Raw genomic sequence first — 71,545 nt, 5'->3', positions numbered from 1 at the left:
TAAAGACACGTGCAACAGATCCAGTCAGAGAAACATACGACCCTGCACAGCTGCCTGCATCAGCACCTGGCAACCTGGCTGCCACATAGTCATTCATGGCGTCACGAGGGCCCTCATGTTCCGCAAATATTTTCAGCTTAGCTGTAGAGGCTGCTATTGCAGTTTCCAAATCCAACTGCTCCATATCTACCTTTAACTGCTCCATCTGTATCTGTATGGCTCTCTTCTTTTTCAGTGACTCTGCTTGGGCTAAAAGCCCTGCTCTTTTGCCTTCCTCTTTCATGCGTACCACTGAGCTAGTACAAGATGCAACTGAAGACGGCCTATTGGAGCCAGCTCTACTCTTGTTGCTTCTGTTGCGCAGTGATACCACTGAGACACTGTCATCTGGTGTAACACCATCATCCATTTTTTTGCTCCTTTGTTCATTAATCCATCTTTCTGTGTCTATGACAAATCCCCTTATGGCAGTTGCCTTTGGCTCATACCATGATAACTGATTTGAAGTTGCTTCATCAGTTGGTAATATCTGCATAACACTCTCATTGAGCAAGATTAACTCTTCATACAGCGTTATAAAATGTGGCAGTATTTCTGATTCAACTCGGCTAAAATGCTCTTCATTAATTTTCATGTTCTCTATTTCTTTCATTTTGGCTGTAATCTGAGCCATTTTCGCTTTTCTGTGACTGATAAGCCTGTGGAGTCTTTCTTCCAGAGCCTTTTGTGTGTACTTGGGCTCCCTCTTCTGGCGGGATGCAGGTATTGCACCTTCTGCTGCATTTAACAAATTTTCATCCGCCATCTTGGAAACGTGTTCAGTAATGACTCAGCAATATTTCCAAACGAACTTCTGTTGTCTTCTTCTATCTCTTCACACATACACTATACTTGAATGAAGTTAAAAAACGATCCATTTAGGCATCTTAGAAATGAATCACTTTGGCAATCCTTTTCCTTTCCAGCTCCGTTTGCATGGCTAGCTTCTATAGGCAATTTCACCCCAGGAGATCTTGGAGATCGTGGACAATTCCGCCCCCAGAAATACCTGGCTGACTGGAAGAATCCGGCAGACTTACCCAGACGCAAGAGGCGTCGTCCGAAGAGTTCAAGTCCAAACCAAGTCCAGCTTATTAGATAGGCCTACTAACAAGCTTTGTCTTTTGCAGGAAGCTGAATGAGTCCAGGACGACCGGCGACTGATGGACGTTATATTCTGAGTTTGATTGATCGAGTGAGTAATTGACATTTACAGTACAGTAAATGTAGCCTTGCTAATGTGTTTATGGCTCTATTTTTGTAGTTTTTAATTGTTATGCATCCTGCCTATACAATTAGGGGCCGGAGTGTTAGAGCCATGATAATATTTAGGGATATAATTTAGAGTGTAAGAATTTATATATTTAGTTTTTGTCATTTCTAGGTTATTTATTTACTGAAAGAAATGTTTATTTTAAGTTCAGAGAAATGTAACAGTCATTTTAGATTCAGGACTTTTAATTTGATTGCGTGCGTAAAGGAAGACGCATCCTCAGAACTGATGCAACGGTGGAAAGAGCTAGACGGATTTAGTGAAGCACGGATGTAGTTTTTTGACCGTGCTCGCTGTGTAATTAAGAAACAAGGACATTGTATTGGAATACCTTTTTTGTTAGCCCTTTTTATTGGATAAAGATCTTTTGTTTATGAAGAACCCAGCTTGCTCGCGTCCATTCTTTTCAAAAGTGCTACCTGAATCCTGAATGACACAGATATTGGATCTGCTGCCATAACAATCCTTATATTTAATACATATATAAATGCCCAATAACGCTACAACTGCCCACCCTGCAGGAGGTCTACACCAGGCGCTGCACCACCAGAGCCAGGAAGACCCCGCTCCTACTCACATGTTTACTTGTATATTTTCATTTATGTCAGATTCATCTCACCCTGTTTTATTCTTATTTTGCTGCCTTGCACAGCTGAGCTGGTTGCAGTGTACATTTCACTGCCGGCGTTCAGCTGCAGGTGACCAATAAAGATGGCTGATCCTTGATCGGTCGTTAATTATCTCATTATGTTAACAAATCAAAGCAGTTTTTCATGATAATTTGTTCATTTATGTCCTAATCTTTGATCACATCATGTTTTAAAGCAGTGACTCTGAAAAGCTTCATGGAAACAGAAAACAACTTCCTGAATGTCACCAAAAGCTTTTTCTGCTCTCTGAAGGCTTTTTTGGCTTTTTTCTAAAACAAAGAAAGAGAAGATGTTGGTCACATGACTGATCACATGACCAAGCAGCTGCTGGATGGAGCAGAGGAGCAGGACCTGTTCAGCCTCTCATCTTTGCCTCCAAAGTGATTGTGTCTGTTCTGATAACTGCAGTAAAACAGACGACACACCAACAGCCCGACTCACAGTTCAGTTTGGATCCTCCAACAGTCCGAGCTGAAATCAGCTGGATGTTCCACTTTATCATACTTATCCTGTTATCTGATGGAAACAAGGGGTTTTCTCCAGATTTCACATGTTTAACATGAACAAAGGGATCCATAAACATAAAAATGCACTTATCTGATGTATATTTTCACATTTCTGCACATCTTTGTCTTCATGATGTTAAACACGTGTTTGTGGATGGAAATGACACGCTTTGAGAAAACTACAACAGATATACTGAATCATTTCCTGTAACTCTACCAGAATATAAATAAATGTTCCACCACAGTTCATGTGTGTGTGCTGCGCTGCGCAGACTAGATCAGAGGAAAGTGACACAGATCTGGAGACGTTTTACTTTGTGGATTTAAAACAGATCTGAAGATGTTTTCAGATTATTGCATCACAGAGACTGTATGAAGCTGAAACAGCAGAGAAACCTGACCTGAGAGCTTCCAGGTTACAGTGAGGACTCTGCAGTCCATCAAACAGCTGCTTCACTCCTGAGCCGTAGATACTCAGGTCCAGTTGTGTCAGGCTGGAGGACTGGGAGCTGAGAGCTGAGGACAGAGCTGCACATCCTTCAGCTGAGAGGATACAGCTGCTCAGTCTGAGGAGAAGATGTTAAACAGTCTTACATTCAGTCACATTTAATAATAACAGTCAAATAAGGGACAATAATGATGTGAAGCTGCTCTGTAGCCACAATATCTCTGTAACTTCTACTTAGGAGTCCCTGAATCTGGTGATGTGCACTATGGTTTCATTCTTGGTATTTTATATTCATGTTTTTAATGGACTTTAATTACTAATCCACAGCAGAGATGATGAAAATGTCTCCCATCGCCCACAAATATCTCACTATACACAGAAACACTATTTGTGATTCATAAAGGCTGATCCACAAATATACAGATTAATCTGTAGGTTCATGCTTTGAAATGAAAGAAAAACACTCATTTAAAATGTGAAATGTGTTCTGCACATCTGTGAATCTCTTCCTGTCTCTCTGTAGTTTGTGACTTTGCTCCGTTTTGTGCAGTTTTACTGCAGCTGACCTGCAGAGACCATGCATCCATGTGATGTGCAGAGCTCTCCACAGAGTGAGGTCAGCACTGCCCACCCTGCAGGAGGTCCACACCAGGCGCTGCACCACCAGAGCAGGAAGACCCCGCTCCTACTCACATGTTTACTTGTATATTTTCATTTATGTCAGATTCATCTCACCCTGTTTTATTCTTATTTTGCGGCCTTGCACAGTTGAGCTCGTTGCAGTGTACATTTCACTGCCGGCGTTCAGCTGCAGGTGACCAATAAAGATGGCTGATCCTCGATCGGTCGTTAATCATCTCATTATGTTAACAAATCAAAGCAGTTTTTCATGATAACTTGTTCATTTATGTCCTAATCTTTGATCACATCATGTTTTAAAGCAGCGACTCTGAAAAACTTCATGGAAACAGAAAACAACTTCCTGAATGTCACCAAAAGCTTTTTCTGCTCTCTGAAGGCTTTTTTGGCTTTTTTCTGAAACAGAGAAAGAGAAGATGTTGGTCACATGACTGATCACATGACCAAGCAGCTGCTGGATGGAGCAGAGGAGCAGGACCTGTTCAGCCTCTCATCTTTGCCTCCAAAGTGATTGTGTCTGTTCTGATAACTGCAGTAAAACAGACGACACACCAACAGCCCGACTCACAGTTCAGTTTGGATCCTCCAACAGTCCGAGCTGAAATCAGCTGGATGTTCCACTTTATCATACTTCTCCTGTTATCTGATGGAAACAAGGTGCTTTCTCCAGATTTCACATGTTCAACATGAACAAAGGGATCCACAAACATAAAAATCACTCTGCACGTATCTGATGTATATTTTCACATTTCTGCACATCTTTGTCTTCATGATGTTAAACACGTGTTTGTGGATGGAAATGACACGCTTTGAGAAAACTACAACAGATATACTGAATCATTTCCTGTAACTCTACCAGAATATAAATAAATGTTCCACCAGAGTTCATGTGTGTGTGCTGCGCTGCACAGACTAGATCGGAGGAAAGTGACACAGATCTGGAGACGTTTTACTTTGTGGATTTAAAACAGATCTGAAGATGTTTTCAGATTATTGCATCACAGAGACTGTATGAAGCTGAAACAGCAGAGAAACCTGACCTGAGAGCTTCCAGGTTACAGTGAGGACTCTGCAGTCCATCAAACAGCTGCTTCACTCCTGAGCCGTAGATACTCAGGTCCAGTTGTGTCAGGCTGGAGGACTGGGAGCTGAGAGCTGAGGACACAGCTGCACATCCTTCATCTGAGAGGGTACAGCTGCTCAGTCTGAGGAGGAAATAATGAGAGAAGTAGGAATCTGGGACTTTCTCTCCTATAGAAACAGCAGCAGGATATTCATACACATCCCTCTATATCTGTACTCACAGAGCTTTGTTGGAGGCTCTGACCACTGGCAGCAGCCTCAGAAGAGCCCACTCTGAAGCAGAGTACTTCTTCAGGTCAAACTCATCCAGATGTTTTCCTGATGACAGTAAGATGAAGACCAGAGCTGACCACTGAGCAGAAGACAGATTATCTGTGGAGAGACTTCCTGAACTCAGGGCCTGTTGGATCTCCTCCACCAGAGAACGATCATTCAGTTCATTCAGACAGTGGAACAGATTGATGCTTCTCTCTGCAGACAGATTATCACTGATCTTCTGCTTGATGTAATCGACTGTTTCCTGATTGGTCTGTGAGCTACTTCCTGTCTGTGTCAGCAGGCCTCGTAGGAGACTCTGATTGGTCTGCAGGGAAAGACCCAGGAGGAAGCGGAGGAACAGATCCAGGTGTCCATTTGGACTCTTTAAGGCCTTGTACACAGCCCATCGATTGAGATAATTCATATCAAGTACTTTAGGCCTCTTGGATTTTTCATCATTTCCCATCAGGTTGAGTCCAGAGTTGATGAAGGTCAGATGCACATGAAGAGCAGCCAGAAACTCCTGAACACTCAGATGGATGAAGCAGAACACCTTCTCCCGGTACAGCCCTCTCTCCTCTCTAAAGATCTGTGTGAACACTCCTGAGTACACTGAGGCTGCTGAGATATCGATGCCACACTCTGTCAGGTCTGATTCATAGAAGATCAGGTTTCCTTTCTGCAGCTGCTCAAAAGCCAGTTTTCCCAGAGACTCAATCATCTTCCTGCTCTCTGGACTCCAGTGTGGATCGGTCTCAGCTCCTCCATCATACTTGAGCTTCTTCACTTTGGCCTGAACCACCAGGAAGTGGATGTACATCTCAGTCAGGGTGCTGGGCAGCTCTGCTCCCTCTCTGGTTTCCAACACATCCTCCAGAACTGTAGCAGTGATCCAGCAGAAGACCGGGATGTGGCACATGATGTGGAGGCTTCGGGATGTCTTCATGTGGGAGATGATCCTGCTGGCCTGCTCCTCATCTCTGAACCTCTTCCTGAAGTACTCCTCCTTCTGTGGGTCAGTGAACCCTCTGACCTCTGTCACCATGCCAACACAGCCAGGAGGGATCTGATTGGCTGCTGCAGGTCGTGTGGTTATCCAGAGGCGAGCAGAGGGAAGCAGCTCCCCCCTGATGAGGTTTGTCAGCAGCACATCCACTGAGGTGGGCTCTGTAGCATCAGTCAGGGGCTCCTTGCTGTGGAAGTCCAGAGGAAGTCGACACTCATCCAGACCGTCAAAGATGAACACAACCTGGAACTGTTCAAAGCTGCAGATTCCTGCTGCTTTGGTCTCAGTAAAGAAGTGATGAACAAGTTCCACCAAGCTGAACTTTCTCTCTTTCAGCACATTCAGCTCTCTGAAAGTGAATGGAAACAGGAACTGGATGTCCTGGTTGGCTTTGCCTTCAGCCCAGTCCAGAGTGAACTTCTGTGTTAAGACTGTTTTCCCAATGCCAGCCACTCCCTTTGTCATCACTGTTCTGATTGGTTCATCTCTTCCAGGTGGGCCTTTAAAGATGTCTTCTTGTCTGATGGATGTTTCTGCTCTGCCTGCTTTCCTGGATGCTGCTTCAATCTGTCTGACCTCATGTTCATCATTGACCTCTCCGCTCCCTCCCTCTGTGATGTAGAGCTCTGTGTAGATCTGATTCAGAAGGGTTGGCTTTCCTGCTTTAGGAATCCCCTCAAACACACACTGGAACTTCTTCTTCAGAGCACATTTAACTTTACGTCCACAAACTGCAGCAACAAGTTCTGAATGAAGACAAGAAATAACATCAGTAAACAGACATTCCAACCCTGTAAAGAATGAGTATCTGAACATCTGCTGCTCTGTGTGCTGAGACATCAGTAAATGTGTCATTTATCCAGCAGGTTAAACCTTTAGAGAAATCCTCTTACTGCTCTGCAGACGGTCAGCCAGCTCCTCCTGCTTCATTCTCCTCAGGAAGTGAACTGTGATCTTCACTAATGCCTCTCTGCTGCTCCTCTGCTCTTCATCCTCACCCTCCCTCTGACTCTCTAAGCATTCTGGGTAATCTGGACTCAGAACCTTCTGCATCTTCTTCAGCTCTTCCTTCACAAAAGTGAGCATGTTGTCCTCCAGCAGCTGGAACAGAAAACTATATGAATGAGCCAATCAGACTGAAACCATGGAGCCAAACATCAGATCCATGTTGGACACACTGACAACCCACTGGTCTACAGAGTGCAGCATGGAGATGGCTGTGAGCAGAACAGATGGGAAAGTAGTTGTTGTACATGTACAGACCATAAATATGGAGTCCAGCTGTGTTTGATGCTGCTGGGCAGACGGACCACTGGGACCCTCTGAGCTCTGCTGGTCCACTCTGTGGAGGAATCATGAAGAATGAGCTCACATTGTGTCTGTCCACACAGAGAGCAACACAAGGCGAAGGTGCATGAAGGGATGTGTGGATGTGAGCAGTGGGTCAGAGGACTCCCTGTAGTGGGAAAGCTTTACTGGTCCTGCTGATCCCACTGAGAACCAACAGCTCAGTCTGCAGCTGCTTGGAGCTTTCAGCCCACTTTGGTTGGGTCCCAGCAGCTCTCACCAACCCCTTCAGAAAGCTTTCCCTCCCTGCTGAAGTGCCCTGGAGCAAGGCAGCCAGAGCCAGTGTGTGCTGGGATCAGACTGGTTGTACTGGGCAGCTCCCAGTGTGAAGGCCTCAGACGATGACTGTTCAACATCATCTGATGATTGTTTCCCAAAGACGGGAGACAAACTTTCATTGTAGCTTCCAAAGCTGTGTTCAGTTAACTGGAAGAAGCAGAGTTCCTGTCTGTTTACCAAGTTTCATTTCAGCCTCTCAGGACAAACTTTAGTTCTGTTGCTCACTAATCTGAACTTGTCAAAGCTTTAAGCAGCTAACCAGCACCCTGCTGACTGTTCCTCTGCTGAACCTGGAACACATCACACCTCCATCAGCTCCATGTGGTTCAGACATTCAGCTTTTTAATTCTAAATGAATCTGTCTGTCCTCCATCCAGCAGCACCGGCCCCCTGAGTGGAAGCTCCTGCCTCCACTGTGTTAGAGCCGAAGCACAAAGGCGCCCCCTGCTGGACCTGCAGACACTCAGAAACACCTCCTCCAACATCATTCTTTCCTCTCTGACTGCTGTGTTGGTGGAAAACATCCAACACACACCGCTTCACATATGAACATAGAAATGGATGTGAAGCAGAGCTGAGCTCACATTAAACACATGTTGGAGTAAAAACTGATCGAACTGACTCTGCTGCATTTTACTCTGTTACAGCATTTACACTCAGCTCACCTCTGAGGGGATGGATGTTGGTCTGATATGAATTCAGTAGGAAGATCCTTTGACCGGTAACTCTGCATGGACACAAAGCTGGTTCCTGGTCTGGGTCTTGGTCCAGGCCCAGGTCCAGGTCCAGGTCTGGGTCCGAGTCTCTGATGGATCCTGACAGAGAAACACTTGTTTCATTCAAACTAAAGTATCAGTGATAGTGTCTGAGTCTGCAGTGAGACGGCCTGTCAGAGAGTCAGTGTGGCTGCTGTGGAACAATGTTAGTTTTAACAAGGTTTCTTTGGAGATAATTAATAACAGATCAATTACCTGCATGATTGGGGTGTTGCTTCAGAAGCTCATTTTAAACTGACGTCATTAAACACAACGTGTGAGAACATAATATTTCTGCATCAGCCGCCCTGTTCACTGCATAATCAGCATCTTGTAAAAAAGCCACATCAGTGGACAGATATTCAGTAATATTCTCCCTTTGTTTTAATAAAGAGCTGCAGGACTGAACTAAAACATCACATCACACACATGATGCAGCTCATTAGTTCATCAGAGACATCAACAAGTCTCAAGTAATTCAGCTGGAAACTGGTTATCATCTGAAACATGATGCAACCTCCACTGAATACTGACAGCTACTCACTGCTGGGCTGATGGAACATTCTGTTTGAAATTAATGAAGAAATTCTTTGACCGGTCGCTCTTAAAGGACACACAGCTGGGTTCAGGTTCAGGTTCAGGTTCTGGTTCAGGTTCTGGTCTCTGGTGGATCCTGATGGGAAAAAAAGGCTTTTCAGCCTGCATGCATGATATACTTAATAACCTCTAAATCAATGACCTGATGTTAACTTACTCTGCTTTCGAGGCCTGTAATTTGAAAAGTGGGAGATACTTCTGCAGTTCGCTCTGTGAGGACCCACTCCTGGGTCCAGGTCTCTGTCCCTTCCTGTGAATAAAGGAGGTTTGGTGATGTGAGCGCTGAGCTGGGACATGGAGAAGAGTCATGGACAGTTAGAGATGGTCACCTCACCTCTGAGCTTTGCTCTGGCTCTCATGTTCCCCACACAGAGAGGTTTCAGTGTCCTCATTCTGATCCATGCTGCTGAACTCACATCAGCTCACACACACTTTCTACCTTCTTCTGCAGAGGAGACACAGATCATTCATCTGCACATCAACCCACATCCTCCTCTCCATCATTTATGTAAAAAGATCAGCTGCTCCTCTGATTGGCTCAGATTCTCTGTTTCACACCAGTTTCAGTTTAATCATTATTGTCATTAAATGTGTTTCTCAGCAAAATGATACTAGAGAATAAAACAGATATTTTAAATGAATACATGCAATTAAACACAAAATTTTTCTAAACTCCAGTTCCAGTAATTTGACTCTTCATACAGATGATGTTTTCAACAGATTTTCAAAAGAAAAGTATAAAATAAAACTCTCTAAGATACTTGAAAAGGTCACAAGAAAAACTATTTTCAGCTAATCTCCAGATAAATGACGTGTTGTTGCAGCTCTAATTCAGCGACACAATAAAGCAGATGTAAAACATGCTGGAATTTAAGTTTGTTTGTGGGATAAAGAGACATTTTTATTCAGTGAAGACAGGAAACTGAACACAGAGAAACAAGGAAAAACTGGCCTGACGTGTACCGACTATCCTGGAACATGGAGGTGGGTTATGATCAAGGTGATGGAATTTAAAAACCTTGAAAAACCTGTCTGACTCACTGAGTTACACAATGAGAAAGCCACACCTCCATCCAGGGTGTTACCTTTAGTCTTTAAGAGATAAACAGCAGAGAGTTTCTGTGTCTGACTTCAGTGGAAGAAACCGCAGTTATCCCCACAAATTAAAACACAATGTGATTTATTTTGGGAATAAAACAATAAATAATATGTTTCTAATCAACAACAATGTAAATGATAATCGTGCAGATTTTTCTTCAAAGTTCTTCGAGTGATCAAACTGGACCTGAAATAAGAAGTGAACATGTTCCCCAAACATTACAGAGCAGAAACAAACAGGAAGGTTACTGAAGACAAAGTTCAAACTCACAGTTTGTTCAAGCCAAGTGTTTAAGAAGACGACGCTCCGCTCCACAGACACAGGTGAGCTGCTTCCTGGAATCAGTCAGAGCTCTAACCCTGATGGCGGCAGGACAGGTAGGAGGGAGGGCAGGACAGGTAGGAGGGAGGGGCAGGACAGGTAGGAGGGAGGGCAGGACAGGTAGGAGGGAGGGCAGGACAGGTAGGAGGGGGGGCAGGACAGGTAGGAGGGAGGGGCAGGACAGGACAGGTAGGAGGGGGGGCAGGACAGGACAGGTAGGAGGGGGGGGCAGGACAGATAGGAGGGAGGGGCAGGACAGGTAGGAGGGAGGGCAGGACAGGACAGGTAGGAGGGGGGGCAGGACAGGTAGGGGGGGGGGGGGCAGGACAGGTAGGAGGGAGGGGCAGGACGGGTAGGAGGGAGGGGCAGGACAGATAGGAGGGGGGGGCAGGACAGGTAGGAGGGGGGGCAGGACAGGACAGGTAGGAGGGGGGGCAGGACAGGTAGGAGGGGGGGCCAGGACAGGTAGGAGGGGGGAAGGACAGGTAGGAGGGAGGGGCAGGACAGGTAGGAGGGGGGGCAGGACAAGTAGGAGGGAGGGGCAGGACAGGTAGGAGGGAGGGCAGGACAGGTAGGAGGGAGGGGCAGGACAGGTAGGAGGGAGGGACGGGCAGCAACAGGTAGGAGGGAGAGGCATGACAGGTAGGAGGGAGGGGCAGGACAGGTAGGAGGGAGGGGCAGGACAGGTAGGAGGGAGGGGCAGGACCAAGGGAGTAACTTTGATTTTGACATTGGTGGGGACACAAAAGTGCTCCACGACAGTTTTCTTTTTTTTTTTTTTTGCATTACCAATCATAAGTTAATGGCATGCAGATGCTGTTAATGAGCCATCCTAATGTTTAGGGAGTTGGTCTTTAAATCACAGGGTTGCAAGCTCAAATCCCACGATTAGGCTACCTCTGTTTACACCCCCATCCATGACTGGAGTGACCTTGAGCAAAACAACTAACCCAACAATTCTCCAGAGACTGTAACCAATAATGTGTTCTTATAAGTCGCTTTGGATAAAAAAAAAAAAAAAAGTCAGCTAAGTGTTATGCAATGTAACTCATATAATGCAGGGTATCTGCACATTTTTTAATCAACAAATTTAATGACTTTTAAGACCTTTGTAAGACCTCCAAGAATAAAAATTAAGACCATTACCACGGCAAAAATATATATAAAAACTACACTCTAGGCTGTTCGGTGTTGAAAAAAAGTCCAGTGTGAAATGTGTGCTTCAGTGATACTGAATCAGTGTGTCAACATGATCACATAAGATTTGAACGCACAAGGGAACACCACACACTACAGGACAATCGTGCCCAAGACACCTCTGCGAAGGAGTGTGTTTTCGCTGCCATTTGTCTGTCTGTTTGTCTGAGGCTCTGAGCAAAATAAATCTATAATTGAACCTAATTTTCGAGTTGTGTCTACTGTGCTTTTACAACTAGCAAAACGATTTTACTACCCAAGTTAACTTAAACCAGAACTTTGGACAACTCACGTGAAGCACAGACTGGTTTATGCAGTAGTCAGCTGTCCATATGGACAGTGACTTTGCAGCATAAACCACACGACAAAATCAAATTTCCTTCGGGATTAATAAAGTATCTCCAATCTAATCAAATAAACAAAAACGAGCACAGACCGCTCATACAGTCAATGGCATGTACCCATAAAAAAAATACACACTCACACACACATCACACAACCTGACCATCGACTGCTAACCATGATCAGTAACCTACACAAACCCAGACACATATTGGCTCGGCGGCCAGCAATCGGATAAACCAATTAAGTGAATCAATCCTGTGAAAGAATGAAAACAAGTGAATGAAACCTGCACTCACCCATTATGAAGTTAACTCTGCCAGCCCCATAATCTTGCCCCGCTCAGCCAACACCTTGACGTCGGGTATGGTTGGTAACGTTACGGCAGCTAGCATTAGCCACTAGGCTGCTAGGCTTGCTAAATCGGTAAGCATTAGGCAACTGAAGAAAGCTAGTCTTTTTAGCTACGTTATATTGTCATCTTTCTTCTCGGCTATAAGTTAACCTTTGTTTACGGCCACTGGCCCTAACCTGACTCACTGAATCACCGGAAGTTTTCACCGGAAGTACTGGCGCACACACAAAACGTTAGACATTTTAAGACCTTAAAAAAGTATTTTTTATTTAAGACTTTTTAAGGATCCGCGGAGACCCTGAATAGGGGATTGAATATTGGTAGGGACGTGACCCTAGCGTCCCTACCCAAAATTACGCCCTTGGGCAGGACAGGTAGGAGGGAGGGCAGGACAGGTAGGAGGGAGGGCAGGACAGGTAGGGGGGGGGGGGGGGGCAGGACAGGTAGGAGGGGGGGCAGGACAGGTAGGAGGGGGGGGCAGGACAAGTAGGAGGGAGGGGCAGGACAGGTAGGAGGGAGGGGCAGGACAGGTAGGAGGGAGGGGCAGCAACAGGATACGATTTCATTTTCATCTGAGTTTAACAGCAGCTTGTAACCTTGTTGGGATTTGCTTTAAAATGAATAAACTTCATCACTCTTACTCTCACTCCTGACTCCTATCAGCCATCATCTGCTTATTTCCTCCATCATGTCCTCACTGAGGAGTTATCTCATATTAGGGAGGGATCCCGATGGAGGTCAAAATGGTAACTGAGCATCTAACAGCCAGTCTGGGACTGGGAGGCATCCTGCTTTGGTATCAGGTAGACTGGTCATGTTGACTCTGAAGCAACAATCAGATGGAGGAGGGAACATGCTCATTAATATCGCTGATGTTGGAAAGAAAGAGAGCATTTTCTTTCCATCTGAGCAGGACTGAAACAGATGACCTGGCTGAATACACATACAAATGTATACATGTACATTTATAAATGACAAACATGTCCATCCATCCATTTTCTACACCCACTTAATCTAATTCAGTCAGGGATGGGGGGGCTATCCCAGCCGTTACTGGGCGAGATACATATTATTATATTAGATATTGGGCGGGGTACACCTGGCCATCACAGAGACATATGACACAAATGACCACACATACGCTCACGCTCAAATATTTCACCAGAAACCAAAGCCAGCAGGACGGTCTGCATACACTGCTGCTCTGTTAGAGACGGAGGAGGAGGAGGAGGAGGAAGAAGAGGAGCAGGAGGTGGATCAGTGTGTCAGAGGAGACTCTGTAGAAGGACAGAGTGCCAGCAGTACAGAAGGAAGATGAGGAGGAGGAGGAGGAGGAGGAGGAGGAGGAGGAGGAGGAGGAGGAGGAGATGGGTGTTTCTCTCTTATCGTGACAGACATAGTAAACTCCATCAGAGCAGCTCAGACTCCAGGACTGATCATTCCTTCCAAACTCACAGTCTCCTCCTCTCCTGCTGATTCCTCTGTAACTCACTGATATATAAACTCTTCCTCTCCACTCGACCTCCCAGTAACAGCGACCAGTCAGAACATTTCTACACAGCAGCTGAAGCCTGACATCAAATCTGTCTGGATGATCAGGATATGACTGAACCTCTCTCACACGTGTCACCTTCCTGTTGTTGTCAGACAGTTTCAGGTCTCTGCTCACTGTGTTTGTGTCGATTGTGAGTTGGCAGGAATCTGAAGGAGAGAACAAACACAGTCCAGCTGCAGTTATTGATCTATCATCTGTTCACTTTGATCAATGAGTGATGTGACAGTGTGACGATGGCTGGATGTCATGAATCAGATGAAGAACACACTCACACTTCCTCAGCCCTGGTGTCAGCCATCGTTCTCCAGCAGGCTCCACCCTGAAAGGAGGAGGGGGGTCAGAGCAGCACCGTCTCTTTCAGCATCAAACATGGACATTACATGGCTCTCACACACATATTGTTCTACACTGAGAAAGGAACAGTCCAACATCTGGACACATCCACTGGAGTGGAGCATCTGGAAACTACAATGAGCAGAATCAACACTGACGCGTACAAAACTGCTTTGTGGAAGTCACAATTTCTTCTTTCAGCCGTCTCCTCCTTTTCATCTCTTCACATATGAAGAACACTGTAAAAACTCCTGATCTGACCCAGAGCTGCAACCTTCTATCTGCCCTAAAGTCTGACTGATCTGCTTCTGACAGGAACATCCTCTGCACAGCAGCCTGCCTCAGATTCTTCACATTGTTTTCACTGTTGCTCTTTTTTCTGACTCAGCTGGGAAATGTTAAAGTAACTTCTTTTCCGTGCACATGAAGCTAAGTGACTGTCAGAAACACAGGGGATCTGTGTGCTCTGTCTGTAAGTCTGATATCAAGACAGAGTTTGCACTGGTGGCTTTATCTTTACTATCAGGGTCAGATGACCAAAATATGTCTCTTGAAAATGACAGACTGTTCCTTTAATATGCAGCGATCTGTCCAAACTGGTTCGACCAACCAACATACTATTTCTTTTTCCTCCCTCAAACGCTGTGTGGCTGCAGCAGGCCTCTCCATACCTGAGTGTGTGTGGATCCTTCAGTGCAGCCCTCAGCAGCTTCTCTCCTGAGGCTCCTGGATGGTTGTAGCTCAGGTCCAGCTCTCTCAGATGGGAGGGGTTGGAGATCACAGCTTCAGCCAGAGAAGCACAGCCTTCCTCTGTGATCAGACAGCCTGACAGGCTGCAGACACACACAACAACAGAAACTCTGAGAGAACTGCTCTGAAACTCAAGCTGAATGTCATACTTTCAAACTGTGACAAAAACCCCAGAAAAATCCTTGAATTAGAGCAGCTTTATTGGGAATTCAGCTGGATTAATATACACCTACACTTTACTGTTTTTACTAAAAGAAACAACAAGAAGGAACATCCAAAGAGCACCTCGGTCCATCTGAGCCCAGCTGAGCGTACACGTGATTTCATCCTCATCTACATTATCTGGAGCTTTAGTGTAGTTTGGAGAAGCTTGTTTTCATACAGTCCTTACCTGAGAGTTTCCAGTCTGCAGTTTGGACTCTTCAGTCCATCAGAAAGCTGCTTCACTCCTGAATCCTGCAGGTTGTTGTTACTCAGGCCCAGTTCTGTCAGGCTGGAGGACTGGGAGCTGAGAGCTGAGGACAGAGCTGCACAGCTTCTCTCTGAGAGCTCACAGCCACTCAGGCTGAGGAGGGAATGAGATGGAAGGAAATAACTTGATCGATTAATCAATCAAACTACATTCATATTTGATAAGTGGAAGAATTCTGTTTCCCTGTTTGTTTCTGTTTATTTGTTAAAGACATTAAAGTGTGATGGAAGGTGTCTACATGTGCCGTCTTAGCTCAGCAGATGGAGAAACTAAAAGATGTATCTGCTGCTCTTATTGGCTCATCCTGTGATCAGATCAGCTCAGCAAAGAACACCATGTGAGCAAAGCATCTTCTCACACTAACAGTCAGCTGTTTCTCCAGCACCAAAGTGTTATCTGGCCCAGCTCAGCTGTGGCTCTGTAGCTGCAGCCTTTGTCTGTCACTCTGCAGACTGACATGCTTTCTGTAGGACTGACGGACCTTTCTACCAAGAAATTAATACATGAATGACAACATGTTTTTCTCTTTCTCAGACTCAAGACTTAAAATGTTTCCACAGAAGAGTAAGTTAAAAAGCACAAACTGAATTTTGGTTACTTTGTTAAAGTTGCTCATGTTCAAAACAGACAGTAAAACTAAATCTACACTTCAGGACGTACTGAACACATGCAGTCAGTGTGAGTCTGACGAGTCTGGGGAGGAAACATCAGATAAAAACAACATATCCAGAGTCAGAGAAGCTTTATTGACTTATTGTTAGAGTTAGTTAAGCCAGATAACTACTGTAACTAATAAGATGGGAGCAAATAAAATTATTAATTAATCCAATAAACAAATTAATTATAAAATTGATAAATAACTGCCACCAAGTTCTTCCTCAGAGGAACTGCTGAGTTTCTATTTCCAACAAAGTATCATCTCACATCACTTGTAAGATGATATTTTGTTGTGAACTGACACTTCATAAATAAACTGAAGTTCATTTGAAACTGAGTTTAACGCTGATTCTGCTGTTTTTCTCCAGTTAATAAGTAAACAATGTATTTATAAAGAAATATATCTGTGTTTGTACTCACAGAGCTTTGTTGGAGGCTTTGACCACTGGCAGCAGCCTCAGAAGAGCCTCCTCTGAAGCAGAGTACTTCTTCAGGTCAAACTCATCCAGATCTTTTCCTGATGACAGTAAGATGAAGACCAGAGCTGACCACTGAGCAGGAGACAGTTTATCTGTGGAGAGACTTCCTGATCTCAGGGCCTGTTGGATCTCCTCCACCAGAGAACGATCATTCAGTTCATTCAGACAGTGGAACAGATTGATGCTTCTCTCTGCAGACAGATTCTCACTGATCTTCTTCTTGATGTAATCGACTGTTTCCTGATTGGTCTGTGAGCTACTTCCTGTCTGTGTCAGCAGGCCTCGTAGGAGCCTCTGATTGGTCTGCAGGGAAAGACCCAGGAGGAAGCGGAGGAACAGGTCCAGGTGTCCATTTGGACTCTCTAAGGCCTTGTTCACAGCACTCTGATGCAGATGTTTTAGTTTTGGTTTATTAAAAAATGAAGGCCTCTTGGGTCGTTCATCTTCTCCCATCAGGTTGAGTCCAGAGTTGATGAAGGTCAGATGCACATGAAGAGCAGCCAGAAACTCCTGAACACTCAGATGGATGAAGCAGAACACCTTCTCCTGGTACAGCCCTCTCTCCTCTCTAAAGATCTGTGTGAACACTCCTGAGTACACTGAGGCTGCTGAGACATCGATGCCACACTCTGTCAGGTCTGATTCATAGAAGATCAGGTTTCCTTTCTGCAGCTGCTCAAAAGCCAGTTTTCCCAGAGACTCAATCATCTTCCTGCTCTCTGGACTCCAGTGTGGATCTGTCTCAGCTCCTCCATCATACTTGAGCTTCTTCACTTTGGCCTGAACCACCAGGAGGTGGATGTACATCTCAGTCAGGGTGCTGGGCAGCTCTGCTCCCTCTCTGGTTTCCAACACATCCTCCAGAACTGTAGCAGTGATCCAGCAGAAGACCGGGATGTGGCACATGATGTGGAGGCTTCGGGATGTCTGGATGTGGGAGATGATCCTGCTGGCCTGCTCCTCATCTCTGAATCTCTTCCTGAAGTACTCCTCCTTCTGTGGGTCAGTGAACCCTCTGACCTCTGTCACCATGCCAACACAGCCAGCAGGGATCTGATTGGCTGCTGCGGGTCGTGTGGTTATCCAGAGGCGAGCAGAGGGAAGCAGCTTCCCCCTGATGAGGTTTGTCGGCAGCACATCCACTGAGGTGGGCTCTGTAGCATCAGTCAGGGGCTCCTTGCTGTGGAAGTCCAGAGGAAGTCGACACTCATCCAGACCGTCAAAGATGAACACAACCTGGAACTGTTCAAAGCTGCAGATTCCTGCTGCTTTGGTCTCAGTAAAGAAGTGATGAACAAGCTCCACCAAGCTGAACTTTCTCTCTTTCAGCACATTCAGCTCTCTGAAAGTGAATGGAAACATGAAGTGGATGTCCTGGTTGGCTTTGCCTTCAGCCCAGTCCAGAGTGAACTTCTGTGTTAAGACTGTTTTCCCAATGCCAGCCACTCCCTTTGTCATCACTGTTCTGATTGGTTCATCTCTTCCAGGTGGGCCTTTAAAGATGTCTTCCTGTCTGATGGATGTTTCTGCTCTGCCTGCTTTCCTGGATGCTGCTTCAATCTGTCTGACCTCATGTTCATCATTGACCTCTCCGCTCCCTCCCTCTGTGATGTAGAGCTCTGTGTAGATCTGATTCAGAAGGGTTGGCTTTCCTGCTTTAGGAATCCCCTCAAACACACACTGGAACTTCTTCTTCAGAGCACATTTAACTTTACGTCCACAAACTACAGCAACAAGTTCTGAATGAAGACAAGAAATAACATCAGTAAACAGACATTCCAACCCTGTACAGAATGAGTATCTGAACATCTGCTGTTCTGTGTGCTGAGACATCAGTAAATGTGTCATTTATCCAGCAGGTTAAACCTTTAGAGAAATCCTCTTACTGCTCTGCAGACGGTCAGCCAGCTCCTCCTGCTTCATTCTCCTCAGGAAGTGAGCTGTGATCTTCACTAATGCCTCTCTGCTGCTCCTCTGCTCTTCATCCTCACCCTCCCTCTGACTCTCTAAGCATTCTGGGTAATCTGGACTCAGAACCTTCTGCATCTTCTTCAGCTCCTCCTTCACAAAAGTGAGCATGTTGTCCTCCAGCAGCTGGAACAGAAAACTATATGAATGAGCCAATCAGACTGAAACCATGGAGCCAAACATCAGATCCATGTTGGACACACTGACAACCCACTGGTCTACAGAGTGCAGCATGGAGATGGCTGTGAGCAGAACAGATGGGGAAGTAGTTGTTGTGCATGTACAGACCATAAATATGGAGTCCAGCTGTGTTTGATGCTGCTGGGCAGACGGACCACTGGGACCCTCTGAGCTCTGCTGGTCCACTCTGTGGAGGAATCATGAAGATTAAGATTAGATTTATTGTCAAGGGAACATACACAGAATTTCTCCTCTGCTTTTGACCCATCCAGGTTGGCACCTGTTGAACACACACAGGGTCACACATTCATTGAGACAGATGCCATATACACTGGAATCACAGCACCTGGGGAGCATGGGGGTACAGTGCCTTGCTCAAGGGCACCTCAGCTGTGACAAGGAGGTGGACACCCCTCCAGCTGTTAGTTCACCAAACTTTTTTTGAGTGGGAATCGAACCACCAACCTTCTGGTTATTGGACGACTGCTGTGTTGGTGGAAAACATCCAACACACACCGCTTCACATATGAATATAGAAATGGATGTGAAGCAGAGCTGAGCTCACATTAAACACATGTTGGAGTAAAAACTGTTCAAACTGACTCTGCTGCATTTTACTCTGTTACAGCATTTACACTCGGCTCACCTCTGAGGGGATGGATGTTGGGCTGATTTGAAGTTAACAGGACGACCCATCGACCGGTCGCTCTTCATGGACACACAGCTGGGTTCAGGCTCAGCTACAGGTTCAGGTATGAGTCTCTGATGGATCCTGACAGAAAAACACTTGTTTTCTTCAAACTAAAGTATCAGTGATAGTGTTTGAGTCTGCAGTGAGACGGCCTGTCAGAGAGTCAGTGTGGCTGCTGTGGAACAATGTTAGTTTTAACAAGGTTTCTTTGGAGAGAATTAATAACAGATCAATTACCTGCATGATTGGGGTGTTGCTTCAGAAGCTCATTTTAAACTGACGTCATTAAATAACAACGTGTGAGAACATAATATTTCTGCATCAGCCGCCCTGTTCACTACATAATCAGCGTCCACATCAGTGGACAGATATTCAGTAATATGCTCCCTTTGTTTTAATAAAGAGCTGCAGGACTGAACTAAAACATCACATCACACACATGATGCAGCTCATTAGTTCATCAGAGACATCAACAAGTCTCAAGTAATTCAGCTGGAAACTGGTTATCATCTGAAACATGATGCAGCCTCCACTGAATACTGACAGCTACTCACTGTTGGGCTGATGGAACATCATGATGGAATTCAGTAATAATATCCTTCGACCGGTCGCTCTTAAAGGACACACAGCTGGGTCCAGGTTCTGGTTCAGGTCTCTGGTGGATCCTGATGGGAAAAAAATGCTTTTCAGCCTGCATGCATGATATACTTAATAACCTCTAAATCAATGACCTGATGTTAACTTACTCTGCTTTCGAGGCCTGTAATTTGAAAAGTGGGTGATCCTTTAGCAAGTGCCTCTGTGAGGACCCATTCCTGGATCCAGGTCTCTGTCCCTTCCTGTGAATAAAGGTGGTTTGGTGATGTGAGCGCTGAGCTGGGACATGGAAAAGAGTCATGGACAGTTAGAGATGGTCACCTCACCTCTGAGCTTTGCTCTGGCTCTCGTGTTCCCCACACAGAGAGGTTTCAGTGTCCTCATTCTGATCCATGCTGCTGAACTCACATCAGCTCACACACACTTTCTACCTTCTTCTGCAAAGGAAACACAGATCATTCATCTGCACATCAACTCACACCCTCCTCTCTATCATTTATGTAAAAAGACCAGCTGCTCCTCCACTGATTGGCTGTTATTCTCCGTTTCATATCAGTGTCGGTTTCATGCAGTCAGACAGCAGAGTGAGGCAGAGGAAGCTGCCATCAGCTGCTGTACTTCTACTATCAGTCCACTAGATGGAGGCACGGAGCTGCAGCCCAGCACACATCATGATCCTGATGATGGAGCAACATTTCCTGATTGAGTCCAGCTGGAAGCTTCAGTCAGCTGAACATTTGAACCATTTCAGCTGATAGATGATGCAGCAGAGGTTCATCAGTGATAAAAGTCTCAGAAGGAATCTTACTGTTTAGTTTCCAGAGGACTTTTTAACATGAAATACAAACAGTGACAGATGTTAGATCTCAGCTGCTGTCAGGTGACAGGATTCAAAGTATCAGCTGAATTTAATTTAAGGCAAACACAAGAAACTTGTGCTAAAGAAAGAAATGGACCAGACTCAGTGAATAATTCCCTATAATCCCTATAATATAGATCAGTGAGCAGTGCTGACATGTCATTGGGGCCATCAGGTGGGAACCTGCTTTATGTTTATGTTTATGCATTTAGCAGACGCGTTTATCCAAAGCGACTTACAATTGAAAAAATATATAACATTACAGCTAACATCAAAGCTAACAATAAGCTACCGAGAAGGAAACCACCAGTCAGACCCTGTCAGAGGGGACAGTGTAGCGATAGAGAGCAGGCATAGAGGGAAGTACAGGCTAAGTGCTAGGATAGGAGATGCTCTCTGAAGAGCTGGGTCTTCAAGAGTTTCTTGAAGATATTCAGGGATGCCCCTGTTCTGGTAGTGCTTGGTAGGTCATTCCACCATCATGGAATGACACATGAAAAGAGTCCGGATGGTCTTAAGCGTGGTGTAGGCACCGCTCGACGTCACTGCATCAGTGTTTTGTCTAGTTGGGCCCACGACACCTGCAGGAGGCTAGACAGTGATCACTGGTGTCCCAGAGTCACTCCACTATTGCCAGCCATCACTGCTCCTCCATCACAAGCTACCCCAGCCTCTCACCAACTGCACACCAGTCACAGCGGGGTGGGGAATAAAACCCTGGTTTGCGTAGGGGGTAATGAAAGTTTAGAGGGTGCCAAAGGTGGAGGCAGGACAAGACACATTAGCAGATTTATGGAGTAAAATAGCTGTCAAAATGTTCGTGTGCATAAACTAGAAATGCATGCATATGTTTTGATGTTCGTGTGCATAAACTAGAAATGCATGCATAAATGAGTCCAAAAGTTTTGACATCAAGAATTACGAGTTACGAATTACGAGTTACGAATTACGAGTTACGCATGCAAGTTCTCTTTTTTTTTTTTTTTTTTAAACTTTATTAGTAATTCAACAAAATAACAGTTTACAAATGTGAGCATAACGCCAAAAAGAAGATAGCCAGGGGGAGCATAGGAATAATAATAAAAAGAAGAAGATGACCTTCATGATGCACTTACAACAAGAAAGCTAATGAACACAAAGACATGTGTGCCAAGGAATCTCTTGTAACAAAAAAATAAAAATAAAATAAAAAATAAAAAAAAAATTAGGAATTATGACAACAGTTTGTATGACAACAAGTGATGACGTATTTTTGACAGTAAAGTCACGGCAGAGAACTTGCATGCGTAATAAAAAAGCAAAAACAACTATATGGGCCTGTTCCCAACTTGGGATTTTGGACGAACTGTTGTCATAATTCCAAATTTTTTTTATTTTTTATTTTATTTTTATTTTTTATTTTTTGATACAAGAGATTTCTTGGCACACATGTCTTTGTGTTCATTAGCTTTCTTGTTGTAAGTGCATCATGAAGGTCATCTTCTTCTTTTTATTATTATTCCTATGCTCCCCCTGGCTATCTTCTTTTTGGCGTTATGCTCACATTTGTAAACTGTTATTTTGTTGAATTACTAATAAAGTTAAAAAAAAAAAAAAAAAAGAGAACTTGCATGCGTAACTCGTAATTCGTAACTCGTAATTCGTAACTCGTAATTCTTGATGTCAAAACTTTTGGACTCATTTATGCATGCATTTCTAGTTTATGCACACGAACATCAAAACATATGCATGCATTTCTAGTTTATGCACACGAACATTTTTGACAGCTATTTTACTCCATACAGATTCAGCAGACAAACTCACCTAAACAGTCCTACAATCACTAAAAATGCCATCAAAAACAAGGCCATATAGGCCAACTCACCCAAAATGGCCGCCTGGTTTCAAAAGGCTCACATGGGCCACACCCTCCACTTAAAAATCCTGGATTTCTTCTTTGCTTCTTCAAAGAGTCTGTTTTCCCTAAGTGCTCCCCCTGCTGGGCCCCCAGCTACTATTGCTTCTTTTAATCCAAATCCACTGACTGGACTTTACTGCCTCATCTGACACTTCCTTCACTATTTTCCTCACACTCTGTCCACTTACACCCAGCTCCCTCAACAATGAGACAACAGACTTTGCAACAAATCCTCTGCATCCTACTTCCACTGGTAAGATCCTAACTTTCCATTCTCGCTGCTCTGCTTCTGCCCCCAACTCCACATACCTAAGCTTTTTCCTTTCATATGCTTCTGCTATTAATTCCTCCCAAGGAACAGTAATAAATGAATGAAGTGCACATAAACAGCTACACTGTAGCTAAGTAGCAGCAGGACTCCATAAAACCATCCTGCAGGATCACTGCAGACTGACAGGAACCACCAGGGGGCGCTCACTGCTCTCTGTTAAATATTATTCACCTGCTGATGAGTCTACATGATCACACTTTGATCCTCATGAATTATGATCCTTTATAAAACAGGTTGAGTAACCAACAGGATCAGGGTCCAGGACTAATCTGGATCTCATATCAGGACTCTATCAGTTTTACTGTGAGTGTGTTCAGAGAGCAGTGATGAACAGAGTGTGAGTGAACAGCACATTCCAGTCATTGTTGCCACATGTTGATGACACAGTCATTTTCGCCAAAGCCAAAGACCCTGCAGAAGCAGCACGTGTACTTTCTACATCTCTTACACATATACAAACATGGCTAAACAGATCATGTCTCATATTGAATGCAAAAAAAACTGTCTGCATGTATCTGTCCAAGCAACCTTCCCCTCTTATGGCTCTGCCTGGTGTCACTTTTGGGAAGGAAAAACTAGAAGTGGTCACGGATTTTAAATATCTAGGAGTCATTCCAGACTCCAATCTTTCTTTTAAAAAACATATAAAAATGACAACTAATAAAATTAAATTTCACCTTCATAATTTTAAGCACATTAGAGGTGCTATGTCAGATAGTGCTGCCCTGACATATTTACATGCAATGATTTTTTTCTCACCTAAGTTATTGCATCACAAGCTGGACTATGGTGGGGTCTACCACACTCAAGCCAGTGGAGATTGTATTTAAAAAAGCACTCAAAATCTTAGATAAAAAACCTCTTTCTTACCACCATTGTAACATTTTAGATAAGTTCAATCTACTGAGCTTTGACAATTTCTGTAAATTTTCTTACAGCTGCTTATTTTATAAAACTTTGCATGGCCTGGCGCCACCCTGTTTACAGGATTTTTTTAAATATCGTCAGACATGGGTTACCCGAGCAGTGGCTAACAAAGATGTGGAGGTTCCTTTTAGGAAAACCGCTTTTAGCCATAATGCACTATCTCTTAAAGGCAGTGCATTATGGAACTCAATTCCACTGCACATAAGGGAATGTCCCTCTTTAGCCACCTTCAAGAGCCAGATTAAAACGTGGCTTCGAGCTCAACAAACATGTACACACCACTAGTTTGAACCCGCACACACGCACATCACTAATACATAGCTCTATTTTGGGGTCTCTTTGTTTCTATTAACATGCTTATTGCTTTTGTATTTGTACCATTTCTTTTGTTACTAACAGTGTTCTTGTTTGTAATGCTTGTCTTTGATTTTAATTTCTTTGCCCCACCTAGCCTGCCTATTTGGACACCAGATGGAAATTAGCATTTGTGCTAAAATCTGGCATATTTACATGTATGTACACTATGTATATGTTCATTAATGTGCAATGTCCTGAAAAATAAAAGTAAAGTAAAGTAAGTAAAGTAAAGTAAAGTTCCTCTGTTGGAGGAGAAAACAGCAGCAGACTGAGTGGGAAACATTTCATGTTGCTAACAAGCTGCAGCTCCTCATCAACACACTGATCGTTGCTGTTTACTCTCAGCTCACATGACTTGTGTCTCATCAGCAGAGGAAATCTCTCTCTGTTCTGAGGCTTTGTTAAGGCGAGACACTACAGGTGAATAGGCTAATATTTTAAAATAATAGATATCACCATGAAACTTCCTCAGTTGATTACTTATACAAGTATGAAAAAAATATGTATTACAAATTCTAGAAATTTGTATGTTTAATTTTGCAAATGAGGCATCATCTCATTAAAAATGCGCACATTTACATATATTTCCAGAAGATAGATCTGAACATATGATAAAACCAGGTGCAAAATTCTTTTTTCATTTGGTTTACACACAAATGAAAAGAAAATTACAGAGGGATTTCAGGATATCTGCTTTCATTTCCTAGGAAATCAAAATATACTGTCCATAGCCTAAAAAACATCGATTTTCGCAATATTTTTTTATTATAATGTCACGTAAATCAGGTCAGGAATGATTTATCAACAAATCCTTCTGTAAATATCTTCAGAATACTGCTAAGTGTATAACTGGAAAGTTTGGTGTTAGTAGGTGCTCCATAGGCTGAGATATTGATATTAAAAAAATACTGATTTTGAGAAAACGGCATTGAAAGATTTAAATAGGGGAATTCATTTTGGTATATTTGGGCAAAATGTACCGCCGCGATTAAACAAAATGTGATGAAATAAACATTTTAATTTATGTTTTTAAATAACACATATTGAAGGAGTAGACTGGCCCAAAATTGACCACTGCATGAAAAATCACTGTTTTTGCCCGCCGTGTCTCGCCTTAAATGAATCAAAGTGTCACTTACTCAGCTTCTTCCACGAACTTCTTCCCTCTGCAGCTCTCTGCTGTGTGGACCAGGTCTGTGTAGAAGAAGAGGAAATCCTCTGCTTCTTCTCCGACATCAGTGCTCTGTCTGCAGGCTGCCGTCACTCTGAAAGTCTTCAAACCCTGAAAGAGTCTTAAAGTGATCAAAGGTCAGCTGCTTTAGCAGCTTCATATGACTTTAATTCATCAATAATTAACCCGCAGCAGCTTCCTGCTGCCACTCTGAGAAAAGCTGAGAACAAACAGCTTTATTTTCCTCCTCTCTGGCAGCACCAACAGTTTCTTTAAGTGGAATCTGGAAGTTTCTGCTGCTCACACTCAGATGTTGATGTCATGGAGGCGTTCAGGCGTCAGCTTTCACTCTTCTATATCCAGTCAGAGCATGCAGTGGCAGCCGCTCCAATAATCCAACATGGATCGTGTGGCCTTGTGAGGTCATGATGTGATCACGTGTTCATCATTCTTAATGTGCACACACCTTATGAAAGCTATCTGAATGAAGAACAACTCTTAAACAGACCTGCTTTGAATCAAATCAAATCAAATCAAATCAAATTTATTTGTATAGCACATTTCATGTACAAAAAGTTCAAAGTGCTTTACATAAAATAAAAGCATTGCAGCAGGGAGTGCAAGAAGCATTAAAAATACATAAAAGAATATACAAAGAAACAAATAAAATCATTTTAATGAATTTAAAATCAGGCAACAGTCTAGATAAGTTAAAAGATATTTCATGCATAGACACATGAGAAAAGAAATGTTTTTAACCTGGATTTAAAAATGTCTCCATTTGGTGAAAGTTTAATCTCCACTGGCAGTTTGTTCCACTTGTTTGCAGCATAACAGCTAAATGCTGCTTCTCCATGTTTAGTCTGGACTCTGGACTGGACCAGCTGACCTGAGTCCTTGGATCTAAGAGCTCTGCTGGGTTTATATTCTCTGAATATATCACAGATGTATTTTGGGCCTAAACCATTCTGGGATTTGTAAACCATCAGCAGGCTTTTAAAATCTATTCTGTGACTGACTGGAAGCCAGTGTAAAGATTTTAAAACTGGTGTGATGTGTTCAGATCTCTTAGTCCGGGTTAAAACTCTAGCAGCAGCGTTCTGGATGAGCTGCAGATGTTTAATGCTCTTTTTGGGAAGTCCAGTTAAAAGAGCATTACAGTAATCGAGTCTACTGGAGATGAATGCATGGATGAGTTTCTCCTGGTCTGTTTGGGAGAGGAAACCTTTAATTCTGTTGATGTTTCTGAGATGGTAAAAAGCTGCCTTGGTGACAGCTTTGATGTGGCTGCTGAAAGTCAGATCTGAGTCTATCAACACTCCGAGGTTACCAACTTGGTCAGTGATTGTAAGGTCCCGAGTCTCAAGATATTTACCAACGCTGACCCTCTTCTCTTTGCTACCAAACAGAATGATCTCAGTTTTGTCTTCATTTAATTGTAGAAAATTCTCTCTCATCCAGGTGTTTACTTCCTCCAGACACTGACACAGTACGTCTGCTGGGCTGCAGTCGTCCGGTGACAGAGACACATAAAGTTGTGTATCGTCTGCATAACTGTGATAATTGATGTTAAAATTCTGCAATATCTGACCCAAAGGGAGCTTATACAAGTTAAACAGAAGAGGTCCAAGAATTGACCCCTGGCGGCTAAATATATTCAGAAAAAAAAAAACATTTAAAAAAGAATCTGAGAAATAAAATCTGAGATTTTGTATATATTTTAATCAAAGTGAAAGTAATCAGATAAAACAATATATACACATATATACATATATACAGAAAGTGTGGAACCATTTAAAAATCTAAATGTTCAGACTTGAAGAACAAATTTGATATAGAAGAGAAATTTTCATCAAAAAAAATCTGAATGTTGATTAAAAGTCTACATTTCACATGTAAAGTCTTTGAGACAGAATTTAAAAAAAAATGAACATTGTGGTGAACAATGATGAAAAATCAATAATTCAACATGTGAAAATGTCAGAAAGTCCAAATAAAGATAGAATGAACCAAACAAACTAACAGTGAAATACTGGGAGGATTTTCATGTTGAACATCAGGAACTTCCAAAGCAGATGTTGTTAAAGTCTAAATATTGTTTGTAAAGAATCATTTCAGTCTTCTTTGTGAGCGTTCAACAGCAACATTCAGCAACATTCTGCCATCAGGAACCAGCTCCAGTCCAGGGCCCTCATTTATGAAGCGTTCTTAGGAACAGATCTGTGCGTAAAGTGTGCGTGCGATCATTCCTGAGCAAAGTGTGGGATTTATGAACATGTACTTGAACTTAGAAATGTGCCTAAATCTATGCACAGTTTTGACCATGCTTACGCACATTGCCTAGTGATAGAATTACGAAACTGCAAATGGTGTTGATCGCTGCACAGGGGAATATTACAATGTTCATTTGATTGTTACATTACAGTATGTCTGACGGCATTTGGGTCCGTGTAGCCTATGCAATTCCAAAGCACGGTGCATTAGACCTACCTGGCGTTCATTGCATTTCATTCAGAGTGTAACAATAATTGTTTCACCAGAAGACCTGACAATAATCAGCCTAGTTTAATTGATATGGGTATAAAAGGCACATGTAGGACATGCCATTCAGAACGCAACATGGCCCATCTTGCATTGCTTGAGGATCTGGAAAACCGTGCGCTACGGAGGGAGCGCGTGTTTAGGGAGCGTGCAGATTTATTGGCAGAAAGTAGTGAATGGCTTCTAAGCAGGTTCAGATTTCCAAAACATAAATTGATCGACCTCTGCCGTGAATTGGGGCCATCGATGCGGCATTTCTCAGCCGTCCATGAGCCGAATTCTGCCCACAGTGTTGGATGCGATTATTTCTTTGGCCCCGACTTACATTTGATTCCCTTATGGGGGTCCACGCCAGGCAGACATTAAGCGAGGGTTTTATGGTATCGCGCAGTTCCCCAACGTCATAGGAGCAATAGACTGCACTCACGTCGCACTAAAAGCACCATCACAGCACGAATACAACCTCGTGAATTGGAAAGGGAAGCACTCCATTAATGTACAACTTAGATGCGACAGTGATATGCTGCTTCTCAATGTTGTTGCCCGATGGCCAGGGGGGACGCACGATTCCTTTATTTTGCAGAACAGCTCCGTGGGCCTTCGTTTACAAGAAGGAGCTGTTGAAGATGGATGGCTTATTGGTGAGTGTTGCGCAGCATGTTTGCAACATTGGTTATATGTATGGTCAGTGTTCGAACTACGGGGGGACCCGAGACCCCCTGAAACTGACACGAGACCCCCGAAAACATGATTTGGGAAATGTTGGGGGGTCTCTAAAACATTGGCAAAATGTGATTTCCCCTAATGAGTTATGATTGCAGACGCGATGCGTGTGTGGAGGTGTGGAGCCTGTGTGCGTAATTGGCATAAAGCTGTGCTGTCCGCCGCGTATGATTCTGTATTGCTTCTCATGTGTTTTCGAGATCCGCGCTCTGAGTCAAGCGCAAGCAAGAAAGTTCTGGTGGCTTTTAAAGGGAATGTTGGTGCCATATATGGTTACTTGGGGGCGTTCCATGATACAAATTAGTCTGCTCGTGCCCGCGCGAGGTGAACTGGGAGTGTGGTATTTATCATTGCAGATTACCTACCAGTGTGCGTACAACCTGTCTAAGAACATTTGATGAATGCCGATTTTTTTGTACTTGGGCACATTCTAAATATAACTCATATGACAGGATTTAGAAGGGATTCTACGCACTAATGATGAATGAGGGCTCAGGTGTCCTTTCATCATCTAACAGGAAATGAATGGGAAGACACATCAGGATGAACCCCGGCTGCTTACCAGACCTCTGCTCATTGGAGCAGAATCAGTGAACATCTGTCAGCAGGTTGGAATCCATCTGGGCTGATGGCAGCTCAGTGATTCCTCTCTGATGTCACAGTTTGTCACATGTGCAGCAAACTAACTGCAGCTGACTTCAGCTGAATGGTCTCAGTTAAAGTGAGCTGCAGAGAAACACAACCTGCTGATACTCAGTGTGAAGCTTTGACTGGAAACACACAGAAAAACAACATCCTGGAAGAATGGCAGCTTCCATCTTTAAAGGACTGGAAGAGGAAGAAGTATCCAAGGAATCATTCAGAAGAATTTCAAACAGAAACTGACTGAGTCCATGAATCTGAAAAGGTGTTTCTGAGTGAAAGAGACAGACATGAACAGACTGAACTATCTGTTCAGCAGGGATTCTCTGACAGGAGGACACTCTGTATACTCAGCACAGAGACAACCAGGAACCAGATGACCAGGACCAGAACCCAAATCCAGGATGCAGAGGTTCTTCAGTGAATGTGGTGCTGAAGGTGTGGAGGTGGATCAGTGTGTCAGAGGAGACTCTGTAGAAGGACAGAGTGCAAGCAGGACGGTCCACATACACTGCTGCTCTGTTACCGACAGAGGAGGAGGAGGAGGAGGAGGAGGAGGAGGAGGAGGAGGAGGAGGAGGAGGTGGCGGTGATGGGTGTTTCTCTCTTATTGTGACAGACAGAGTATTTACCTCCATCAGAGCAGATCAGACTCCAGGACTGATCCGTCCATCCAAACTCACAGTCTCCTCCTCCTCTCCTCCTGATTCCTCTGTAACTCACTGACATATAAACCTCTCCTCTCCACTCGACCTCCCAGTAACAGCGACCAGTCAGAACATTTCTACACAGCAGCTGAGGCCAGCCACCAAACCTGTCTGGATGATCAGGATATGACTGAACCTGCTCCACACATGTCACTGTAGCGTGCTCTCAGGAAAGACAGAGAACGGAGATGTTTACATTAACCTTCCCCCCTTTTTCAAATGTCTTGACATCGAAAACATTTCACTGTTTATGACCCTTTCAACGGATTACCTAAAGAAGATAAGGACCCAGATGTGAATTCCGACCAACTGGAGTCTCTTTGTGAGATTCTCTCCTCCACGCCAGCCACGCATAATAAATTATGCAAACTGACACCCTCTGACAGAGAAACAAACCAGGCTTGCTCTTCTTTCCTGGCCTGTTACAAAGGAATGTTCAACTCTCTATTTTCTAGAAAGTAGAACTTTCACCATAATCCTCACTTTCTCCTGGAATAAAACTGTTAAAATCGGAACTGCATAAATCTACAGATCATTTTGAAACATTCGCCATTCTTGTACCTTCATTAATTATCAAGTTATGAAAATTGGATTTAAAAGGAATCCCTCTCGTGGAGCCACAGTGCCCCCCAAAGGACATGGATAACGGACACTTTTCACTATGTCAGCCTAAACAACCATGGACAATTTCAACTACGGATGTTTAATGTTCTCATTATGTGCAATGCATAACCTAATAGTGTTTAATTCCACAGGTATTACCCAAACAGCCGCAGATCATTCTAGTTAACAGCAAGCAAAGTTGTCATTACCATTTTTGTCATGATAATATGAAGTATTGTATGCTAATAAGTGTTTCATGCTCATATTTGTGTTTATGCCTGCTTTTATGTGACAATATTGTCTGTTAAGAACATTATATTGTATAAATCAGTGTAACGTAGGTAAATGCATTTGAAAGAGAGAATTTTCCCTTTTGTTCTCAGTTCCACCCCCCTTTTTAGCTTTTTGGGTTGGGGGACAGTGAAACGCTGATTGGACGAAAGCTGACATGTGACCTCGAGTTTAAAACCCGAGCGCACCAGAGATTCGCTCTCTCATATCTACCATCTCCCCCCTCTTAGCTCGCTCTTACTGTTTACTCTCAAAATCCGCAACTCTGGGACCTCCCTGTGGTCCTCCAAGCCTTGACCACTCCCTTTGTCCCCTAAGCTTATGCTTACAATTTTTGACCTCTTGTAATCTTGCCTTTCCCCGCAACTCTTCTGTCCTCTCTCTATTTTACTCCGTAACTATTAATTCCCATTTTTTTTAGACTTCCCTTTTTTTATAAAAGTCTGGTCCGATACACGCGAGTGTTTGCTAAATCACACCGCCCGGCCCAAGAAGAACAGCCGACTAAACGACGCCCAGCCGCTGGTAACCAAGGAAACGTGGTCTCCAACAACGACGCCCAGCCGCTGGTAACCAAGGAAACGTGGTCTCCAAGGACTGACGCTCACCTTGTAAATAACCACGATACTCTACGGCAAAAGTAAGGTGCATAAAGTCTGATATCTTTGGAGCAGTGGAACTCTGCTGAACTCGGAGTGCTGAATCCTTCCTCTGGAGGTGATGGTTGTGCAGAGATCCGTAGGAAATAACCGGCCGAAGTGATTAGCCATAGCAGTTCCGTGTGAAGAACCAGACTCAGTATTAATGTTTTAACCCCAGGTCACTAGTCCTCCCGTTTAGCTAAGTCATCTCTCCCTTTCAACCGTGTTTCCCTACAACTATTGCAAAGTACCCATATTCTGTCTCTTATCAATTGTTTATACACCTATATACCTGTATAATGTTGAATAAATGTTTATATTAACCCATTTAAGAGCGTCACAGACAGTTACTAAAGCCGATTACCACTCCAAATAGGACGCACGACTCAGAATGAGACTGATTCTTAATATAACATACTAGGATTGCAAGATTTTAAACAGTCTTCCTCTTTGGACTGTAACGTAACAAATTAAAATAAAAGAGGTGGTGTCCCTGCTATTTTCGAGGTAAATATTAATTAATAACGTGTCAACGCTACATCACCTTCCTGTTGTTGTCAGACAGTTTCAGTTTCCAGTTCACTGTGTTTGTGTCGATTGTGAGTTGACAGGAATCTGAAGGAGAGAACAAACACAGTGCAGCTGCAGTTATTGATCTATCATCTGTTCACTTTGATCAATGAGTGATGTGACAGTGTGACGATGGCTGGATGTCATGAATCAGATGAAGAACACACTCACACTTCCTCAGCCCTGGTGTCAGCCATCGTTCTCCAGCAGGCTCCACCCTGAAAGGAGGAGGGGGGTCAGAGCAGCACCGTCTCTTTCAGCATCAAACATGGACATTACATGGCTCTCACACACATTGTTCTACACTGAGAAAGGAACAGTCCAACATCTGGACACATCCACTGGAGTGGAGCATCTGGAAACTACAATGAGCAGAATCAACACTGACGCGTACAAAACTGCTTTGTGGAAGTCACAATTTCTTCTTTCAGCCGTCTCCTCCTTTTCATCTCTTCACATATGAAGAACACTGTAAAAACTCCTGATCTGACCCAGAGCTGCAACTTTCTATCTGCCCTAAAGTCTGACTGATCTGCTTCTGACAGGAACATCCTCTCCACAGCAGCCTGCCTCAGATTCTTCACATTGTTTTCACTGTTGCTCTTTTTTCTGACTCAGCTGGGAAATGTTAAAGTGACTTCTTTTCCGTGCACATGAAACTAAGTGACTGTCAGAGACACAGGGGATCTGTGTGCTCTGTCTGTAAGTCTGATAACAAGTCATGTGGAGCTCAGAGGATTGTTGAAGTTTGCACTGGTGGCTTTATCTTTACTATCAGGGTCAGATGACCAAAATATGTCTCTTGAAAATGACCGACTGTTCCTTTAATATGCAGCGATCTGTCCAAACTGGATCGACCACCCAACATACTCTTTTTTCCTCCTTAAGACATTGTGAGGCTGCAGCAGGCCTCTCCATACCTGAGTGTGTGTGGATCCTTCAGTGCAGCCCTCAGCAGCTTCACTCCTGAGGCTCCTGGATGGTTGTAGCTCAGGTCCAGCTCTCTCAGATGGGAGGGGTTGGAGGTCACAGCTTCAGCCAGAGAAGCACAGCCTTCCTCTGTGATCAGACAGCCTGACAGGCTGCAGACACACACAACAACAGAAACTCTGAGAGAACTGCTCTGAAGCTGAAGCTGAAGGTCATCCAATGGTTACAACATTCTTAGAGAAAGATTCTTTTCATCATTTTGCTCAGTAACAGTTTCAGATAAAATGAGAAGAAAATATAAACAATCTTCTGTGACAAACAAAGAGGAAACATGGCAGCAGTGAATGAAAAACCTGGATGAAAAGAAAACCTCTGAGAATAAAAACTTTAGATTATTGTGAATATTTCAACATTTCACTCTTCACTGAACTCTGCACACCTCAGACTTCCAGCACACCCCAGAGTCCTGTCATCTCCTCAAATATTCTGATGACTCTGCAGCTGTTGGCTGTATCATGCACAGTTCCTCCACATTTGAGTTGAGCTTTGCTCACAGCCTGACTGGAGCATTAACTGTAACACCTTCCTTATAACTGTTCACATGCAGAGGAGCAGAATCCAGTTACTGACTGAAGTCTGTCTGACGCTGCAACTCTGCGGCCTGAGTGAGAACATCTCATTGTTGGATATGTTCCCAACAGAGCACTTTGCTCTCAGGCTGCAGGTTTACTTGTGGTTCCCAGAGTTTCTAAAAGCAGAATGGGAGGCAGAGCCTTCAGTTATCAGGCCCCTCTCTGTGGAACCAGCTGCCAGTTTGGCTTCAGGGTACATGTAAGTACAGCTGAACTCACTGTACACCTGTTGTCTTTAAGTTACTTGAATGGTGATTTTATTACATGCTTTAAGTGACCACCAGCTGACATGTAGTCTTAATGGGCTGATTTTCAGTCACACTTTCAAACTGTGACAAAAACCCCAGAAAAATCCTTGAATGTGAGCAGCTTTATTGGGAATTCAGCTGGATTAATATACACCTACACTTTACTGTTTTTGCTAAAGGAAACAACAAGAAGGAACATCCACAGAGCACCTCGGTCCAGCTGAGCCCAGCTGGGCGTACACGTGATTTCATCCTCATCTACATTATCTGGAGTGTTAGTGTAGTTTGGAGAAGCTTGTTTTCATACAGTCCTTACCTGAGAGTTTCCAGTCTGCAGTTTGGACTCTTCAGTCCATCAGAAAGCTGCTTCACTCCTGAATCCTGCAGGTTGTTGTTACTCAGGCCCAGTTCTGTCAGGCTGGAGGACTGGGAGCTGAGAGCTGAGGACAGAGCTGCACAGCTTCTCTCTGAGAGGTTACAGCCACTCAGGCTGAGGAGGGAATGAGATGGAAGGAAATAACTTGATCTATTAATCAATCAAACTACATTCATATTCGATAAGTGGAAGAATTCTGTTTCCCTGTTTGTTTCTGTTTATTTGTTAAAGACATTAAAGTGTGATGGAAGATGTCTACATGTGCCGTCTTAGCTCAGTAGATGGAGAAACTAAAAGATGTATCTGCTGCTGTTATTGGCTCATCCTGTGATCAGATCAGCTCAGCAAAGAACACCATGTGAGCAAAGCATCTTCTCACACTAACAGTCAGCTGTTTCTCCAGCACCAAAGTGTTATCTGGCCCAGCTCAGCTGTGGCTCTGTAGCTGCAGCCTTTGTCTGTCACTCTGCAGACTGACATGCTTTCTGTAGGACTGACGGACCTTTCTACCAAGAAATTAATACATCAATGACAACATGTTTTTCTCTTTCTTAGACTCAAGACTTAAAAAGTTTCCACAGAAGAGTAAGTTAAAAAGCACAAACTGAATTTTGGTTACTTTGTTAAAGTTTCTCATGTTCAAAACAGACAGTAAAACTAAATCTAGACTTCAGGACGTACTGAACACATGCAGTCAGTGTGAGTCTGACGAGTCTGGGGAGGAAAAATCAAATAAAAGCAACATATCCAGAGTCAGAAAAGCTTTATTGACTTATTGTTAGAGTTAGTTAAGCCAGATAACTACTGTATCTAATAAGATGGGAGCAAATAAAATGATTCATTAATCCATTAAACAAATTAATTATAAAATTGATAAATAACTGCCACCAAGTTCTTCCTCAGAGGAACTGCTGAGTTTCTATTTCCAACAAAGTATCATCTCACATCACTTGTAAGATGATATTTTGTTGTGAACTGACACTTCATAAATAAAATTAAGTTCATTTGAAACTGAGTTTAACGCTGATTCTGCTGTTTTTCTCCAGTTAATAAGTAAACAATGTATTTATAAAGAAATATATCTGTGTTTGTACTCACAGAGCTTTGTTGGAGGCTTTGACCACTGGCAGCAGCCTCAGAAGAGCCTCCTCTGAAGCAGAGTACTTCTTCAGGTCAAACTCATCCAGATGTTTTCCTGATGACAGTAAGATGAAGACCAGAGCTGACCACTGAGCAGGAGACAGTTCATCTGTGGAGAGACTTCCTGAACTCAGGGCCAGTTGGATCTCCTCCACCAGAGAACGATCATTCAGTTCATTCAGACAGTGGAACAGATTGATGCTTCTCTCTGCAGACAGATTCTCACTGATCTTATACTTGATGTAATCGACTGTTTCCTGATTGGTCTGTGAGCTACTTCCTGTCTGTGTCAGCAGGCCTCGTAGGAGCTTCTGATTGGTCTGCAGGGAAAGACCCAGGAGGAAGCGGAGGAACAGGTCCAGGTGTCCATTTGGACTCTCTAAGGCCTTGTTCACAGCACTCTGATGGAGATGTTTTAGTTTTGGTTTCTTAAAAGATGAAGGCCTCTTGGATCGTTCATCTTCTCCCATCAGGTTGAGTCCAGAGTTGATGAAGGTCAGATGCACATGAAGAGCAGCCAGAAACTCCTGAACACTCAGATGGATGAAGCAGAACACCTTCTCCTGGTACAGCCCTCTCTCCTCTCTAAAGATCTGTGTGAACACTCCTGAGTACACTGAGGCTGCTGAGATATCGATGCCACACTCTGTCAGGTCTGACTCATAGAAGATCAGGTTTCCTTTCTGCAGCTGCTCAAAAGCCAGTTTTCCCAGAGACTCAATCATCTTCCTACTCTCTGGACTCCAGTGTGGATCTGTCTCAGCTCCTCCATCATACTTGAGCTTCTTCACTTTGGCCTGAACCACCAGGAAGTGGATGTACATCTCAGTCAGGGTGCTGGGCAGCTCTGCTCCCTCTCTGGTTTCCAACACATCCTCCAGAACTGTAGCAGTGATCCAGCAGAAGACTGGGATGTGGCACATGATGTGTAGGCTTCGGGATGTCTGGATGTGGGAGATGATCCTGCTGGCCTGCTTCTTTTTTTTGAATCTCTTCCTGAAGTACTCCTTCTTCTGTGGGTCAGTGAACCCTCTGACCTCTGTCACCATGCCAACACAGCCAGGAGGGATCTGATTGGCTGCTGCAGGTCGTGTGGTTATCCAGAGGCGAGCAGAGGGAAGTAGCTTCCCCCTGATGAGGTTTGTCAGCAGCACATCCACTGAGGTGGGCTCTGTAGCATCAGTCAGGGGCTCCTTGCTGTGGAAGTCCAGAGGAAGTCGACACTCATCCAGACCGTCAAAGATGAACACAACCTGGAACTGTTCAAATCTGCAGATTCCTGCTGCTTTGGTCTCAGTAAAGAAGTGATGAACAAGTTCCACCAAGCTGAACTTTCTCTCTTTCAGCACATTCAGCTCTCTGAAAGTGAATGGAAACATGAAGTGGATGTCCTGGTTGGCTTTGCCTTCAGCCCAGTCCAGAGTGAACTTCTGTGTTAAGACTGTTTTCCCAATGCCAGCCACTCCCTTTGTCATCACTGTTCTGATTGGTTCATCTCTTCCAGGTGGGCCTTTAAAGATGTCTTCTTGTCTGATGGATGTTTCTGCTCTGCCTGCTTTCCTGGATGTTGCTTCAATCTGTCTGACCTCATGTTCATCATTGACCTCTCCGGCCCCTCCCTCTGTGATGTAGAGCTCTGTGTAGATCTGATTCAGAAGGGTTGGCTTTCCTGCTTTAGGAATCCCCTCAAACACACACTGGAACTTCTTCTTCAGAGCACATTTAACTTTACGACTACAAACTGCAGCAACAAGTTCTGAATGAAGACAAGAAATAACATCAGTAAACAGACATTTCAACCCTGTAAAGAATGAGTATCTGAACATCTGCTGTTCTGTGTGCTGAGACATCAGTAAATGTGTCATTTATCCAGCAGGTTAAACCTTTAGAGAAATCCTCTTACTGCTCTGCAGACGGTCAGCCAGCTCCTCCTGCTTCATTCTCCTCAGGAAGTGAGCTGTGATCTTCACTAATGCCTCTCTGCTGCTCCTCTGCTCTTCATCCTCACCCTCCCTCTGACTCTCTAAGCATTCTGGGTAATCTGGACTCAGAGCCTTCTGCATCTTCTTCAGCTCCTCCTTCACAAAAGTGAGCATGTTGTCCTCCAGCAGCTGGAACAGAAAACTATATGAATGAGCCGATCAGACTGAAACCATGGAGCCAAACATCAGATCCATGTTGGACTCACTGACAACCCACTGGTCTACAGAGTGCAGCATGGAGATGGCTGTGAGCAGAACAGATGGGAAAGTAGTTGTTGTACATGTACAGACCATAAATATGGAGTCCAGCTGTGTTTGATGCTGCTGGGCAGACGGACCACTGGGACCCTCTGAGCTCTGCTGGTCCACTCTGTGGAGGAATCATGAAGAATGAGCTCACATTGTGTCTGTCCACACAGAGAGCAACACAAGGTGAAGCTCCATGAAGGGATGTGTGGATGTGAGCAGTGGGTCAGAGGACTCCCTGTAGTGGGAAAGCTTTACTGGTCCTGCTGATCCCACTGAGAACCAACAGCTCAGTCTGCAGCTGCTTGGAGCTTTCAGCTCACTTTGGTTGGGTCCCAGCAGCTCTCACCAACCCCTTCAGAAAGCTTTCCCTCCCTGCTGAAGTGCCCTGGAGCAAGGCAGCCAGAGCCAGTGTGTGCTGGGATCAGACTGGTTGTACTGGGCAGCTCCCAGTGTGAAGGCCTCAGACCATGACTGTTCAACATCATCTGATGATTATTTCCCAAAGACGGGAGACAAACTTTCATTGCAGCTTCCAAAGCTGTGTTCAGTTAACTGGAAGAAGCAGAGTTCCTGTCTGTTTACCAAGTTTCATTTCAGCCTCTCAGGACAAACTTTAGTTCTGTTGCTCACTAATCTGAACTTGTCAAAGCTTTAAGCAGCTAACCAGCACCCTGCTGACTGTTCCTCTGCTGAACCTGGAACACATCACACCTCCATCAGCTCCATGTGGTTCAGACGTTCAGCTTTTTAATTCTAAATAAATCTGTCTGTCCTCCTCCATCCAGCAGCACCGGCCCCCTGAGGGGAAGCTCCTGCCTCCACTGTGTTAGAGCCAAAGCACAAAGGCGTTCCCTGCTGGACCAGCTGCTGTCCTGCAGACACTCAGAACCACCTCCTCCAACATCATTCTTTCCTCTCTGACTGCTGTGTTGGTGGAAAACATCCAACACACACCGCTTCACATATGAACATAGAAATGGATGAAGCAGAGCTGAGCTCACATTAAACACATGTTGGAGTAAAAACTGTTCAAACTGACTCATTTTACTCTGTTACAGCATTTACACTCAGCTCACCTCTGAGGGGATGGATGTTGGGCTGATTTGAGTTCAACATAACGACCCATCGACCAGTCGCTCTTTAAGGACACAGAGCGGGGTCCAGGTCCAGGTCCAGGTCCAGGTCTGGGTCTGAGTCTGAGTCTCTGAAGGATCCTGACAGAAAAACACTTGTTTTCTTCAAACTAAAGTATCAGTGATAGTGTTTGAGTCTGCAGTGAGACGGCCTGCCAGAGAGTCAGTGTGGCTGCTGTGGAACAATGTTACAGCTCCCCCTGGTGGCAGCTCTGTGATCTTACAGAGCTCAATGCTAATATAAACACACACTCTGAAGCTTTTAACCCTCAGATTCAGACCAATCACCAGCGACCCTCAGCTGCTGCATTTTACTCTGTTACAGCATTTACACTCAGCTCACCTCTGAGGGGACGGATGTGGGTCTGATTTGAATTCAACATAACGACCCATCGACAGGTCGCTCTGCATGGACACACAGCTGGGTTCGGGTTCTGGTTGAGGTTCAGGTTCAGGTTCAGGTTCAGGTTCAGGTTCAGGTTCAGGTTCTGGTTCTGGTTCTGGTTCAGGCTCTGGTTCTGGTTCTGGTTCTGGTTCTGGTTCAGGTTCTGGTCCTGGTTCTGGTTCAGGTCTCTGGTGGATCCTGATGGGAAAAAAATGCTTTTCAACCTGCATGCATGATATACTTAATAACCTCTAAATCAATGACCTGGTGTTAACTTACTCTGCTTTCGAGGCCTGTGAGTTGAAAAGTGGGAGATCCTTCTGCAGTTCGCTCTGTGAGGACCCACTCCTGGATCCAGGTCTCTGTCCCTTCCTGTGAATAAAGGTGGTTTGGTGATGTGAGCGCTGAGCTGGGACATGGAGAAGAGTCATGGACAGTTAGAGATGGTCACCTCACCTCTGAGCTTTGCTCTGGCTCTCATGTTCCCCACACAGAGAGGTTTTAGTGTCCTCACTCTGATCCATGCTGCTGAACTCACATCAGCTCACACACACTTTCTACCTTCTTCTGCAGAGGAAACACAGATCATTCATCTGCACATCAACTCACACCCTCCTCTCCATCATTTATGTAAAAAGATCAGCTGCTCCTCTGATTGGCTCAGATTCTGTTTCACATCAGTTTCAGTTTAATCATTATTGTCATTAAATGTGTTTCTCAGCAAAATGATACTAGAGAATAAAACAGATATTTTAAATGAATACATGCAATAAAAGGTCAAAATTAACCAGAAAACTTTTCAAAACTCCAGTTCCAGTAATTTGACTCTTCATACAGAGAAACTTATATCAGAGAAGCCACTTAAACCTGTTTTTCAGGTGATGTTTTCAACAGATTTTCGAAAGAAAAGTATAAAATAAAACTCTCTAAGATACTTGAAAAAGTCACAAGAAAAACTATTTTCAGCTAATCTCCAGATAAATGACGTGTTGTTGCATCTCTAATTCAGCGACACAATAAAGCAGATGTAAAACATGCTGGAATTTAAGTTTGCTTGTGGGATAAAGAGACATTTTTAATCAGTGAAGACGGGAAACTGTCCTGACGTGTACCGACTGTACTGGAACATGGAGGTGGGTTATGATCAAGGTGATGGAATTTAAAAACCTTGAAAAACCTGTCTGACTCGAGTTACACAACGAGAAAGCCACACCTCCATCCAGTGTGTTATCTTTAGTCTTTAAGAGAAAAACAGCAGAGAGTTTCTGTGTCTGACTTCAGTGGAAGAAACCGCAGTTATCCCCACAAATTAAAACACAATGTGATTTATTGTGGCAATAAAACCATAAAGAATATGTTTCTAACAACAATTTAAATGATAATCATGCAGATTTTTCTTCAAAGTTCTTCGAGTAACAAACTGGACCTGAAATAAGAAGTGAACATGTTCCCCAAACATTACAGAGCAGAAACAAACAGGAAGGTTACTGAAGACAAAGTTCAAACTCACAGTTAGTTCAAACCAAGTGTTGAAGAAGATGACGCTCCGCTCCACAGACACAGGTGAGCTGCTTCCTGGGATCAGTCAGATCTCTAACCCTGATGGGGGCAGGACAGGTAGGAGGGGCAGGACAGGAAGGAGGGAGGGCAGGACAGGTAGGAGGGAGGGGCAGGACAGGTAGGAGGGGGGGCAGGACAGGTAGGAGGGGGGGGAGGACAGGTAGGAGGGAGGGCAGGACAGGTAGGAGGGGGGGCAGGACAGGTAGGAGGGAGGGGCAGGACAGGTAGGAGGGGCGGGGGACAGGTAGGAGGGAGGGCAGGACAGGTAGGAGGGAGGGGCAGGACAGGTAGGAGGGAGGGCAGGACAGGTAGGAGGGAGGGGCAGGACAGGTAGGAGGGAGGGCAGGACATGTAGGAGGGACGGGCAGCAACAGGTAGGAGGGAGAGGCAGGACAGGTAGGAGGGAGGCAGGACAGGTAGGAGGGAGGCAGGACAGATAGGAGGGACGGGCAGGACAGGTAGGAGGGAGGGCAGGACAGGTAGGAGGGAGGCAGGACAGATAGGAGGGACGGGCAGGACAGGTAGGAGGGAGGGCAGGACAGGTAGGAGGGACGGGCAGGACAGGTAGGAGGGGGGGCAGGACAGATAGGAGGGAGGCAGGACAGGTAGGAGGGAGGGCAGGACAGGTAGGAGGGACGGGCAGGACAGGTAGGAGGGGGGGCAGGACAGGTAGGAGGGAGGGCAGGACAGGTAGGAGGGGGGGGGAGGTAGGAGGGAGGGGCAGGACAGGTAGGAGGGAGGGGCAGGACAGGTAGGAGGAGGGGGCAGGACAGGTAGGAGGGAGGGGCAGGACAGGTAGGAGGGGGGGCAGGACAGGTAGGAGGAGGGGGCAGGACAGGTAGGAGGGAGGGGCAGGACAGGTAGGAGGGGGGGCAGGACAGGTAGGAGGGGGGGGCAGGACATGTAGGAGGGGGGGCAGGACAGGTAGGAGGGGGGGGCAGGACAGGTAGGAGGGAGTGCAGCAACAGGATCAGATTTAATTTTCATCTGAGTGTAACAGCAGCTTGTAACCTTGTTGGGATTTGCTTTAAAATGAATAAACTTCATCAGTCTTACTCTCACTCCTGACTCCTATCAGCCATCATCTGCTTATTTCCTCCATCATGTCCTCACTGAGGAGTTATCTCATATTAGGGAGGGATCCCGATGGAGGTCAAAATGGTAACTGAGCATCTAACAGCCAGTCTGGGACTGGGAGGCATCCTGCTTTGGTATCAGGTAGACTGGTCATGTTGACTCTGAAGCAACAATCAGATGGAGGAGGGAACATGCTCATTAATATCGCTGATGTTGGAAAGAAAGAGAGCATTTTCTTTCCATCTGAGCAGGACTGAAACAGATGACCTGGCTGAACACACATACAAATGTATACATGTACATTTATAAATGACAAACATGTCCATCCATCCATTTTCTATACCCACTAAATCCCTTTCAGTCGCGGGTGGGGGGGCTATCCCAGCCGTTATTGGGCGAGATACATATTATTATATTAGATATTGGGCGGGGTACACCTGGCCATCACAGAAACATATGACACAAATGACCACACATACGCTCACGCTGAAGCATTTCACCAGAAACCAAAGCCAGCAGGACGGTCCACATACACTGCTGCTCTGTTAGAGACAGAGGAGGAGGAGGAGGAGGAGGTGGAGGAGGAGGAGGAGGAGGAGGTGGAGGAGGAGGAGGAGGAGGAGGAGGAGGAGGAGGAGGAGGAGGAGGAGGAGGAGGAGGATCAGTGTGTCAGAGGAGACTGTCGAAGGACAGAGTGCCAGCAGGATGGTCCACATATACTGCTGCTCTGTTAGAGAGAGAAGACGAGGAGGTGGTGGGTGTTGTGTCGATTTTGAGTTGACAGGAATCTGATGGAGAACACACTCACACTTCCTCAGCCCTGGTGTCAGCCATCGTTCTCCAGCAGGCTCCACCCTGAAAGGAGGAGGGGGGTCAGAGCAGCACCGTCTCTTTCAGCATCAAACATGGACATTACATGGCTCTCACACACATTGTTCTACACTGAGAAAGGAACAGTCCAACATCTGGACACATCCACTGGAGTGGAGCATCTGGAAACTACAATGAGCAGAATCAACACTGACGCGTACAAAACTGCTTTCTCCACTCGACCTCCCAGTAACAGCAACCAGTCATTTATTTATTTTTCTAATACTTTCTTTTTATTGTTTTTTCTTAGCATTGGATAAACATTGTAGAAGGGGGCGGTGGGGGTAGGGGGGAACAAATAAAAAACAAAGATCTGAAAAAAGAACATGTTGGATCAGCATGCTTCTACAGTTAGAGCCTTTTTTAATGTCAATGTGATGGTCCACGTCCTGTCGTTTTTATGTATTCGGTCCATTTCTCCCACTTCTGGCAGCATTGATCCTCTTCATAAGTCATAAGACTTATTTTATAAGTCAGTTGTTCCATAATATGGATTTCGTCCATCATTTTCATCCAATCTTCCTGTGATGGTGGGTCTGTCTTGTACCATTTTCTTGTAATTGCCTTTTTACAGGCTACGAACATAATTTTCAACATGTATCATCTTTCAACACAACATTTCCCGTAATGACGCCAAGATAAAATAATGTACAAGACTTGAATACACCATTACCCAAAATTCTTCCTATAATTAAATGAAAATCTTCCCAAAATTTTGCGATCTTAGGACAGAGCCAGAACACGTGAATATTTACATCTCCACAGCTTCTACAACTTGGCTGTGGTAATGAAGTATGTTTATTCCTAATTCTCAGAGTTTCTATCCCAGTTAGTGCTGAGTAGTAGTGGGTGACTTTAATATTCATGTAGATTTGCTGAACACGTACATAACTGTGTTGAAATATTCTGAGTTGTGTAAAACCAGAAATGTGACTTTTCTTTAATTGATTGTTGTTATTGAAACGTTTCTTATTAGCCCAATTATTTTTTACTGCTTATTCTGCTGCAAACTGTGAGCACATTTGATTCTTCTCCGAGTTTTTACACTAAAATGATTTTCATCAAATCCCCTAAATTGAAAACAACTTGTGAGAACTGAAACCCTCTCGATCACTCTGAGCTGTCTCACCACAGTGATAAACAACCATTCCGCTTCATTTCTTCCTCACCTGTGTGCTGCTGAGCTTTAAATACTTTTTTCCTGCCTGGGGATTGAGCCCAAAGCTTCTAAACAGCTCAGAATCAGTCTGACGCCCGGAGCTAACAGGTCACACGCAATATTCCTGGGAATTCACTAAAAGCTCAGCTTTGGGAACATTTCTTCGGATGATGGCTTTCTTAAACACTTCCATTCAGAAACCGACTCCTCTGATTAAATTCCAACTCCAAACCTTTTCTCTCACTCATCGTGGTGTCAGCAGCTCGTCCCATTACAGTCACTTCTATAAGCACCAACACGGGGATGCCTGAATGCCGACCCGGAGGCTTTAAAACCTCACTGAACAAACCAGCCCAAAGCCGGGACTTTCACTCCTGATGGCAGCTACAAAGAGGATTTCACTGTTTGCAGCAGCCGGCTGGACTGGGACTCCTCTGTGGGCTGGAAACCTGCAGATCTGCCGCTTTATTTCACATTCTGTTCCTGGTTGGATGTCTTTTTTTACTCCAACATTACAGCTGCTTGGGTATCCAGCTACACAGTTAAACACACATTTTATTCAGAAATGACTCTCTATATAAATCAATAAAGATTGGTGTTTATTTAGTTCTGCATTACATTTACTTTCTGTATTATTACTGTCTGTACATGTACACAAAGGGCCTAATTAAACATGTGAATGCATGAAAACCCTGGGATTTCAACATCAGTTCACTTTAAATCATGTGATCATAGCAAACTATTTATTTTACACAGTAAACAGTAAATATTTTCCAACTCTTCCCTCTGAACATGAAACAATCACAGAGGAAAATAACATGGAGACTTAGCCAGCTACTCACTTTAAAGCCATCAGGTCAGCTGTTGTCCATCTGTCTGCAGGACATCAGCACATTCAGCTGCCACTTAAAAAAAAGCTCATTTTCACACCAGCGTTCACAAACACATGCACGTACTGAGAGAAGCAGGAAGAGTCTCTGCAACATCTGGATCCAAACAGCAGCAGCGAGGAAAACCGGCCGACATGTTCCACATCAGGAACTGTCGGTCCAAAGCAGATGTTGTGGACTGTTCAGGTCCACATGCTGTTCGTAAAGGATCCTTTCAGTCCTCTTTGTGAGCGTTCAACAGCAACATTCAGCAACATCCTGCCATCAGGAACCAGCTCCAGTCCAGGTGTCCTTTCATCATCTAACAGGAAGTGAATGGGAAGACACATCAGGATGAACCCCGGCTGCTCACCAGACCTCTGCTCATTGGAGCAGAATCAGTGAACATCTGTCAGCAGGTTGGAATCCATCTGGGCTGATGGCAGCTCAGTGATTCCTCTCTGATGTCACAGTTTGTCACATGTGCAGCAAACTACCTGCAGCTGACTTCAGCTGAATGGTCTCAGTTGAAGTCAGCTGCAGAGAAACACAACATGCTGATACTCAGTGTGAAGCTTTGACTGGAAACACACAGAAAAACAACATCCTGGAAGAATGGCAGCTTCCATCTTTAAAGGACTGGAAGAGGAAGAAGTTTCCAAGGAATCATTCAGAAGAGTTTCAAACAGAAACTGACTGAATCCATGAATCTGAAAAGGTGTTTCTGAGTGAAAGAGACAGACATGAACAGACTGAACTATCTGTTCAGCAGGGATTCTCTGACAGGAGGACACTCTGTATACTCAGCAAAGAGACAACCAGGAACCAGGTGACCAGAACCAGAACCCAAATCCAGGATGCAGAGGTTCTTCAGTGAATGTGGTGCTGAAGGTGTGGAGGTGGATCAGTGTGTCAGAGGAGACTCTGTAGAAGGACAGAGTGCCAGCAGGACGGTCCACATACACTGCTGCTCTGTTAGAGACAGAGGAGGAGGAGGAGGAGGAGGAGATGTGTGTTTCTCTGTGCCAGACAGAGTATTTACCTCCATCAGAGCAGCTCAGACTCCAGGACTGATCACTCCATCCAAACACACAGTCTCCTCCTCCTCTCCTCCTGATTCCTCTGTAACTCACTGATATAAAAACCACTCCTCTCCACTCGACCTCCCAGTAACAGCGACCAGTCAGAACATTTCTACACAGCAGCTGAGGCCAGCCATCAAACCTGTCTGGATGATCAGGATATGACTGATCCTCCTCCACACGTCTCACCTTCCTGTTGTTGTCAGACAGTTTCAGTTCTCTGTTCACTGTGTTTCTGTCGATTGTGAGTTGACAGGAATCTGAAGGAGAGAACAAACACAGTCCAGCTGCAGTTATTGATCTATCATCTGTTCACTTTGATCAATGAGTGATGTGACAGTGTGACGATGGCTGGATGTCATGAATCAGATGAAGAACACACTCACACTTCCTCAGCCCTGGTGTCAGCCATCGTTCTCCAGCAGGCTCCACCCTGAAAGGAGGAAAATAACTGTCACATGTTTCAGGACTCCAGAAATAGTATCTAGAATGAGCCGGTCCCATTCCAGCTGATGCTGGAGGAATGGTGGAGCACATGCTGCCAATCATACCCATATATTCTGCTTATGTCCCAAAGTAAAGACACTCTGGGGAGAGGTATCTGATGCTCTATACCTCGGGATGCTACTGTGGCTCTATTAGGAGTGATGCCTAAAGGGCTGAATGGGAGGTCAGAGAAACATCTGTAAATATATTACTCACAGCAGCACTGAGCTGCAGAACTATTAGATGGCTGAACCCCCCCTTCATATAACATCTGGATCCAGAAGGTTTGGGGCCTCCATCAGATGGAGCACATTACATATCTATGAAGGCTCCTAAAGTCCATCTTTACTAACCGCTGGAGTCCTGTCGGCTCTTTATGAACACAATGAGACTGCTTAGCCTTCCTCCTCTGCCACCTGTTTCCCATCATCCACACAGAGCCTCACAATGTTTCAGTGCTGCTTTCCTCATCACTTATTTCTGTGTGGGCTTGTACATGTGAATGTCTGAATGTGTACATTTGATTTAACATATTTAATGTGGCCCTGTGATGGATGGCGACCTGTCCAGGGTGAACCCCGCCTCTGGCCCCGCTGGGAGGGGCTCCGCCCCCCCCGCAACTCGACCGACGGATTCAGCAGGTGTAGAAAGTGGATGGATGGATGTTTTATGTATTTAATGGGAAGTGGACCATGGTCTTCGGCCGGAAAAGGGTGGAATGCTCTCTCCGGGTCGGGAATGAGATCCTTCCCCAAGTGGAGGAGTTCAAGTATCTCGGGGTCTTGTTCACGAGTGAGGGACGAATGGAGCAGGAGATTGACAGGCGGATTGGTGCGGCGTCTGCAGTGATGCGGGCTCTGCACCGGCCCGTCGTGGTGAAGAAGGAGCTGAGCCAGAAGGCGAAGCTCTCGATTTACCGCTCAATCTATGTTCCTACCCTCACCTATGGTCACGAGCTGTGGGTAGGGACTGAAAGAACGAGATCACGAATACAAGCGGCCGAAATGAGTTTCCTCCGCAGGGTGTCTGGGCTCTCCCTTAGAGATAGGGTGAGAAGCTCGGTCATCCGGGAGAGGCTCGGAGTAGAACCGCTGCTCCTCCGCATCGAGAGGAGTCAGATGAGGTGGCTCGGGCATCTGGTGAGAATGCTTCCTGGACGCCTCCCCGGTGAGGTGTTCTGGGCCCGTCCCACTGGGAGGAGGCCCCGGGGAAGACCCAGGACACGTTGGAGAGACTATGTTTCTCGGCTGGCCTGGGAACGCCTCGGGGTCCCCCCAGAAGAGCTGGAGGAAGTGGCCGGGGACAGGGACGTCTGGGTTTCTCTGCTCAAGCTGCTGCCCCCGTGACCCGATCCCCGGAGCAGCGGAAGATAATGGATGGATGGATGGAATTTGTTTTGTTTGTTTCTTGTTTGCTTTTGATCTTAATTTGGATATAATGTGTGTAATTATCATCTCCAGCTGGATAGAGAAAGGTGTAGAAACTGAACGTCGGCGCTGAAAACCCAATAAAAAACAACTTCAAACTAAATGTTTTCTGCAGTCAGATGATGGAGATGATGAGGTTTCTGTCTCTGAATTCAACTCTTCAACTTTGGAAGAATTTTCACTTTGATTTTTCACTCATTTCTGAAGCCAAATATGAGCTTTAAACACTCTGCTGAAATCTCTTCAGTCTCTGACATCATGGTCTCTCCTGATGCTCACATTGTTTCTGCTGACTCCTCCTCTCAGAATGTTTCAGGGCAGCCAAACATCCAGATCCTCTCTCAGGACGCAGGTCTAACCCACATGTACGCATTTCCAGATGCACGCTGAACATGGTTCTAGTAATCTTTGTGCTAAGCTCGGCTAACATGTCCTGGACCCATCTCTGCGTCTGATCTAGGGTCAGAGGACCAACAGACACTTATCACTGTTGTTCCTGCAGATGTTCTCCTTGGAGACCTCCTTCACAAATATCTGCTGTTCATGTCCAACCAGCGTTGGTGCTGTGAGCAAAGGAAACAGGCTCCTACATGTGTGATTGTTCATGTAACACTCAGCAGGAAGCAGAAGCACAGGGCTGAGTGCAGGACAGGGAACATGTTCCCAGCTCTTCCTCCTCTATCAGACATTGTGTGGCTGCAGCAGGCCTCTCCATACCTGAGTGTGTGTGGATCCTTCAGTGCAGCCCTCAGCAGCTTCTCTCCTGAGGCTCCTGGATGGTTGTAGCTCAGGTCCAGCTCTCTCAGATGGGAGGGGTTGGAGGTCACAGCTTCAGCCAGAGAAGCGCAGCCTTCCTCTGTGATCAGACAGCCTGACAGGCTGCAGACACACAGAACAACAGAAACTCTGAGAGAACTGCTCTGAAACTCAAGCTGAAGCTGAATGTCTGCAACTGTCTCACATTACTGACTCTGTGTCTTCAGAACTCTGAGTCAGAATCTATCTAAGTGCCTTGAGATGACATTTGTTGTATTTGGCGCTATATAAATAAAAATGAATTGAATTGAATTGAATTGAATCAAACTACACACACGTGGATCAACCTGATTTCTGCTCCCATTTAAGCCCCGAACACATGCAGACACTCCCCACTGAGTCCTGTTCAGATAAAAAATATGGTCTGCACCACAGTGAGAGCAGCAGTAAAGAAGAAGCTGATTTCACTGATGTGAAACTGAGACGCTCGTCAGCTGGGGCCCCGCTAGGGATTTAAGAATTATTTTCATGGGCCCCAAACAGCCGGTCAGGAGGCTTTATGATGAATTATGATGAATTTATGATGCTATTTTACATAAAACTATGCATTTTGATGGTATTTTTGACTATCATTCCCATACATGTGAGAAAAGAACAAAATGACAGCTAACAGGTAGGTAAGCACTGATGGAATTCATTTAGATTAATTTATTTGCTGCAACACTGACAATCTAATTCTAAATTAAGCCACCTGAAAAATACACTTAAACATAAAATAAACTCTTCCATGAAAATAAAAGCAATTATCATCTGTGGAGAACCAAATAAAATCTCAGCAAAAAAAACAAAAACAAAAAAAACACCAAAAAACAAAATGGCCAACTACCCATCATGATTTCTCATCATTTCAACATCATCATCTATAGAATGATAAAACAAGCAAAAGAAGAACATCAGCAGCAGATGTTAAGCTAAGTCGGCTCATACATAAACACACAACAGGGCTTCATATGGTATATTACATCAGTGACAGTGAACTGAATATAATAAAGTCACAGTAGCCCACAGTGTGAATTGTTTGTTGTTCTAATCTGACATTTGAGACATAAAGTTTATCATCATAATTAATTCAACACACAGCTGCTCACCTCCTTCCTCATGTGGGGGCACTGGGGCTGTTTCAGGGGCAGGTGGAGCTGGGGGCTGACTGACAGCTGCTGCTGCTGCTGCACTTGATGTATGTATTCGGAACCAGGCGTCATTTTGACAGAGGGGAGGTCAACTGACTGAACAAGAACTGCTGCTAAACGTTTGACTGCATTCATTATTTAACAGAAACAGCAGTGAAGTGTAAAAATCCAGAGTTTTCTTCAGAAATATGAGCCAACATGGGGAGAAAGTGAGCCAGCTTATAGACATGGACAAAGTTAATATTCCAGAACTTTCCATCACATGAACCTCTAACAAACCCACCTTGCTTTCTGAAGTATCGGGTGACAAACTGTCGACCTTTTGATTCCTTCTCCTCTTTCTTTGCTTTCTTTTAGTTTTTGGCAGCCAGACTTTGAGGCATATTGCCTTCTCTGCCTTCTTACCTGCTGCGGCGCTGCAGCTGATCCAGTAGGACTGAACCATTTCACATAAATAGAGAGGGGGGGGCTTAATGTTTCCAAAACAAATAAATGTATTGTTACCGGTACATTGTAAATAAAATATGTTTGTGATTATAAGTTAGTTCATAATTTAGTGTCACATTATTTTTTGTCGGTATTATAATTTTATTTGGGCCTCTCTGGGCCCCTCTTAATCATGGGCCCCTAGAATCCTGAATATGGTTCTGACCCAGGTTTGACGGCTGCTTTGCGGGGCGAGTATACATGTCCCATACTGTATGTGTTGTAGCGAGGGAATCCACTGAAAGGGAACGTAATGTCATACGTATCAGTTCAGTCAGAAGGAACGAGGTCCAGCGCTTGTTTACAGCTGGTTTGCCCCGCCCATCAGGTGGGCTCAGGAGGACAACTCACTCAAAGAACTTTGTAGGAATCTGCACTCTACATTATTTATTGGATGAGAACACAACCAAAAGGAAACTGACCAAATGACCCAAAAAAGACTTTCCAGGTTGTTCCAGGTTCAGGTTCCAGGTTCAGGTGAGTTCCTGTGGTGTCAGAGGCCTAAAGCTGCTGGAACAATCATACAAAGAGCATCCACAGGTGTTCTGTTACCTGAGAGTTTCCAGTCTGCAGTTTGGACTCTTCAGGCCAGCAGACACCTGCTTCACCCCTGAATCCTGCAGGTTGTTGTTACTCAGGTCCAGTTGTCTCAGGCTGGAGGACTGGGAGCTGAGAGCTGAGGACACAGCTGCACATCCTTCATCTGAGAGGTTACAGACGCTCAGCCTGAGGAGACAGTTACAGAGAAAAAGAACAGCTGGGATCAGAATCAATCAGCTCTAATGCTGACTGTGGACTGAAAGCCCACTTAGAGGGAACATCAGGGTTAGAAGCCTGTGATCGTGTCCGTGCGGTGGTTTTTATGCTCAGAGTGAAACAAGGAGTCCACACGGTGGCTGAGCCTTTCCACCCTGGAGCTGCAGCTCATCAGAGACAGTCTCAGAATCTGATTCAAACAGCAGAGGCTTTCATGGGGAACAAAGCTGAGGAACTGATCCCATCAGACTGATGGTGGGGCTGACTTCAGAGCTGCCCACCGGGAACAAAGGCTAACATTTATCAGCACTCTGCTCCAGCATGAAAACAGCCTCACCTGAGAGTTTCCAGCCCACAGGTTGGACTCTGCAGTCCAGACAGCAGCTTCACTCCTGAATCCTGCTGCAGGTTGTTGTTACTCAGGCCCAGTTGTGTCAGGCTGGAGGACTGGGAGCTGAGAGCTGAGGACAGAGCTGCACATCCTTCATCTGAGAGGTTACAGACGCTCAGCCTGAGGAGAAGATGTTAAACAGTCTTACATTCAGTCACATTTAATAAGGACAGTCAAATAAGGGACAATAATGAGGTGAAGCTGCTCTGCAGCCACAATATCTCTGTAACTTCTAGTTAGGAGTCTCTGAATCTGGTGATGTGCACTATGGTTTCATTCTTGGTGTTTTATATTCATGTTTTTAATGGACTTTAATTACTAATCCACAACAGAGATGATGAAAATGTCTCCCATCGCCCACAAATATCTCACTATACACAGAAACACTTTATTTGTGATTCATGAAGGCTGATCCACAGATATACAGATTAATCTGTAGTTTCATGCTTTAAAATGGAAGAAAAACACTGATTTAAAATGTGAAATGTGTTCTGCACATCTGTGAATCTCTTCCTGTCTCTCTGTAGTTTGTGACTTTGCTCCGTTTTGTGCAGTTTTACTGCAGCTGACCTGCAGAGACCATGCATCAATGTGATGTGCAGAGCTCTCCACAGAGTGAGGTCAGCACTGCCCACCCTGCAGGAGGTCCACACCAGGCGCTGCACCACCAGAGCAGGAACACCCCGCTCCTACTCACATGTTTACTTGTATATTTTCATTTCTGTCAGATTCATCTCACCCTGTTTTATTCTTATTTTGCTGCCTTGAAGTTGAGCTCGTTGCAGTGTACATTTCACTGCCGGCGTTCAGCTGCAGGTGACCAATAAAGATGGCTGATCCTCGATCGGTCGTTAATTATCTCATTATGTTAACAAATCAAAGCAGCTTTTCATGATAACTTGTTCATTTATGTCCTAATCTTTGATCACATCATGTTTTAAAGCAGCGACTCTGAAAAGCTTCATGGGAACAGAAAACAACTTCCTGAATGTCACCAAAAGCTTTTTTGGCTTTTTTCTGAAACAGAGCAAGAGAAGATGTTGGTCACATGACTGATCACATGACCAAGCAGCTGCTGGATGGAGCAGAGGAGCAGGACCTGTTCAGCCTCTCATCTTTGCCTCCAAAGTGATTGTGTCTGTTCTGATAACTGCAGTAAAACAGACGACACACCAACAGCCCGACTCACAGTTCAGTTTGGATCCTCCAACAGTCCAAGCTGAAATCAGCTGGATGTTCCACTTTATCATACTTCTCCTGTTATCTGATGGAAACAAGGTGTTTTCTCCAGATTTCACATGTTTAACATGAACAAAGGGATCCACAAACATAAAAATCACTCTGCACGCATCTGATGTGTATTTTCACATTTCTGCACATCTTTGTCTTCATGATGTTAAACAGGTGTTTGTGGATGGAAATGACACGCTTTGAGAAAACTACAACAGATATACTGAATCATTTCCTGTAACTCTACCAGAATATAAATAAATGTTCCACCACAGTTCATGTGTGTGTGCTGCGCTGCGCAGACTAGATCAGAGGAAAGTGACACAGATCTGGAGACGTTTTACTTTGTGGATTTAAAACGGATGTGAAGATGTTTTCAGATTATTGCATCACAGAGACTGTATGAAGCTGAAACAGCAGAGAAACCTGACCTGAGAGCTTCCAGGTTACAGTGAGGACTCTGCAGTCCATCAAACAGCTGCTTCGCTCCTGAGCCGCAGATACTCAGGTCCAGTTGTGTCAGGCTGGAGGACTGGGAGCTGAGAGCTGAGGACAGAGCTGCACATCCTTCATCTGAGAGGGTACAGCTGCTCAGTCTGAGGAGGAAATAATGAGAGAAGTAGGAATCTGGGACTTTCTCTCCTATAGAAACAGCAGCAGTATATTCATACACATCCCTCTATATCTGTACTCACACAGCTTTGTTGGAGGCTTTGACCACTGGCAGCAGCCTCAGAAGAGCCTCCTCTGAAGCAGAGTACTTCTTCAGGTCAAACTCATCCAGATGTTTTCCTGATGACAGTAAGATGAAGCCCAGAGCTGACCACTCAGCAGGAGACAGATTATCTGTGGAGAGACTTCCTGAACTCAGGTAATATTGGATCTCCTCCACCAGAGAACGATCATTCAGTTCATTCAGACAGTGGAACAGATTGATGCTTCTCTCTGCAGACAGATTCTCACTGATCTTCTTCTTGATGTAATCGACTGTTTCCTGATTGGTCTGTGAGCAACTTCCTGTCTGTGTCAGCAGGCCTCGTAGGAGCCTCTGATTGGTCTGCAGTGAAAGACCCAGGAGGAAGCGGAGGAACAGGTCCAGGTGTCCATTTGGACTCTCTAAGGCCTTGTCCACAGCACTCTGGTAGAAGAGAGTCTCTGTCAGTGTTTCAGACTCCTGAGACTTTGGTAGTTCCTCCATCAGGTTGAGTCCAGAGTTGATGAAGGTCAGATGCACATGAAGAGCAGCCAGAAACTCCTGAACACTCAGATGGATGAAGCAGAACACCTTCTCCCGGTACAGCCCTCTCTCCTCTCTAAAGATCTGTGTGAACACTCCTGAGTACACTGAGGCTGCTGAGATATCGATGCCACACTCTGTCAGGTCTGATTCATAGAAGATCAGGTTTCCTTTCTGCAGCCGCTCAAAAGCCAGTTTTCCCAGAGACTCAATCATCTTCCTGCTCTCTGGACTCCAGTGTGGATCTGTCTCAGCTCCTCCATCATACTTGAGCTTCTTCACTTTGGCCTGAACCACCAGGAAGTGGATGTACATCTCAGTCAGGGTGCTGGGCAGCTCTGCTCCCTCTCTGGTTTCCAACACATCCTCCAGAACTGTAGCAGTGATCCAGCAGAAGACCGGGATGTGGCACATGATGTGGAGGCTTCGGGATGTCTGGATGTGGGAGATGATCCTGCTGGCCTGCTCCTCATCTCTGAACCTCTTCCTGAAGTACTCCTCCTTCTGTGGGTCAGTGAACCCTCTGACCTCTGTCACCATGCCAACACAGCCAGCAGGGATCTGATTGGCTGCTACAGGTCGTGTGGTTATCCAGAGGCGAGCAGAGGGAAGCAGCTTCCCCCTGATGAGGTTTGTCAGCAGCACATCCACTGAGGTGGGCTCTGTAGCATCAGTCAGGGGCTCCTTGCTGTGGAAGTCCAGAGGAAGTCGACACTCATCCAGACCGTCAAAGATGAACACAACCTGGAACTGTTCAAAGCTGCAGATTCCTGCTGCTTTGGTTTCAGTAAAGAAGTGATGAACAAGTTCCACCAAGCTGAACTTTCTCTCTTTCAGCACATTCAGCTCTCTGAAAGTGAATGGAAACATGAACTGGATGTCCTGGTTGGCTTTGCCTTCAGCCCAGTCCAGAGTGAACTTCTGTGTTAAGACTGTTTTCCCAATGCCAGCCACTCCCTTTGTCATCACTGTTCTGATTGGTTCAGCTCTTCCAGGTGGGCCTTTAAAGATGTCTTCTTGTCTGATGGATGTTTCTGCTCTGCCTGCTTTCCTGGATGCTGCTTCAATCTGTCTGACCTCATGTTCATCATTGACCTCTCCGCTCCCTCCCTCTGTGATGTAAAGCTCTGTGTAGATCTGATTCAGAAGGGTTGGCTTTCCTGCTTTAGGAATCCCCTCAAACACACACTGGAACTTCTTCTTCAGAGCACATTTAAGTGTACGTCCACAAAGATCTGAATGAAGACAAGAAATAAAATCAGTAAACAGACATTTCAACCCTGTACAGAATGAGTATCTGAACATCTGCTGTTCTGTGTGCTGAGACATCAGTAAATGTGTCATTTATCCAGCAGGTTAAACCTTTAGAGAAATCCTCTTACTGCTCTGCAGACGGTCAGCCAGCTCCTCCTGCTTCATTCTCCTCAGGAAGTGAACTGTGATCTTCACTAATGCCTCTCTGCTGCTCCAACGCTCTTCATCCTCACCCTCCCTCTGACTCTCTAAGCATTCTGGGTAATCTGGACTCAGAGCCTTCTGCATCTTCTTCAGCTCCTCCTTCACAAAAGTGAGCATGTTGTCCTCCAGCAGCTGGAACAGAAAACTATATGAATGAGCCCATCAGACTGAAACCATGGAGCCAAACATCAGATCCATGTTGGACTCACTGACAACCCACTGGTCTACAGAGTGCAGCATGGAGATGGCTGTGAGCAGATGGGAAAGTAGTTGTTGTGCATGTACAGACCATAAATATGGAGTCCAGCTGTGTTTGATGCTGCTGGGCAGACGGACCACTGGGACCCTCTGAGCTCTGCTGGTCCACTCTGTGGAGGAATCATGAAGATTAAGATTAGATTTATTTTCATCTACATTACAGGGAACATACACAGAATTTCTCCTCTGCTTTTAACCCATCCAGGTTGGCACCTGTTGAACACACACAGGGTCACACATTCATAGAGACAGATGCCATATACACTGGAATCACAGCACCTGGGGAGCATGGGGGTACAGTGCCTTGCTCAAGAGCACCTCAGCTGTGGCAAGGAGGTGGACACCCCTCCAGCTGTTTGTTCACCAAACTTTTTTTGAGTAGGAATCGAACCACCAACCTTCTGGTTATTGGACGACTGCTGTGTTGATGGAAAACATCCAACACACACCACTTCACATATGAACATAGAAATGGATGTGAAGCAGAGCTGAGCTCACATTAAACACATGTTGGAGTAAAACTGTTCAAACTGACTCATTTTACTCTGTTACAGCATTTACACTCAGCTCACCTCTGAGGGGATGGATGTTGGGCTGATTTGAAGTCAATAGGACGACTCATCGACCGGTCACTCTTCATGGACACACAGCTGGGTTCAGGCTCAGCTCCAGGTTCAGGTCCAGGTCTGAGTCTCTGATGGATCCTGACAGAGAAACACTTGTTTCATTCAAACTAAAGTATCAGTGATGGTGTTTGAGTCTGCAGTGAGACGGCCTGTCAGAGAGTCAGTGTGGCTGCGTGTACACCAAGAGCGACCTACGCTGCCTGGTAGCGGAGGTAGCTGGAGAAGCTTCGCTTCAGAATTTGCTTTGGTAGCTCGTGACGTCACATTTTAGAATGTTCAATTTTTAAAGGCCCCGCGGCTGTGCAGCATCCCCGCGAAAAAGAACAAATGAGGAAAGAGAGGGCAGGACACGAATAAACGTGTTGTTATTTACAATTTGTTATACAAGATATACATCACGTTACAAATTATGTAAAACTACATTAGATACACCTGAGAAGAGCAGGAATAGATGAGGCAGCTGTGAAAAATAAACTAAATTCGAAATAAAATCCGAAATAAATCCGAAATAAAACTTAATTGCAGTGAGAAAGGTAAGCGTGGGGTTACTACACTATTGTATTGAAGCACTTGACACGGCAATTGCAACAGTCTCAAGGCTGATTTATGCTTCAGATGCAAAGCCTCTGACGCTCGGACGCATAGCCTCTGCGAGCGTCAAAATCTTGACCACTCCCCCACGCAGAGGCTCTGCGCGCGTTCTCGTGCACCCAGAGCCCGTCTACGGAGAGCCTTGCCACTCTCCGTAAGCCCCATTGTATCGAACTTGGTTGCAGTCCCACCAGAATTCCACTGGGGGTGATCGATCGCGGGCGAGTCCAGAATGAATGGGGGTCTATAAGGCTAAACGGCTAAATATATTTATTTCACCTGCTTGTCGTTGAAACATCACATATTTTATTCTAGATTCAGCAAGTTCAATATAGATTATAGGTCGAAAGTCGAATTAATGAGTATTTATGTCCTTTCGATTTCTTTCAGTTTGGGTCGTTGTTGGCCATAACATGCTAGCATTCTGCTAATGAATGCTGATTGGTCAGTGACGGACATGCGACTGATTACGACCAGAGACCCCGCTTGATGGCAGCTGAAGCCAAAGCAGTGGATGTCCAGAATGGAATATGAAACAGAATCTTAAGGAGGACCTTCCCGCTATTGATATTTAAGTTAATATTTGTGTATAGTAACTTATTTCTTCCTGCGGGCACTTTTGTTTTCAGATCGTTATATATGTATTGTGAAAGTACATGGGTATAAATGGAATTTGAGTCTCCTATTCGTGTGTTCAACGTGTCAATATACATGGTTTAGTATTACGACCTTAAAAAGTACAGTAAATGTCCCGCTCAATAATATTAAACAATCGTTTTTATTCCGCCATTCGGAATAAAAGATAAAATGCCTCGCAAGTGTGCAGTTATTAATTGTTCAAATAGTGGTAAAGGATGATCCTTCTTTTCATTCCCAAAGGACGAAAAAAGGTAACGTTATTGCTCCTGTATAAATGATCATAGGCTACCTGACTTATTAAAGGGCTGCACCTGGGACTTAAGGTTTTTTAGGACTTAGCTTATGCCATTGCACATATGGAAAAGTGTCTTCTCATTGATTTCTAATCATCCGATGATTTTCAGAGATAGGGTTTGTTGTAAGCCATTGAATTTAATTTGAATTAACCACCTGCCCTATGACACAGTGGGGTTACACATAAGTTACACAAGTTCCTTAAATGAGGAATATAGTCTTGGCGACATCATGAGCTAACACAGATTGAGAGTCACATTGAAACTGCAACGAGGCAAGTTTATGTTTATGTTCCATTAGACATTCTCTGCAGTGACTCAGAACTTGCCGTAAAGCAGAACGTACGCAATCTGTAACGTCATCACCATTTTTGAACGGCTTTTTAGAACAGATGAGTGAACTTCAAAAATGCAATATTCAGCCGAGTGTACTTTTTTAGTCCCCCCTTTTGAATGCAACTTTCAAATTACTTGACAAAAAATTATATCCTGAGAAAAGTGGATTTTTAGGGTGCAACCCCCATAGACCCCCATTCATTCTGGACTCGCCCGCAAGCGCCCTCACATGGACAGAGACACCTGTTCAGAAACCGGAAGTTACCGAGAGTGGCAGTTCTCTTCCATTAGACATTCTCTGGTGCACCTCAGAAAAATCCTGAAATCAAAAATTACACTTCCTGAATCTATTTCTAGAGATATGGTAACTTTTGGAGTGTTATTGGAAAACAAAACTATAGAACTCTGTTGTAACCTTATTTTTTGTTTGGCCAAATTTTTTATTCATAAACAAAGAGTGCTAAGATCATCCCCAGTCTTTAACATATTTTTATCTGAATTTCAATTATATTTAAAATCTCTGAAATGTATTGAATCATACGAAGTCCTGATGGAATTTTTGATTGAATTGCCCACCAATGTATGTCAATCCTAATATACAAATCCCCTTGCTGTAAAAAAAAAAAAAAAAAAAAAAAAAACGTCGGACGGACGCAAACCCACGCAGAGCTCAGGCGGAAGTGCGCAGACAAAAGCGGCTGTGATTGGTCCTTGGTATGCCTTTCCGGTTGTCTGTGTGGCTTCCTCCTTTGCATTTTCGCCAACTCCAATAAAAGAAGCTGTTCTTCTTCGATGTCGAGCAACTCCAGATCCATATCTTGCATACACGCCATTGTTGTTTTGAAAGATAAACACTTCCGCCACAGATTCTATAATACTAGGCTGTGCTTCCGCCAGCGCCGCCGAAGTTCTCGCGAGTTCTCGAATACTTTTGGGGGGAAACTGCTGTGCGTCCCTAGAAATTCCAGACCGAGGTTGCAGAACCATAACATGAAAAGTGGTTCACGACCAGAGCAAAGCAACACGTCAAGATGATAGAAGCAGAACTATAATCTGCCCTTCAGGATTAAACGACTCTTGTTTGGATAGGAACCAAAGTTTACACGTCTGTTTCCGCGAACCTCGCGGATTGTCGGACCCCTACAATCTGTGGATTGTCATTGGTTTTCGCCGAACCGCGTCATAGCTCATTACCATAAAGTTGGCTTGAGTTTAATAGCTGGAATCCGCTCTGGTCGCCCAGTTAGCTCACCCTCCATAGAGAAATAATGATTTCCGGCGCTCCGGTAGCGTAGGTCGCTCTTGGTGTACACGCAGCATCAGTGTGGCTGCTGTGGAACAATGTTACAGCTCCCCCTGGTGGCAGCTCTGTTATCTTACAGAGCTCAATGCTGATAAACACACACACTCTGAAGCTTTTAACCCTCAGATTCAGACCAATCACCAGCGACCCTCAGATGCTGTATTTTACTCTGTTACAGCATTTACACTCAGCTCACCTCTGAGGGGACGGATGTTGGGCTGATTTGAAGATAAGAGGATGCTCCATTGACCGGTTGCTCTTAAAGGACACACAGCTGGGTCCAGGTTCTGCTTCAGGTTCAGGTTCAGATTCAGGTTCCAGTGTCTGATGGATCCTGATAGAAAAACATTACAGGTCAATGATGTCAAAGCTGAATGCATTTTAAGTTAAATATCTTAATCATGTATTTTACTTTTTGTCAGATGAAAAGATTCTTTTGAAATTAATCAAATCTTCCTTTGACCGGTCGCTCTTAAAGGACACACAGCTGGGTTCAGGTTCAGGTTCAGGTTCTGGTTTAGGTCTCTGGTGGATCCTGATGGGGAAAAAATGCTTTTCAGCCTGCATGCATGATATACTTAATAACCTCTAAATCAATGACCTGATGTTAACTTACTCTGCTTTCGAGGCCTGTAAGCTGAAAAGTGGGAGATCCTTCTGCAGTTTGCTCTGTGAGGACCCACTCCTGGATCCAGGTCTCTGTCCCTTCCTGTGAATAAAGGTGGTTTGGTGATGTGAGCGCTGAGCTGGGACATGGAGAAGAGTCATGGACAGTTAGAGATGGTCACCTCACCTCTGAGCTTTGCTCTGGCTCTCATGTTCCCCACACAGAGAGGTTTCAGTGTCCTCACTCTGATCCATGCTGCTGAACTCACATCAGCTCACACACACTTTCTACCTTCTTCTGCAGAGGAAACACAGATCATTCATCTGCACATCAACTCACACCCTCCTCTCCATCATTTATGTAAAAAGATCAGCTGCTCCTCTGATTGGCTCCGATTCTCTGTTCCACACCAGTCTCTATGTGTGCACGTCGTGTAAGGCAATATTTGAACCTTATTCTAAATGAAAACGTCCTGTATTAATATTCCCTGTTCCAGAGCATAGTCCGTTCAGTGACTCACTCCCAGCATTAGCATCCTCAGGCCAAACCGTTCAAAACAAACAAAACCCTGATCTGTAAAACAAGCTGGAAGCAAGAGATGGCCTTCTTAACCCATTTAGGCCTAAAACGGCTGGAAAAGAATGCCTGTAAAGATTTCAGAAAGACCCCCTAAAACCTGAAGTTTTTCTGGAAATTCAGCAATTGTGTCAACGCCTACTAAATGATTGATTTCTCAGCCTCTGTAGCAGATAGAAACAAAATTCAAAAAGTATTTGAGAGCTTACACCTGTGGCTTTCTTTGGAAATTGAGTTTATTTACACACACCTTCACGAAAATAGAAAATGTAAAAAGTAAAGTGCAGGAACAGCACTATTTTCAATAAAAAACAGTAATAAAATTAAATTAAATTTGATATTTAAATTATTTATCTATTTATTTTATCGCCAGTAATCTCTGGCGATAAACCACAGAGAGGTTTTAGTGTCCTCACTCTGATCCATGCTGCTGATCTCACATCAGCTCACACACACTTTCTACCTTCTTCTGCAGAGGAAACACAGATCATTCATCTGCACAGCAACTCACATCCTCCTCTCCATCATTTATGTGAAAAGATCAGCTGCTCCTCTGATTGGCTCAGATTCTCTGTTTCACACCATCCATCCATCCATTATCTATACACCGCTGAATCCATCGATCGGGTCGCGGGAGCCTATCCCAGCAGTCAATGGGCGAGAGGCGGGGTACACCCTGGACAGGCCGCCAGTCCATCGCAGGGCCACATAGAGACAAACGAGACAAACAACCATGCACGCTCACACTCACTCCTAAGGACAATTTAGAGATGCCAATCAACCTAACATGCATGATTTTTCGGACAGTGGGAGGAAGCCGGAGTACCCGGAGAGAACCCACGCATACATGGGGAGAACATTCAAACTCCACATAGAAAGGCCCCAGCTGGGTGTTGAACCTGGAACCTTCTTGCTGTGAGGCGACGGTGCTAACCACCACACCACCGTGCTGTTTCACACCAGTTTCAGTTTAATCATTATTGTCATTAAATGTGTTTCTCAGCAAAGTGATGCTATAGAATAAAACAGATATTTTAAATGAATACATGCAATAAAAGGTCAAAATTAACCAGAAAACTTTTCAAAACTCCAGTTCCAGTAATTTGACTCTTCATACAGAGAAACTTATATCAGAGACGCCACTAAAACCTTTATTTCAGGTGATGTTTTCAACAGATTTTCAAAAGAAAAGTATAAAAAAAAAACATCTCTAAGATACTTGAAAAGGTCACAAGAGAAACAATTTTCAGCTAATCTCCAGATAAATGACGTGTTGTTGCAGCTCTAATTCAGCGACACAATAAAGCAGATGTAAAACATGCTGAAATTTAAGTTTGTTTGTGGGATAAAGAGACATTTTTAAAGACGGGAAAGTGAACACACAGACACAAAGATGGAATTTAAAAAGCTTGAAAAACCTGTCTGACTCACTGAGTTACACAACGAGAAAGCCACACCTCCATCAGGGTGTTACCTTTAGTCTTTAAGAGATAAACAGCAGAGAGTTTCTGTGTCTGACTTCAGTGGAAGAAACCGCAGTTATCCCCACAAATTAAAACACAATGTGATTTATTTTGGCAATAAAACCATAAATAATATGTTTCTAATCAACAACAATGTAAATGATAATCATGCAGATTTTTCTTCAAAGTTCTTCGAGTGATCAAACTGGACCTGAAATAAGAAGTGAACATGTTCCCCAAACATTACAGAGCAGAAACCAACAGGAAGGTTACTGAAGACAAAGTTCAAACTCACAGTTTGTTCAAACCAAGTGTTTAAGAAGATGACGCTCCGCTCCACAGACACAGGTGAGCTGCTTCCTGGAATCAGTCAGAGCTCTAACCCTGATGGGGGCAGGACAGGTAGGAGGGGGGGGCAGGACAGGTAGGAGGGAGGGGCAGGACAGGTAGGAGGGGGGGGCAGGACAGGTAGGAGGGAGGGGCAGGACAGGTAGGAGGTTGGGACAGGACAGGTAGGAGGGGGGGGCAGGACAGGTAGGAGGGAGGGGCAGGACAGGTAGGAGGGGGGGGGCAGGACAGGTAGGAGGGAGGGGCAGGACAGGTAGGAGGGGGGGGCAGGACAGGATCAGATTTAATTTTCATCTGAGTGTAACAGCAGCTTGTAACCTTGTTGGGATTTGTTTTAAAATGAATAAACTTCATCAGTCTTACTCTCACTCCTGACTCCTATCAGCCATCATCTGCTTATTTCCTCCATCATGTCCTCACTGAGGAGTTATCTCATATTAGGGAGGGATCCCGATGGAGGTCAAAATGGTAACTGAGCATCTAACAGCCAGTCTGGGACTGGGAGGCATCCTGCTTTGGTATCAGGTAGACTGGTCATGTTGACTCTGAAGCAACAATCAGAGGGAGGGGGGAACATGCTCATTAATATCGCTGATGTAGGAAAGAAAGAGAGCATTTTCTTTCCATCTGAGCAGGACTGAAACAGGTGACCTGGCTGAGCATTCCCATAACAATTCCTTCTTAATTTTAAAGCTTTAAAAGTGTTCTGACACCTCTGATACTTGTGTTTCTCTGAGTCCACACTGCTTTCACACATAGCATGCCTTATCTCATGATGACTGTGTTTGTGGAGAGTAACACTCGTCCGCGGTGTACGAGCAGTGGGGATAGCTCTGCTGCATCTCCCCTCCTCCCCATTTCAGCTGCACTTTAGCTATCACAGTGAAATTACGCAGCATGTTGCACACCCTTGGGTACGTGGGGCTCTTGATCCTGGGCTCGTCAGATAATTGACACACACACATCTGCACAAGTGTAACCGGTATGAAACCTCTGCGTTGTGTTAAGGTTAGAACGAATGGAGACCACACCGCTGCTCTTTCGAAGGTGTTTATTTTCCTCCACCTTTCCTCACCGAACATCAGAAAAAAAGAGCCGCGATTATAATGACGCAAACATTAGCACAAAAAAGGAAAACATGGAGCATATGACAAAATAAAATGACAAATATAAATGACAAAAAGGGAGCTTACCTTTCCTCACCGAACATCAGAAAAAAAGAGGAAGAGGAGGGACCGTGTCTTTTGTCACAGATGTTGCCCCCCCATGAAATAATGTACAGAAACCAAAAAAGAAAACAAAAGTTCCACCTGACTAGTCTTATAAATGTCATAAAAACAATTAAAAACAATAATTTACTGGAATTATACACAAGCCTAATTAACCCTTGTTACACAAGCATTCATTCACGTGCTGAAGATGTGGAGGTGGATCAGAGTGTCAGAGGAGACTCTGTAGAAGGACAGTGCCAGCAGGACGGTCCAGATACACTGCTGCTCTGTTAGAGACAGAGGAGGAGGAGGAGGAGGAGGAGGAGGAAGAGGAGGAGGAGGAGAAAGAGGAGGAGGAGGAGAAGAAAGAGGAGGAGGAGGAGGAGGAGGAGGAGGAGGAGAAAGAGGAGGAGGAGGAGAAGAAAGAGGAGGAGGAGAAGAAAGAGGAGGAGGAGGAGGAGGAGGAGGAGGAGGAGGAGGAGGAGGAGGAGGAGGAGGAGGAGATGATTGTTTCTCTCTTATAATCTCTTATTTACCTCCATCAGAGCAGATCAGACTCCAGGGGGGTATTTTACGAAGCTGGCTTAGTGGAAAGCCTGGCCTTTCTCGCTACTTCTGGCTAAACTTAGAGAGAGTTCCGTTCCATGAACATGGCTTATTTGAATGCCCGTTGAGTAACCATGGTAACTTATGCTGCTGAACTAGCCTAAAGTTGAAGCTTAGCTTAGCTACATCTCAAAGAATGTCCGACCGGCTGAAACAGACTCCCGAAAGAAATGTTCACCTAGAATTCTGCGCTCCCGCAACTCATGTCTTGTCTAAAAAACGAAACAAAAACTGTGGTTATCATACTCTCACTGTCTCGAAAAATCAATCAGTCGGTGCCAGTGCAACTAAAGAAACGCAACTATACACACGTATTGAGCATGAAATTAAATGAGAGAGAACATGGTATTCATTAAAACTAATCAATACCTAACAAACATCCGATCTACACCCACGTAGGACCCGACTCAGAAAAATGGGGGACAACATGGGTGTGCCAGCTGCCTCTTTGGGTGGCACCGGCACACCCTGGCACAGCCGGGGCTGCGCCATTGCATCACATATATTCATTATACACTCACCGGCCACTTTATTAGGTGCACCTGTTCAGTTGCTCTTCAACACAAACAGCTGATCGCATGGCCGCAACTCAATGCATTTAGAAGCTGTGGCGCAAAAAAGGGGGATGCACTATATGCGGCGCATAGGGGCGCTGCACGAGAGAGGGGGGGGGGGGGGGGGATTTTATGAATCTACTTCAAATAGTCTCTCTTCTTTGCAACGTTTCTCTACAACGATGTTGTAGCGGACACTTGAGTTTCTGTAGGTTGTCTTTTAGGCGTGTTGAATGGGTTTTTTGGGGTTCACTCCTCAGCTGCTGGACTCCTGTCTGCTCCTCCAAAGCGCTGAAACTTTCTGCTGTAGCTAACCCTTAAAAACATGCAGCCTCTTGTGTTGGTGCTTGTGGACAACTTTCCTGTTAGCTGGAACATTTCAGAGTTCTCCTCAGACTGGATTCAGTGGACATAAAGGTGTCTTTAACAGAGGGAACGAGGCTGCTCTGCTCTCTGGGTTCATCTCTGTGCTTCAGCCCGGCAGGAGCAGTCAATCAGGGGGCGGGGCTTGTTCCAAACGCTCAGCTGCTCTCCCATTGGTTATTGCTTGTGACGTCAGAGACGGACAGAGCTCCTACTGGCTCCTGAAGCCGGAGCAGCGGAAGTGTTTCTGGAGGAATGGCAGCAGAGCCGCTTGTAATGTTCACAGCTTCTGTTTGACACCTCAGAGTTTATAAAACTCATACAACACCATCAGAACACATGGTCACCACATGGACCTTTAGAAGTTCAGGCTTTCTAAACACACGCATCAGTTCAATCCAGATGTTTTTCACATCTTTTCAGGGTTTCCTGCTTTGGCTTCATAACTCAGATGGAATCAGTCAGTGAGAAACACAGCAGGCTGTGAGAGAAAGTAAAGGTGTTCACCGAGGCTGAACCTGAGGGACGCATCACTGAAATGACTGAGTGTTACTCCCTTCAGTTGGAATCACCAACACAAGTCCTTCCTCTCATGCACGGGCATTTATTTGCACATCGCTGTGGTCAGTCATGCTGTGAGAACTAGAGAAATGAAAACAAACAAATCATAAACTGAACTTCACAGGATACAAAGCCTTTCCAAAGAGAATAAACATTAAAGAAACATCTCCAGCACAAACAGCTTCCATAATGCGCTCCATTTGCTTGCAATGTGCCGTGTTTGCATGCAGTGAAACAGGTGATGTGAAAGCGTCGGTGCAGCATCTTAAACACGTGGGAACATCATGTGAACACCACTCTGCAGACCTCATTGGCCGCGTTAACTCAAGGGCAGCAAGAAAGGAAACTTCAAGCGTTGGGTCTCATCCAAACCTCCGAAGCCTTATTCAGCAGCTTCATGACGTCATCTTCTGAGTAATGTTGCGGAAATTTTAGTAAGGCACAGAGTCAGTTATTTTCTGAGGAGATAAGATGCTTTTAATAATATCTTGCAAGAGAGAACAACACAGAACAGAGTTCAGAGTTGCTCTGACTCTTAGACGAAAACAAGTCAGTTAATATACAGGTTAATACGTAGTCACTCCTTTGATATGTTCAAGACTTTGTCTATCTTTCCTCCCTTTCTCCAGCCAAGGCACCTCTGTATCGTGCCATCTTCCCTGTCAAACTCCTTAAAGTTGTTAAATCATAAGAGCACAATACCCTCATTGAAAGAGGGAGAAAAGAGAAAAACAAGTGTCTTAAATGAGTTATTACCGGGTGATACAGAGTAACACTCATACAATGTATATAGGAATTAATTTTTCCCTTACAGTAACACGCCAGCTGAGGAGCTCTGCTGCTCGTGGGCTGAGTGCGTCTGAATAACGCCCCGCCCCTCTACAACACAACAACACTCCTTCCACTATTGGAACATCTCTCCGGGACGCGGTTTAGAATTCAAAAATATAAACTCAACAAGCAAATAGCACAGATGTAACTTTTCTTTGTCCTCTGCTGCTTCTCCTGCTCTGGTAAAAAACCACAGGCCCCAGCCCAACCCATCCTGGTCCTATACCAGTCCCTGTGCTTATAGGAAATGGACCCACAGTTCTTCCTGTCTAACAAAGAAACAAAGAAACACAAAACAAACAATTATTAACCTACAAATAAACTCTGTCAATAACTCCCCAAAAATATAAAATAAACTAAGAAAACATTTGAACAAAATTCAAAGTAATAAAGATCAGGAATAAATAGCTCCAACAGTATATATATTTCCATGATTTATTTTACCCGACTCACAGCTCACAGCTCTCTCTCCCTCTCGGCTTTATTTTGAAGGAAGCGGGAGTTCATTCATTCTGTACATAATTATTACGTCATCAGTGAATGCTTCATGATTTAACCGGAAGTCAGATCACCAGTACCATGGTACAGCGAGAACTATAAAGTCTGCTCTGTTTCAATTTACTGTCACATGAAGTAGCCACGTTTTAGCACCACATTCACTCATTCTCTACTTAACATTTAAACTAAATATAACCGGAGCTAACAGAGATGCTAGCTAACTGCCGCTAACTAGCTAGCTAGCGTTAACTGTAGCTTGGTTTACACTTGAAGAAGAAACCTGCGCCTTTCACACAAAGACGCCACCAACTTATTTACATTTAGTCACTCCTGAGTAAAACAAGTTTCAGCTGTTAACAGATCCAACAGCTTTTATTTTACGTCTGTGAAGTGCAGCACAGCGTTAACAGCATTTTATTGTTAAAGGTACCACCGGAAGTATCAGTCATTTGTAAATCTCCAGCTTTACCTTTTCTGTAGATACCACCTGTGGCCACTAGAGGGCAGAAACGCCCTGCTCACAGCATAAAGACTGAATCTGCAGACTGCAGCTGGCTGCCTTCATCATGTGAACAAAATGACTTTGGAACAGATTTCCCTCAATTTCAGACACAACGGGACAACAATGCTGTCAGTAAAACATTCAGACTGACAAAGTACAACAATCTTTAGGAGAAGTTTTGTTTGAAACTGATCTATCTATCTATGACAGTGTTGTGAAAGTATTAATATGACTGCTCTCTTCCATCATAAAACTTAATTTTATAAAGATTTCCCACATTTCAATGTAGTGATGGGATACTCGATTCCTTTTACTGACTCGAGTCACTCACTAAAGTGAATCGGGTTCTCGAGTCACTTGAATCAGTCACCCAGAGTGTGCACAGGAATGTACAAACAAGTTCTAAACCACGTCCCAAATCATTGTGAAAAAGGCTAAAAGTCCAGAAGTCTCCAAGGCCAAACATTTATTTTTCTTTCTTTCTCTCTAAATAAATTCTAATAACCCAAACAGCCAATAAATAAACATTCAGTGCGAAACAGTGCAAAATTATAATAAAATGTATTAAACTGTGCACAAATAGAACATTTAAATAAGCTGAACTATAGTGCAAAGTAATAATATTCTAACATTCAACACTGCACCATTAGAATAAAATAATTATGTACAGAATGAAGGAACTCCCGCTTCCTTCAAAATAAAGCCGAGAGGGAGAGAGAGCTGTGAGCTGTGAGTCGGGTAAAATAAATCATGGAAATATAAATACTGTTGGAGCTATTTATTCCTGATCTTCATTACTTTGAATTTTGTTCAAATGTATTCTTAGTTTACTTTATATTTTTGGGGAGTTATTGACAGAGTTTATTTGTAGGTTAATAATTGTTTGTTTTGTGTTTCTTTGTTTCTTTGTTAGACAGGAAGAACTGTGGGTCCATTTCCTATAAGTACAGGGACTGGTATAGGACCAGGATGGGTTGGGCTGGGGCCTGTGGTTTTTTACCAGAGCAGGAGAAGCAGCAGAGGACAAAGAAAAGTTACATCTGTGTTATTTGCTTGTTGAGTTTATATTTTTGAGTTGTAAACCACGTCCCGGAGAGATGTTCCAATAGTGGAAGGAGTGTTGTTGTGTTGTAGAGGGGCGGGGCGTTATTCAGACGCACTCAGCCCACGAGCAGCAGAGCTCCTCAGCTGGCGTGTTACTCAGAAGATGACGTCATGAAGCTGCTGAATAAGGCTTCGGAGATTTGGATGAGACCCAACGCTGGAAGTTTCCTTTCTTGCTGCCCTTGAGTTAACGCAGCCAATGAGGTCTGCAGAGTGGTATTCACATGATGTTCCCACGTGTTTAAGATGCTGCAGCGACGCTTTCACATCACCTGTTTCACTGCATGCAAACACGGCACATTGCAAGCAAATGGAGCGCATTATGGGAGCTGTTTGTGCTGGAGATGTTTCTTTAATGTTTATTCTCTTTGGAAAGGCTTTGTATCCTGTGAAGTTCAGTTTATGATTTGTTTGTTTTCATTTCTCTAGTTCTCACAGCATGACTGACCACAGCCATGTGCAAATAAATGCCCGTGCATGAGAGGAAGGACTTGTGTTGGTGATTCCAACTGAAGGGAGTAACACTCAGTCATTTCAGTGATGCGTCCCTCAGGTTCAGCCTCGGTGAACACCTTTACTTTCTCTCACAGCCTGCTGTGTTTCTCACTGACTGATTCCATCTGAGTTATGAAGCCAAAGCAGGAAACCCTGAAAAGATGTGAAAAACATCTGGATTGAACTGATGTGTGTGTTTAGAAAGCCTGAACTTCTAAAGGTCCATGTGGTGACCATGTGTTCTGATGGTGTTGTATGAGTTTTATAAACTCTGAGGTGTCAAACAGAAGCTGTGAACATTACAAGCGGCTCTGCTGCCATTCCTCCAGAAACACTTCCGCTGCTTCGGCTTCAGGAGCCAGTAGGAGCTCTGTCCGTCTCTGACGTCACAAACAATAACCAATGGGAGAATTTGGAACAAGCCCCGCCCCCTGATTGGCTGCTCCTGCCGGGCTGAAGCACAGAGATGAATCCAGAGAGCAGAGCAGCCTCGTTCCCTCTGTTAAAGACACCTTTATGTCCACTGAATCCAGTCTGAGGAGAACTCTGAAATGTTCCAGCTAACAGGAAAGTTGTCCACAAGCACCAACACAAGAGGCTCCATGTTTTTAAGGGTTAGCTACAGCAGAAAGTTTCAGCGCTTTGGAGGAGCAGACAGGAGTCCAGCAGCTGAGGAGTGAACCCCAAAAAACCCATTCAACACGCCTAAAAGGCAACCTGCAGAAACTCAAGTGTCCGCTACATTTGGGATGTTTCCTCTGCTGTACTACTTAGGTGAAGTCCGTTTTAAGTTGGATATTCGACAGACATTCGCAAGCCACTCCAACATTTCAAGTGCTCCCGTATTGCAGACTTTACAGTAAACACACGGAGAGGACGACTGCAGCGTGTTCCAACTTCCTGTTTTCAAAATAAAAATGTGGGACATTTAAAGCAGAGATAAGGTACTGTGTTTAAAGTTATTGAAAATTATGAACAGATGTAAAAATAAAAGGTGTATCTCATGCAGCCAGTGTAGTTACATGATCCCACACTGATTTGGAGTCAATTGATCGCATGACCTGGAAGCTAATATTTCCATATAAATATTAATAAAAATTATGAATATTTATATTTATAAATTTGGGATCATGTAACTACACTGGCCGCATGAGATACATCTTTTATTTTTACAATTTAGTTCTGTTCATAATTTTTATTAATTTTTACATGTAAATATTAGCATTTTAGCTCAATAGCTTCCAGGTCATGTGATCAATTGACTCCAAATGAGTGTGGGATCATGTAACTACACTGGCTGCATGAGATACACCTTTTATTTATACAATTTATATCTGTTCATAATTTTCTACACAGTACATAACTTTATACACAGTAGCTCATCTCTCCTTTTAATATCACATTTTTAAAATTTTATTTTATTTTGAAAACACGAAGTTGGTACACCCACAGATTCTATAATAGTACAGATTCGCCACTCATGGTGCATTTCCGGTTTCCAACGAGGCGATTTTGGTTGCAGTTCCACCCTCTTTCTAGCCTGGCGACGCCATCCTATGTACTTCCGCCCAAAGATTTTGGCTCCGCACATAGTCTGGCCAAATCCCCCTACCTCGGTTCACTCAGTGTTTTGCCAATCAGCAAACAGTTGCGAGTGGTGACGCAGAACTCACGCGCGGAGTCCATTGTAGTCCATATAATTGTAGTTCAACCGCAGCGGAAATAAACATGGCGACGGAAGAACGCTAGAAGCTATCCATGAAGTTGTCTCAACTCTGGAGAGCATTACACAATTAAAACGAGAGCAAGAGGAATGCCTCTTCAATATTGTTAGTGGCAAGGATGTCGAAGCTCTCCTTCCAACTGGCTTTGGGAAAAGTTTGATTTATCAAATGGTACCGGTATAATGAAAGCGGATGTGGGAAGCGTGATTCGCGAGCTAGAGCCTCGCGAGAGTAAGCATGAACCTCGGCGCATAACCAACGTCATTTCTAAACATTATGATTGGTTAAGGGAACTCTGTTACTCCAATGAATTTAAGTTGCTGGGTAAGGTCCCGCCCTCCATGGAAACGGATTCCTCTTGGGTTTTCCCAGACTGTTTGACAGAGTCAACAGTCGGCTTTCGCCCAGGCTACCCTCTTTCCACGTGGGGCGCTCAATTTTGGAGACCAGAATGAATGGAGTCCTATGGAGCTATACGCCCTTTCGTGCCCTTATCTCAAGATATAATTTTTTCTCTAGTAATTCGAATGTTGTTTTCGAAAGAGGATGTTTAGAAAATACCCATGGCTGAGTTTTAGATTTTTAGAGCCACTCATTTGCTTAAAAAAAGGATTTGAAGTGTATATGACGTCATACATAGCTTACGACCGGAGATGCCGCTTTACGGCAACAATCCTGCTTATTGTTGGTCTCAAAGGCAGCAGCGTTTTCAAGGAAGAGCTGTAGTAAGAGAGAATCTGTGGTAACATAAGCGGAAAAAGTCCATCTTAATTCTTTTGTCACTTGGTATGGAGCCAGCCGTCAAGCGGTGC

At 44.5% G+C, this 71,545-nt stretch overlaps 4 protein-coding genes across 4 annotated transcripts in view; all 4 read right to left on the bottom strand.

Annotated features, from left to right (window-relative positions):
* The window catches only part of LOC142391556 (protein NLRC3-like), a 189,516-nt gene extending 171,992 nt beyond the window's left edge, over positions 1 to 17,524 (bottom strand). Inside the window, exons 1-2 of the mRNA XM_075477410.1 lie at positions 16,382 to 17,524; positions 15,965 to 15,997 (exon numbers count right to left, since the gene is read on the bottom strand). Coding sequence (XP_075333525.1) covers positions 15,965 to 15,997; positions 16,382 to 17,472 — 1,124 coding nt within the window. The 5' untranslated portion in view covers positions 17,473 to 17,524. The remainder of the gene's footprint in view (positions 1 to 15,964; positions 15,998 to 16,381) is intronic.
* LOC142391948 (uncharacterized) lies at positions 6,770 to 10,416 on the bottom strand. The gene is made up of 6 exons (XM_075478143.1): positions 9,215 to 10,416; positions 9,038 to 9,130; positions 8,828 to 8,956; positions 8,194 to 8,343; positions 7,166 to 7,244; positions 6,770 to 7,003 (listed from the first exon to the last, which is right to left on the bottom strand). The coding sequence occupies exons 1-6, from the start codon at positions 9,280 to 9,282 to the stop codon at positions 6,770 to 6,772; spliced, it is 753 nt and encodes a 250-aa protein (XP_075334258.1). The 5' UTR covers positions 9,283 to 10,416.
* Positions 17,525 to 29,017: 11,493 nt separating the features above from the next.
* LOC142391192 (protein NLRC3-like) lies at positions 29,018 to 37,824 on the bottom strand (the record flags this gene model as incomplete). Its single annotated transcript, XM_075476968.1, has 9 exons — positions 29,018 to 30,193; positions 32,110 to 32,180; positions 32,307 to 32,353; positions 33,056 to 33,213; positions 34,020 to 34,026; positions 34,262 to 34,435; positions 35,420 to 37,217; positions 37,365 to 37,572; positions 37,735 to 37,824. Coding segments are annotated over 9 exons (3,072 nt in total), but the record flags the coding sequence as incomplete, so codon positions are not given.
* Positions 37,825 to 44,631: 6,807 nt separating this feature from the next.
* On the bottom strand, positions 44,632 to 59,857 carry LOC142391947 (NLR family CARD domain-containing protein 3-like). The gene is made up of 9 exons (XM_075478141.1): positions 59,703 to 59,857; positions 59,487 to 59,624; positions 55,534 to 55,612; positions 55,169 to 55,376; positions 53,245 to 55,021; positions 51,266 to 51,439; positions 50,725 to 50,898; positions 46,214 to 46,260; positions 44,632 to 46,087 (listed from the first exon to the last, which is right to left on the bottom strand). The coding sequence occupies exons 1-9, from the start codon at positions 59,855 to 59,857 to the stop codon at positions 45,549 to 45,551; spliced, it is 3,291 nt and encodes a 1,096-aa protein (XP_075334256.1). The 3' UTR covers positions 44,632 to 45,548.
* Between the last annotated feature and the right edge of the window lie 11,688 nt (positions 59,858 to 71,545).

This window comes from Odontesthes bonariensis, chromosome 11 (assembly GCF_027942865.1).
Source record: "Odontesthes bonariensis isolate fOdoBon6 chromosome 11, fOdoBon6.hap1, whole genome shotgun sequence".
Classification (NCBI taxonomy): Eukaryota; Metazoa; Chordata; class Actinopteri; order Atheriniformes; family Atherinopsidae; genus Odontesthes; species Odontesthes bonariensis.
The sequence above is the reverse complement of the archived record's forward strand: the minus strand, read 5'-3'. Positions and strand labels throughout refer to the sequence as shown.

Excerpts from the sequence above, each read along its gene's own strand:
- LOC142391948 (XM_075478143.1), bottom strand. The coding sequence starts at position 9,282 with ATGGATCAGAATGAGGACACTGAAACCTCTCTGTGTGGGGAACATGAG. Across the intron at positions 8,957-9,037 it reads TTACAGGCCTCGAAAGCAGA|GATCCACCAGAGACCAGAAC; the intron begins GTAAGTTAACAT and ends TTTTCCCATCAG. Across the intron at positions 7,004-7,165 it reads AGCTGGACTCCATATTTATG|CTGCTGGAGGACAACATGCT; the intron begins GTCTGTACATGT and ends TTTCTGTTCCAG.
- LOC142391947 (XM_075478141.1), bottom strand. The coding sequence starts at position 59,857 with ATGCAGGCTGAAAAGCATTTTTTCCCCATCAGGATCCACCAGAGACCT. Across the intron at positions 59,625-59,702 it reads ATCTTTTCATCTGACAAAAA|GATCCATCAGACACTGGAAC; the intron begins GTAAAATACATG and ends TTTTTCTATCAG. Across the intron at positions 50,899-51,265 it reads TGTGGGCTGGAAACTCTCAG|GCTGAGCGTCTGTAACCTCT; the intron begins GTGAGGCTGTTT and ends CTGTCTCCTCAG.